This window comes from the organism of the source record quoted next, unplaced genomic scaffold (assembly GCF_019419815.1).
Source record: "Pyrus x bretschneideri cultivar Hongxiangsu unplaced genomic scaffold, Pyrus_bretschneideri_v1 Contig10, whole genome shotgun sequence".
NCBI lineage: Eukaryota > Viridiplantae > Streptophyta > Magnoliopsida > Rosales > Rosaceae > Pyrus > Pyrus x bretschneideri.
The window spans coordinates 482,924-539,985 of NW_025999391.1; the positions used below are offsets into that span (position 1 = coordinate 482,924).

The window sequence follows — 57,062 nt, forward strand, 5'->3', positions numbered from 1 at the left end:
ATGGATGAGGATGCTTTCCGAATCCTCTTTGTAATGATTCTAGAGATGTTCACATTTTATCCGGTCATTGTATATCATGCGGACAGTTTTCGTTAAACTCTGTTTATGTTTAATTATAAAAAAAATCAAAATAATTTATAGCAGCACAATATATGATAAACGAATAGAATGTGAGGATTCTTAAGATCCTCACAAAGTACCCGGATGGGATCCAAATCCCATGTGAATGAGTCAAAGAGGGTCCCAAGTAATGGTTTAGCGAATCCAAAGGGAAAGTCTAAGCAGAAAGTAGACAACCAATATATTGGCTTAATTTTGGGAGCCTGTCACCACAAAAAGGCTTCTTTGCTGGTTGTCACTATAAAAAAAGCTACTGAATAGCCCCATGTACGTCCAAGTTCAGTGCTTTAAGTATATGCGCAATGAGTCACAGACTCAGAATATCCTCTTTAATTGGATACTGACCTCTAATGTTAAGAACATGGCTAGCATCAGAAAGGTCTCTGCTTTATTAGTTGAAACATTACTCAGATGACTCTATAGGTTCACTTAAGGGATATCCCTCAACTATGTTTATTTGAAGGGCTGTTTTATGGTGTCACTTTTCATTCAATTTCAATGATCTGAACTGTCTAGTTTTGAGGTCTTTTTTTAAAGTTTATCGTTGCTCAAGTTCAAGATTAACCACTCAAATTAATTGGTTATCATTTTAGCGTTTTTTTGAAATACCGTGTTCATCTATTTAACATTTTAGCCTATATGTCTCATTGGTTTCGGACTTGTCTGATTTTCTTACAAGGATGATTGTTGAATAAAGAATGAAAAATACAATCTCCATGGCAAGATTATTGAAATAAAATTCGGAAGAAGCCCCCACGAGGCGTGCGTTAGGGGGCTCACTCCATATATCCCTCAATTTGCACCACTCTTTATTGGTTCCTAAAGTTCTGTAGGGCAGGATGTCTTGGCTAATTAAGGCACAGTCCATGTGAAACTTCACCAACTCCTTCACCTGATATGTTTCTCACAACATTCTCAATAGGGACCTTACAATTTTATCCATTTGAAGGTTTGAATTCCTCCCCTATATATTTAGGTACTAACAAGCCAATTCAAGCCAAATCCGCATTTCTCACTTAATCACTCAAGGTCTCAACCATTTTGATTTGATCTTCGTGGTACATTTGTTTATTTAACATTCCTAAAGATGGGAATCAAGTTGATGGGAATAGCTCATGCCAAGCAGAAACTTCAGAGAACTCTTTCAGCAAGATATGGATCAGCTGCAGACAGTACTAGTACTGAGGTTCCAAAAGGCCACTTTGCGGTTTATGTTGGAGAAGATGAAAAGAAGAGATTTGTGATTCCGATATCATATTTGAACCACCCTTTGTTCCAAGAATTGTTAAACAAGGCTGAGGAAGAGTTTGGATATGATCATCCTACTGGGGGACTCACAATTCCATGCAGTGAAGACTACTTCATCAGTCTAACTTCATGTCTAAATTGTTCGTAAAATAATCATTGACTCTGTATATGGCCTGAATCCTGATGATGGTCAATTGTTTAACCAATTCATTCTTCTTTCCAACTTCTATTCTACAAGCGAAAGGAATAGACATGAGACCAATGAGTTATCAGTCTGTTATTTATTTTTTTAATTGCAAGTTCTTGGAAATACTATTCCCTAATATTTTTGTAATTTTTAGTTAAGTTCTTTATCCTTATTTCCTAATGTCTACCTCCTTATGGTCTAATTCTGAACTAACAATGTAGAAACAATAAAATGGATAACAGCAAAATGCAGAAGGCTAACCAGAATATGATGTTTGTGATAAAATTTGATTGCCCAACAGTGGATGCAATTCTAGACCAATTCACTGAAGGCTTCCTTGATCTCGTTGGTTTGAGGTATTACATTGTTCTAATTCATGGTTGCCATTGTTCTGCTCAGCCGACAGGATTACAAACCGACTCCTATACAAGTATTACAAAAGCAAAAGTTTGTAAAGTTACAGATTTATCTGCAATGACTTTGATAAGGAAATGATAAACATATCCTTGTTAGCCTTCTACACTCCTATTTAATCATGTTAGTTATTTTCGTTTTATACATTGAATTTAACAGTTATAAATAAAGAGTGGTGTGTGAGAAATTAAGAATGATGTGCGAAAATTATCATTCTTGATTTATTTATTTGATCCCACATTGGGAGATAAAAAATTTGTAAGAGCTAATAAAAAGTTGAGCTACTTCCCACACATTATTCATCAAATTTTAAGATGAAATTGAATTTTTTAGGATTTATTTTATACAAAATTTGGATGAAATTATTGGATTGTGTAATGTGACCCTATTAGTCTCTCCTGGCCTAACAGGCCTGTATGTAGGGGTCGCTTCAACATGAGAAAATAGTTAAATTTTATTTATTTTATTTTTCTGGTCTGACAATAGTGTATTAAAAATTGTTCCTTATTCCTTGCATGCATTACTGCCTCGCTCAGAGCTTCAGAGATCAATCTCATCTGCTGCGTCTTCTTCTCCCATATTAGATCACGACAGTGATTGCATGCCCACATCCACATGCACTGCATATTATCGATTAATGACTCTCTTAGACTCTTACGAATGCACCCTGGACTATATCAACTTATATCGGAGCCAAAATTCTACTAGATATATTATATTTTCCGACAAATTGAAAATTTTTATTTGCTCTTTGACTAGAAATCTAATGCTAAATCCTGATCTAAAAAATAACCGGCGGCAGCATCCTAGAACCTCTAATATGAGATCCAATATTTCCAAACACGAGGCATGCGCACTGGAGGGCAACACATTAGCACAAACTGTAATTGAACTTTGATAATTTAATACTCAATAATTAATAACTTTAGTTAAAGAATATTTTTGATCGATTCTGATTTGAGGATAATGTGCTAAACTAATAATTTGATAATTTGTAAGATAATACATTATAAAAAATTCATACATGTTCCACATAATATGTAAATTAATAATTTCCTAATATACACTGCTTATGTGACACATCCTAACCCGGAATGTCTGCTAGGACTCCAAATCAAGTTGTGCTTGCCAACACTTGGAAGGTGACGAAGGTGCTGGCCTACACCTGGAAGGTGACGAAGCCATAAAGTGTAGTGATGTGGAAAATATGAATAAATTTAAACCTAAAAGTGCCTAAAGACAAAAGTGCGTTGTGAGCGGGAATGAACTCATTTCACATGCGACGTTAGAGCATAAGTAAAATACAGTGGTGTGGGTAAAGATCATACCCTAAGAGGTAGCCACCTATACTGAGATTCGCCAAGAATCCTCGTCAATACGAATTTTTAGCAGTCAAAACTTGAAGGGGCGAAAAACAGAAAACGTGAGTAGGCAAAAACAAAGCTTTTTGAAACCATTTCTCTTTCCAAAGATAATAACCCCTCACTGCAAAACCCGTATAATTTCGCAGAAAATAATACTACATACATATAAAGAAACCAGGCTCGAGAGCAATGAAAACCAAAGTATGCGCCATGTCAAGTATCTCAGCAATGAAATAAGTAAGTCAGGTGAAATAAATCAATATAAATAATGTGTCAGTCGGAGTCACCTAATGTGACCTGTACAGCTGAACCTATAGCTCATCAAATATGCCTGTACATGAGTCGGAACCACCTATTATGGTATGTATGACAGGCTGAGTGTAAATAAATACGCTAAAGTGCTACGATCACGTGAAGGCTGTGCGATAAATCATAAGTTACCTACGAATCGGAACCACCTAATGGTGTCTATACGACAGGCTGGCACCTGCCTTGGATCCAAGGTGAGCGTGTGGTGCGGGAGGTGAATGATCACGTGAAGGCTAGGCCTTGGCCTCGGATGGAGCACTAACACCGAGGTGCAAGATAATGAGCACTAAATACATCTAAACATAACCATACATACTGCAATTACTATCATCAATATGCACTCACCTGAAGCTTATATGTTTAGAGTTCAAAATATGGCTAGAAATTATCTGAATCATGCCTAGAAGTCTCGACCCAAAACCTTGTTCTTCGAACTCGTGTTTTGCGTTCGTTTTCAATGAAACAAAACTCAAAACTAGATTTATGGTGGTGAAGACATGCAGATAATGGTGGTTTTGATGTTCAACAAGCCGAAAGATTTGGTGATGATGGTGGTTTGTTTCACGGGAGAAAGGAAGAGCCGAGAGAGAGAGTTAAGAAAGTAGAGAGAAGAGCTACGGAAGAAAGAGAGAGAGTGTTCCAGAAAAGTGGGGGTGGGCCCACGTGGCACTCATCCAACGGTCCAACAAAATACCACATGTTCAATTAATTATTAATTTACCAAAATATCCTCGACGTTTAAAGGTTTGTAGAATCTTCGTTATAACTCCAAATTACATTCTGTTTGCGCACATGCATTCGTAGCGACGAGTACTATGAGAATACGCCAAGAAAACGAGTCTTACATGACACGACACGGCAGTCAACAAGAGTCAACACTTTTCCTCGAAGGGCATTTTCGTAAATTCACATTTAAAAATTATAAAAATCATATTTTTTAAGGACGGGTAGTTACATTATGATTCAAGTGTGAGACCTTACTAAAATATGACTCAATCCTTGTTTCAACATGATAAGTTCTTGTATGGTTTTCTCATATTGCAACAAAAATGATTCAATGTCGTCACCACTTTGAGAGCTTCTTTTTGCGAAATGGGCTTCATATTAGAACTATCACCTTCGACTTCATCTTCTTGATCTTCTCATGGTGCTCTCAATTATATGTTCGTCAGTCAACAACTTTGAAGTTGTGTTTTCTCCAGGGTAGTTCAAGAGGTCCTTGACATCCATTCCATTACGATAATGTTCACAAAATAGAATAATGTAGTGCATTTAACATTGTATAATCTATTTCTAAGAAAAAAAAAAAAGAAGAAAGTAGATTCATGAATTTTACTTGGTTAAAAAAATAGATAGAATTGTTAGTTCGTCAACAAGAAACTAAATACAATGTACAATATTTATAAAATAAGGAATACTTTGATAAATTAAAAGATTTCTTTGGTTCCAAGGCTATTAGCTTATAAAGGTTCAACTATAATTCAAATAAGAGGTGTTCTCAACTTAACCATAAAGTGAGACATATTAATCTTGTGATTCACTTATATTATAACTCATGGTGTTTTATATGGTGTTCAGAATACAACAAAATTTCTCGTTAGGCTCTATTAGCTAGGCAGTTAACATGGTTAAGGCTCTTCAAGGATGGTTTTAGAGTCAATGAATGCCAATATTAATATTGTAGAATATACGGTTTCTACAGGCTCAATGTACCCACCTAGACGATGTTATTAACTATTGTTCATCTCCTTGGCGGCTTGCATCAAACTTCAAACCACAGAGTCTCGACATGCACTTACAGTGGCCACCAGTGCATATGCCAAAAAACGGTGGGCAAATTAAACTAGCTATTTTCACTTTTCAGTAACATGTGACTATGTGAGACGTTGTCCCTAGCAGATTTGGATCCCATCCGGATACATTGTGCATCATGCGATCAAAAATTATTTAACTTTTTTATTTAAAATTAAACACAAATAGTATCTGACGAAAATTGATCGCCTGATGTATGATGAACAACTATGATGTGAAGATCCCTAGGATTCCCACAAAGTGGGTTCAGAGAGGATCCTCTTCTGTCCCTAGCTAGCTAGCTGTATCAGGGTAATGATTAATTTTTGAAATTCATCACACATGGACTCCATATGTAACTGACACTCATCATCTTCCGTTAGCATTTATGAGTTGGGTAATGCTAGAGAGACCAAAGTTTTAAACTAAATTGGCAAACTAAATGATGTGTCATCAATAGAAAATAAACATGTTAATCAATGCTTAAGTAATAATCCAATTATCAACAACAACATTATTTGATTTACAAATTTGATTTAAAACGTTTGATTTCCCTACCATTATCCTTATGAGTTTGTTTACTAATTTCACACTCAGAGTCACGCACTTGCTCACTCTGATGATCTGATCAAATGCATTATATGCATATTATTCACTCTTGCACATCAACATTTTAATTTCTGTTGGTTGACATATAGATATGTAGATAAGGCCATATGCTATGTGGAGCTACAAAACGTGTCCCATGATATGCTAGATTCATCGATCTAGCTTTTTTCCTAATTTCACTTTTGTCATCCATGCTAGTCCTTATAATTGTCAAACTCAACCACACAAAAAATAGTTTCATTTCTATATCTCAATTTTAAATATTCCATTAAAGTCCATCCACTCCAATAAGCAACAATATATGCATATAATCACCATTATCATAATATTCATATTATTGAAAATAACAATAATATGTCAAAGTTCCAATATAAACAATTACATCAGTTATAAACATACAAAATAGAACACATATTTCATAAAGCTTAAGCAAGACAAATGCCCTAGTATTGATAAGTTTTCCAAGAAACCTCTACCTCAATTCTAAAGCTAGTGCCTAACTTTGTATTCCAATCCAAGTGCCAAGCTTCACGAACAATCTCCTAACATAATGTATTTCTTCCACTCTTTTCTTTTCTTATCTCTCTACACACACACACACACACACACACAAACAGAACCACAAATATTCAAACTAATACTTTTCATGCAAACTACATACAACGTATAAAATATTTTGGACAAGTTGTATCAAGTAGTCGGGACTCTGGTGATCGAGAGAAGAACTAGATGACAAAATAACAAAAGGGAAATTTGGAATGACAAAGTTACAGGCGTTAAGTTTACATGATAAAGCTTACGGACCACCGCTGCAGTGGTAAATGCATGGTATGTGACGTGCATGTCCATTTGTTTTATTATATAAATTAATGGTAAATGCATGGTATTGAAGTTAAGATGCATTCATGAAATATAATTTATGTTTGTTAACATGATATAATTGATTTACATGTTGCCTCACATTTGATTTAGCCTTGACAATTATCCTTGATAATACTTAAGTCCCTACTGAGCCGTGGTTTCGCTCACCTTGTACATTTTAGACTTTGTAGGTTTGGTACGAGATTAATGAAGAGTATACGAGCTAAGGTTGTGTTAGAGGAGAGATTTATGGTTTTGTTTTATTTTTATACACTTGTAAGGTTTCTCGGATTATTTGTATTGAGAACTTTATTTTTGTTTTGTTTTATTTTATTGTATTTGTACTCGCGCAACGGGCATAAGGTTAATTTTTCCGCTGCCCCCGTGTCCGGGTTGTTGACACCTTTGGTCATGAGATAACATAAGAGGTAACATGTTAAACATGTGTGTGTGTGTATATATATATATTAGATAAAAAAAGATTATGTGAGATTAGCTCTTTAACAATGGTCGTGTGGGAGACACGTACCCTACCACAAAGAGGAGAGGACCATTACATTTAGAAACCCCCTGCTCATCCCTCCTCCACCAAATTTACTGATAATAATGAAAGTAAATGAAAAAAAAAATACAAGCAAAAGGACTATACCAAGACTCGTAAAGACCAAATGATCAACGAAAACGAAAATAAGGACAAAGTGAAATGTCACGAGCATCTGCAGAGGCTACAAATTAATTTGGAATCGTAAACCACCAGTAATAAGTATAACTATCTACCCCAAATGAAGTTAAAGCATATGCAACCTGATTTTTTTTTTTCTATAAATATGTGTACACGTAGATCGCATTTGACGAAGTCGCAAGAGAAAATTTTTCTAATCCACCATCAGAAACCAAGGGACAGTATTAGGAGCCTTGAAAAGATAATGAATAGCCAGGGAGTCTGTTTCAATCCATAAATGTTTTCAATCTCTGACTCAAGTCATAAACATGACCACAATCAAAGCAAGAATTTCTGCAGCAACAAATTTTGTGTGTGATGCAAAGCACCAAGTGCCCCACCCTCTAATGAGCGAAAAATCCCCCTAAATCCTACACATGTGTTGGTACAAAACCCATCGGTATTAACCTTGAGTCACCCAAACATGGGCAACCTCGAAATGACTGGAATAAATGATAGACCCACAAAAGAAAACGACGAGATACAAAAGATAAATATAGGCTACAGTAAAGAGGAACGTCAATGACCACTCAAAAAACACACTAGCGCCGAGTCATAAAACCAAGCCGCTAGCCAACACTAAACATAATCTAGAGAAGCAGACTTACAGATATAGTACACTATTATATAATATTATACTTCTGTAGTCTAACAATTATGTGTGCATTTAGATGGCAAAAAAAAAAAAGCATAGTATTGATTCGATTATTAATAAGTCATTCTCATATGTATATGGATAAGCACGGAGTAGTGAGCATTGGATAATGAGGACAGATGAGACCAAATTTTAGACCGCTGCCGGGGTTGGTTAGAGCAAAAAAATAGTCAGACGGTCAACTTATTTGGATAATTCAATTCTTCTTTATATAGTACCTAACAATATCAAAGTCTTTTGTGATAAGATTTAACACATGTCAAATTATGCAGATTGTTTGAGCTGTGATAATATTAGTGCGATTAGTAGCAAGTTATTTGCACAATTCTAAAATCTTAAAATAGTATCAAAGCGGGTTCATATGATGATCATACCAATTGTTAATAAGATCTCGACCATGATTGTTTCAATTGTGAACAAAACTCCGAAATCGTAACACAACTAGTAAAAGTGAGCACATTTCATCAAATATAAGCTGCAGTTTATATTATTTTTCTTTTTCAAAATAACATTCACATGGATGTTGCTGAATGCCGAGTTGCTTTCCAATTCCATGGTTTCCGGCGTAGGGCATCCCTGGTTTTGATACGCATTAAAGTTACGTGACATATGGACCTATTTGTGGACAGTGGCAGTGGCAGCAGCCATGAGTTTTTCTTTATTATTTGGACCATTACATAATGTAAGGATATTCAGACGAACAAGTAGGGCTTTTCTGCATATTTAAAGTCGGTTAGATAGGCCAAGATGAGCAAACCCATGTGACAGTCTTTGATCCCTGACCTCATACTCCAACTTACTCAAAAATTTGACGACTCTATAAATAGAGGCACAAACATTTGGGTTTCACACTACTACTATAGCTTCTATAACAAGCAGCTAAGGAAAAAAACAGCTTTTGTATTAAGCAAATTTAGCTAGAAAACCCCATCATTCCAAGTTCAACTGTAAATTTTCAAGTCGTTTTAGGGTTTCATATATCATGGGTATGATGAAGCACATTCTCAAACTGCAGTCTTGGTCGTCATCTCATGAAGTCCCGAAAGGCCATGTTGCAGTTTATGTTGGAGAATTTGGAAAGAAGAGGTATGTGGTTCCAGTGGCTTACTTGAACCATCCTTCGTTTAAGGTCCTGCTTAAGAGCGCAGAAGAAGAGTTTGGCTTCAACCATCCAATGGGGGGTCTAACAATTCCATGCAAAGAAGAGACTTTCATTAGTCTCATTTACGAGCTGGGAATTGCCAGATTACAAAGATGATGGAGAATTTTGGTAGACTTCGGAATGGTGGAGACCTCATATAAGATTTTTGTACATGTATTTAGTAGCTAGGAGGGAAAGTTCGAATTGAATTATGATTTGGTGACTGAGATCCTTGTTAATTAATTTTAGGATTTAACTACAATACTTACATGTATTTAATTTAACTTTGTGCAATTCAAAGTATATATAATACGGCGCTAATAAGTTAGTATGCTAATATAATGGGGTTCTTTAGAAAAAGGCCCTTGAAACTCTTATTTTCCAAGCAAAAACCCACATAATATTAAACTTCCAAATAAAACCTAAATTTCAAATGGAGTACCATGTAGACAAATATGTAACCAATTATCATCACATATTTACAACTTATGCCACAAAACTCTAGTTATGTCAATAAATATTATTACCCACCCTAATTATGATTAGCAATTAACCCCATATGAAAATTTTACCTTTCTTGTATGATAAATATTAGGAATATATATATATATATATATATATATATAAATTTAGCTATGTTGATAAACAATTTATGGGCACATTTTTCGTTTGGAAAGAAAAATCCTTTGTACAATCAGTTATTTTGCATCAAATAATAATATTGTTTTATAAAACAACAAAAAACCAATTAATGTTCTTTTATGTTGTAGGTAAATTATTTTACCTAGATTATTACATACATTAGGCATTTTTTGTTTGTTATCATATATGCTTGTTAAAAATAATTTATCTATATTTATATTTAAAATATAAGTAAATTAATTTTGAATCAAATAGTATTTATTTTGTAGGTAAATTAAAATAGTAGTTCCATTATTTTGGGAAAGTTAAACAGTGCATAAATAATTTCGTAAAAATTAAACCAAGACAAATTATCTCCATTAAAATAAAACAGTACATATTCGACAAAAACAAAAATAAATAAATAAATAAATAAAATAAAATAGTAGATACATTATTTGCTTATAAGATTAAACAATAGGTAAATTATATTGTAGGTACATTATGTTTGTAATATAAAAAAAGAATTGAAATTCATAAACAAAAAGCAATAGATATATTAATTTTTAATCAAATTTTCTTTATTTGTTGGTGAATTATTTTCATGCATTATTATATATATTGGGCATATTTTACTACTAATATATATGTGTGGAAAAATTTACCTATATTATCATATAAAATATAGATAAATTTATTTTGAATCAAATAACATTTTTTATTCTATAATTTATTTATTTATTTTTTTTTTTGAGTTGAAATGATAGCGACTTTATTAATGTCAAGAAGACGACATACAATAATGCAAGAGTTGAAATGATAGCGACTTCATTAATACATTTCTTTTTATTAATTTCTGCCTTCAAATATGCATAGAATTAAATGTCTACATCAAAACGGTAATTAGGGGTATTTTAGGTATCTAAAAAATGAAAAATGTGTAAAGGCAAACAAAATTAATGAATTTACTTATGTGGAGCCTAGTCATTGGGTTTTATTCAGATAAAAAGACTATGTCGGGTTTTATGTAAAGAAACTTGAGTTTCAGGGGCTAAAGTCATATTTTCAGTTGAATAAATGAACACAATATTGATAAATTTTTGCAAGGAAATATTTATAATAATAAATCAAATATTGGCTAAACCGCTTGGATTTGAGTGAATTTTTGCAAGAATGATATTTTATTGATAACTTAAAATAAACAGTATGGATCATAAAATTATATTGTAGAATGGACTCAAACGACTAGTTAATGCGGCATTACCTTACAATGTATTAACTTAATTTGTTGATGCCGTGTTACCTTACTAATTATACATACATACATACATACATACATATATATATATAGGGAATTGTTATTGGCACTCCAAATTTCTCATTTACACTCCAAACTTTCTATATTTAGAAAGAAAAATACACTTGTGAGAATTGTAGAATGAAATTTTTTAAATGTCAATAATACTTCCCTATATATATATATATATATATATATTATATTTCCAGGAGATCGATGGTCTATAACTAGAATATCCATATTGTTGAAATGTTGCACCAACAGCTTAATTATGTATTGCCTCCGTTTCTTTAGCACAATAGCATCACATGGTTTTGTTTTCTTTTATTCGGTCCATGCAGGCTGCTCTTGAATTTAGTTAGGAACGTGCTTTCAGCAGCCTCACATTTTCTTCAATTTGATACTCAGCAATGGAACATGTGGGGGCAGCACAAGAGGTTAAGGGCAAATGTATTTGTTTATTTTTAGGGACCCTTAATAGAGGTAACCCCTTTTTTTTTTTTTTTAATAAACGATGTTATCTATACTAAAAGGGTGAGGAAATAGGATAAGCCTCATAATGGACTAGTAATAATGTGGTTCAAATTCGCTTTTGACGAGAAATCGAACCTAAGACCTCTCACTTACAAATGAAGATGAATACCGCTAGACCGTAGTACTAAGTGACTCAATAGAGGTAACTCTTGAATCCACATTGCATTCGATGAATAATACTTGTATTCTCTTTTGGAGATGAACTCATTCTTCGACTTGCAAATAACATATTTTCACTTTAGAAAGTTCATAATCGGAATCATTCATTGTCTTAATCTTCATTTGAAAATCATTCCTACAAAAAACCAATCGAATTGCAGATCATTTAGTTATTCAGATGTATCAAATAAATCAACATTGTAAGTATCAAATCACATATTAGCGATGACCCATTCATATATTTGACACAGTGTAAGGAATGCCAGCATTATTCTAATCAAGTTTTTGCAAAGTGTTCAAGTAATGGTACATTGTTTATCTTGGGTTGGATTTGGTACAATCGTAATCACATTACTTCTCTAAGAGGTTCAGTCATAACGCTTAACGAGAGAGTGAGGCAAGAGTAGACTCTATAGAGCTTTGTATCACACCAAACAAAACCCTGGCAGTTTTCAAAAAAAACAAAAAAACAAAACAACACCCTGGCTAAAACGTACCATGTGGTTGCTATGGCCTTTTAGGCCTTGTGTCAACAGAAGTAACTTGTTGACTTCTTGTTATAAGTGGGTTTGGCTTAATGGGCTCAGCTAAAACCCGAAACTATTTCGAAGCCCATTTGACATTTAACCTCCATGATAATTGATTAAATATTTTAATTAATTTTTTAATCCAATAATTTCTAATTGAAACTGGTTTCTTATCTTTCAGTTTCAATTACAATTGCAGATCAAAACTGAATTGCGTACTAATTTAACATCATTGTTTTCACGGTCTAATGATATTCTTATTCACTTGTAAATGAGAGGTATTAGATTCAATTTTGCCAAAAGCGAATTTGAACCACATTCTTGCTAGTTTATCGTGAGGCTATACTCAATCAGCTTCCGCTTAGTGTAAATAATATCGTTTGTTAAAAAAAAAAAACAAAAATCGTTTGTCGAAAAGAAAAATATTTTATTTTGAGTTTAAGAGTCACATAAATCGGTTTTCTTGTCTTTCTATTACAATTGTATATCAAACAAAGTAGAGAGAGAGAGAGAGAGAGAGAGAGAGGGAGGGATAACTCTATAATGGTATATATAAATATAAACAAGGTTGACACTGTCATAAGCATACATTTCAACTTCCGTGATGGTAATGAACACACAAGTACAACTCTGTACTGCTGTTTTCCCTCACTTTTTATTGTCTTAAAGCATACATTTTTGAAGGGGTCATCACCAATTTCCAACTCCAAGGTACCACAAAGACACTGGAATGATGACCTGTGTACGTTACACCTCTCTCCCTTTGCAACCTCATGTTCTTTGCGCTCCATTACTCCTCGGCTGTCACTCTGCTCACTCTAAAAACTCCCGTTACTCTTCTACAAACTCTATGCAAGAAAGAAGCTTCCAAATCCTGTGTCCCAAGTTTGAAGGAATTTATAAGATTGGGGTTGCCGGAAGGTATGCATGTGTACTATAGAGCATCAGCCGAGGTTAGGAAAACTGGATTAGATGCTTCTAAAATGTCTACTTAAGTTATGCCCCCTTTACTCCAAGGACAGATTGCCAGTTCGAATGTCCCGCTGCTGGTGTGTGATTCCCTTCCCCAGCTGTAACTGCGAGGAGCCAAATTCTCCTGGTTTTCCAGTGAAAGAAGCAAGCTTTGGTTCAAACCATCTTTTCATGGCTAACCCACTGATTTTAATTTTTCCATGTGATTCATTTCCTTGGTACGGTAACCCAAGCCTTCTTAATAATGCTGCAACTGACTGCCCAATCCTGTCAAACAAAGTGGTCTTCACATTAATAATATAAACAATATACACTTCCCTGAGAATCCATGAATTTTGGGCGAGTTCAGATGATGTGCATGCAGTTTTAGTACATATGTTACCCCAAAAAAACGTTTCCTATAAATCGACCTAGGGAATCATTCACTTGGACCTGAAACCTGGTTTGATCGACTGTTTAACATAAAGCTTGACCTTTGAGAAGGATTAGTGAAGTCTATCTGTGAGCATGTCTCGAAAATGGAAATCCGAATAAATGTTATATAGCATTAGGTAGCTGATAATTTGGTATTCAACACGATTGAAGACTTCCGTACTTGTGTAGCAGAATTTGATACATGTAGGTTTAGTTGTTGTGCTTATTTATTTTTCTATTTTGAAAAGCCTAGAGAGTAGTCATTACTCATTAGCCATGTATTCGATGATTTGATCTTCAAAACAAATAGCTACAAATTATGTATATATGTTGTCATCTTAAAGGCGCTTTTTCTTATCTTGGTTACTAGCGTGCACTTATCAGTGTGGCGTAAATTCATCTTACTAGACTTACATGCTGTCAGACTAATAAAATAGAAGTTGCATAAAGGCTCATTTGATTGCATGCTATAACTGTTTAAGTAATAATTTTCACCTTCCGGCAATGTTGATTGTCTTCCCTTTAGTAGACACAATTTGTGTCTTCTCTACAGGCAGTAAAATGGTCATGTTGGGTAACTTTGCACCTGCAAGATATACCACAGTAAGGGTGCAATTAAGATTTCGGCTTCATACAAAAGAAAGGCTCACCTTTTTATCTTAAATTTCCGTTCTCTGAAATCTTAATTTTCACAATTTCTTTCAATTCAATGTTCTTGGCACTGAACTGACTTGAAAGTCAAAAGTCAATTATCGTTTTTTTTTTTTTTCCTCAAACAAGCAGAAAGATATGTAGTTTCTATTACCAGCAGCAAGTCGATGTCTGAGACCTCTCAAAACGGTCAAGATGTAAACCTGCCAAGTTTGAAACATGATTTCATGAGTAATTCACGCATCACTTGTCCTTTTTTAGGGAGGTCTGGGTCTCTCTCACTCTTTCATCTCACTGACATACTCGTCAGATAGCTATGTTTATGTTACTAAAGACAAGCTATCAAATTCAGAAATCTTAAAGGAAACTGAAAATATAGATTCCTAGAAAAGCCAAAGATTAAAAAGAGAATCCAGAAAACATGTAAAGAAAGGCCTGTTTACTGAGTGAAAGGTCAACCCTTAACATAACTTTCTCTGAGGAGTCTTCAGAAATATCACAAAACACAAACTGTTACCTTCGCAGTTAAGAGAAAGTTGCATGGAAACTAATGGGAGAACTCACCTCCGCAGTATGCATTTGCAACTTCCTTGCGTCAATAACAACAGGACTTGCTTTGAAGGATACACATGGAACAATTCCAAGTGAAGCAGCTTCCTTCAAGTACGGAACATTATGAAAAGTTTTACATTTAGTTTTGCAATAACTCAAGAGTTCAAGAAACGCACTGAAAATTTTAACTTCCAACTGACCTCAAGTAATGAGAATGCACGAGGGTCATATTCACCAAACCCATCTATCAATGAACAAAGGTTTGAAGGTCTTGAAGGTCTTGATGTGTCGGCAGATACACCAAGATTCTCTATAAGCCTATTCTTGAATGACGCATCGTAAGGGAGCTGCAAGCATCCCAAAACTTGTGATATAACTTCAATGGTGGGAACATTACCAGCTACAATAGTTTTGCGGTAGACCATTAAGGCCAAAGATGCCCTATAGAAACAATGCAATATATAGAAACTGGTCAGACGACTGATTTTAGCCTATAAACATAAATTATGATTTTTTATTTGGTACGTAGAACTTTTAGGACAAACACAGAGATACTAGTTCTTATTCTCCTTCCCCCCTTTTCTGCTTAGGGATCACAAACCTCTTTATAAAGGTATACCATTACATACGAGTATAGAAGTGACAGTCTGAAGATCAGTAATATAGCTTTTGCCGTTAAGTGTTTTTATTTTCATGCATACCAAACAACTGGAGAACACCTTCCAAATACATTATTTTACTTTTCTAAGCTCCAACAACCAAAAGTCTTACAACCATCACATAAGTCAGTGTCAAATACCATTCACTATCAACTTGAGGCCGATCAACCGACAAAGCAGGTTCACCAAGTGCACATGCCTTCTCAGATCTCCGTAAGCACATGCCTTCAAAGAGATGAAAGGTTATATAAAGGTGTAAAAGACAATACACATGCAACGTAAATTAGAAATTAAACAAATGAATGTTTGAACAACAAACAGTGCAACTGTCCAATTCATCATTCCTTAAAGATCAAAGAATAGCACAGAATCAAAGCAATTGGAAAAGGAGATGCATACCCTATCTATAACTCATACGTATCTCCACTACCTAACAATGCTATAATTAATCGTAATTATATCTGTGCATATATTTTATCTCAGTAATGATTACGGATTATAATTTTCAAGTTGTACTTTTTCTTTTTCTTCTCTTCGCATCTAAATGAACATCGCTTTAGAGATCATCTCATTTTGAACTTTCTTACAAAGAGAAACTTGTTATGGGAAAAACATTGAAGTAAACCAGTTCACAATACCGACATAAGTCAAGTCTCAGTAAGAGGGTTACATATTTTTACCAGATCACTAACACAACAAGAAAGGCTCAACCAAACACCATCTCATAACTAATATTAGCTTAAATTGGTATCTATGCACATCAAATAGGGAAAATAATACAACCTAAATATAGTAGAGATTAACTTTAAAGATGGCTAGGATTAGAAAATGAATTTGAGACATCACAATAGTAGGAATTCAAGCTGGTGATTTGTTGGCAAGACTAGGCATCTCGTGAACAAAACAAACATAAGTTCGGTAAAGCGTTAAAAGTTCTATTGAAGGTTATAATAGATGACTATTTTGGCATCTTCTTTCAAAGTTATTCCCTTATTACAATGGAGTATCAGTTTGCAAATCAATGTGGGGAAAATGAATTTATATTCATTCAGAAGCCAAACCCAAAAGGACAAAGAATTCAGTAACTACTGTATAAAACTCACCAATAATGCATCTACACATGACAAGGTTTGGAGCAACCCCATCCTTTTCGGCTTGAGAAAGGAGCATTTGGCCAGATTCTAGGTCATCCTTTCTACAAACAGGGTGCACAGAAAAACAGGTGCACATTTGCATTTCCATTAGAAATGACATACAAACCAGTAATTATCATAAGCACTACATCAACTCTAGAAGACTCACTTTTCACTTGCCACCACAAGTATGGAGTATGTTATGCTGTTTGGACGCAATCCTAATCCCTTCATTTGCGATAGAACTTCCATAGCCTTCTGTAGTTGATCCCCGTCACCTAAAGTGTGAATATTGGCATCTCAATTAAGTTTGCCAACGCACAGAGACGTATTCTACATAAATGCCTCAGAAAATGTGGCAATTAAGGATTTCACAAAACAGAAGGAAACGTTATCCTACCTATTCCCACATTATTTTGGAAAGACAATACGGAAACATGTAGAGACTTACACAAGGCAGTGATTGAAGCATTGACTGTTGAAACAGATTGCTCAATTTTGGTGTACTTGAGATACTCATAGAGCTCCAGTGCTTTCTGCCAGTTTTTAGCCTGAAACAAAAACAGGAAATGTGTTATAATTATAATTAAAGAATGTTTAGCTGCATTAAAAAAGGTCTACATGAAATGGAAATAAGTATGGAAGTTAATCCCAAGATTTTTTCTCCTCGTCACCTGATTGCACAATTACTCTCCGTGTATGGTTTACCTAGACCTCTAAGCCACTTCAGCACCATGCAGAAGTGACATTTCAAACAGTATGTTACAATTGTATTGGGTTGAAAAACAACGAAGAAATCGTTAGAAGCTACTATGGAGCATTCTTAATGACAAATACTTGGACACAAAATACTGAGGGGTTTTTTTTTTTTTGACAAGAAACGACAACACTTTATTAAAAAATAACATGAATTACAAAATAGCGGATAAGAAATCCACACTAGCTAAGACCTCTCAAGAAGATCTATTATCAAGTAACATAAACTCAACCAAAATCATTTTACGGCTGCTAACATATCCCACACTATACGAGAAAAAAGAATAATTCCTGAACTCATTTGAAACTGATGGCCAGTATCTTACTCTACCCCATAGTTATGCTACCCCAACTCCTTTATAATCCTCAAAAACTCTTCGCTCCAACCAAATGTTCCAAAAAACTGCCAACACCAAACAGCCCCACAAAGCTTTAGCTTTCCTCCCCTTTCCTAAAGCCTCAAACTTGGTGCTTAGAAGCTCGAAACAACCCTTTGGAATGACCCAACTAGCTCTAACTTCCTGAAACAATTTCCACCACAACTATATTGAGTAAGAACAATGGAGAAAAACATGATTAACACTCTCCTCAGATTTACACAAGCTGAACCAATGGGGAGAAATTCAAATAAAAGGCCTTCGCCTTTGAACTTGGTATGGAAGGTATGAAAACACACTATACATATAAATATTAATTTATTCAATACAAAATGAAAAACATAGCACAAAATTCAGTCTGGTTTTCTTGATTTTGAGATTTTATTAAATAGGTTTGAATTTCTATTCATTTTCAGTTTGCATGTTTGGACCATATTAACTTACCTATGAACAAATTACGCCTAACTATTTAAAATAAAAAAATTAATTAATTTACCACAGAAATGCCTATGTAAGACATACATTGCTACAGGCACCCATCAATGAGCTGTAAGATACAGTTCCAACTTGTATTCCCCGATTTCTAGCTTCGTGTAGGATACCAAAGGCAGCATCTAGCTTTCCAGCATGCCCAGCAACATCTATTAGTGCACTGAGAAACATCTGCATGAAGTCCAAAAGCTTATGGAAGAATTGTATCGGAAAAGTAAATCTCGTATGACTGAATAAAAAGATCACATAACACATTAGAATCTGTTTCCTTCCTCCTAAACACAATCAAGGATAGACTGAAGGAGAACACAGCTGTAACTTCCCCTCCTAAAGACCCATGTGATTTCCTACCTCTCTAAACCAATAAAAAAAAATCTCCTTAACACGCTCAGAATAATTGATTGAAATGGAATTCATCTGTATTTTCCACTTCTTCTACAGACCATTTTGATTCCATATCTTATGTAGACCAAATAAATTTAGTGACAACTAGATTCTAAAACAAGTCGACCAGTGTTGAGACAATTTCAACTAAAATTTATTGCTCAAGTCAACATGACATGGGAAAGATCTAATGCTGAAAAAAAATACCTCATCAGGGACCACGCCTTTACTAGTCATGTCACTATACACACTGCAAGCAAATTCCCAATCGCCTGTCTGGCTGCAAGAATTAACAGCTATGGTGTAAACCTCAGAGGAGCCCCTTATCTTATATTTATGGACCAACTTATATACTTCTCGTGCCCGATCAACCTACAAGAATGATCAATCTAAATTGATTAAACATAAAAGAAATAACATGGAAGTAGAAACACTGCATGCACCATAAATTTCAAGAAATTGACCCTGCAATTTTTGTAAGAAAATGATAAACCTTACCTGACCAGCATTTGCGCATGCCTTTATTAGAGCACCGACGGTAGTGTGATCAGGTTCTATGGGTTGTGTTTCTGCCAGCATTTCTCCTAAAACATCAAAGGCACGATCAACTGCTCCTGATTGACCACATGCAGTAATAAGCGCATTGAATACAACTCGGTCTGGCTTCACTTTCTACTGCATGTAACATTTTATCAGCATGAAAACTTTATGCAGGAAGAAACAGGAAACCATACCCTTTCACAGAAATCAAGAGGTTGATGGAGTAATATTAGTAACTAGAGATTGAGATTGTAAAGCGTCTCAGGGTACCTTAGACCTCATTATCCCATAAGCACCAAATGCCTTGGCCACTTCCCCAGCTCGGCCACAACCATCAATCAGTGCCCCATATGTGTGAACGTTTGGCTCTACTCCAGCATTGACCATCTCATGGAAGACCTAGGAAGAGAAAAAAAAACATGTAGTTGAAATACCATGGGAAACTCAGAGCAAGACGCCTATGCAGAGGTTCTGTTCAAGACGTATAGTAAAAAGAAGACAACCATTTACCAACTGGGCATTCATTAATTACAAAAGTCATAAATGGAAAACATAGTGAAAATATCAATACTTAGTTTAAGTGAAATCAAATTTAAAGCTTCAAAAAAAAATAACAGCTGATACTAGAATTCCAATTGAGGCATAGATGAGAATCAATTTATATCGATCTTCAGGTATTACTAACAGAAAGTCAACTTGATGGTCTTCACTTAAAGGACTGGGCATATCAGCTTCAATTTTTGCAAGTAGAAAAATTCTGAGGATCAGAAATTCCTTCTCCATATAAATTATAAAACAAGCCAAACAAGGAGAACTTGCCAGCCCTGGCAGTAATTGGGAATTTGGGACTATAAGAGATAATACTTTGTTTGAGAAAACTTCGGTTAGAGATTCAAACAATCTAAAAATACAAACAGAATGGAAGATATCATACATCAAACATCGTGTACACTTTTCCACTTTTACCGCATGTTGATATCAGAGTGGTGTAAAGTTTGCAGTCGGGCTTCAGTCCAGCCTCCCGAGCAAGTCTCACAACTTGGAAAGCTCCTAAAACCACAACAAAGATATCATGAACTGACTTTACGCTAAACGATTAATAGCTCTGATATAGTGTATAAAAAAATTTACCCTCTGAATCTTGAGAACTTGCACAGACAGTCATGAGCATATTGTATGTACTCAATGTTGGATTTGGAATCAGTTCAATGAAACGAAAAGCTTCATCAACAGCCTTTTTCGATTTGCAGTTTTCAAAAAACCTTGCATGATAAACCTGATGCAAGAAAACTCAATAAAATATAGAAAATGAACAGACAAGAACGAATCATTAACTGATTACATCCTTACCTTATTCATATCCAACAAACCCCTTCTTTGCAAATCTTCAAGCAACTTTAGAGAGTCGGCTAACCTAAAAAGCCCGTATTATTCAACGATCAGCTTTTAGATAAGATACATGGAAAACAGACAAACTTATATGGACAATCAAGAATCTATGTCAAAATAACTCTATTTGGGATCTGAGAATTCATATCTAGGGATTTCAGTAAGTTAATATCTAAAGTTCATAAGGATGTTTAAAACGCAAAGAACTGTGTTATTGAGGGGTATAACCAAAAAATTACGAAAATTCACATTGGTTATATTTAGTCATTTCAAATACATTACACTCAGTAATTTTATTGTTGTTCAACCAATGTAAAGTTACTATAAAAATCCAAAACCATTCTTACAAATTCGTAAGTTGAAATTAAGCTTGTGAAAGATAACATGTACCTCCCATCCTTAAGCAAACGATGGTAGGCACCTAATTGCTCTGATAGAATATCTCTGTCATTTGTAAGAATACCATTTGGGTGGGGAATCTGGGTAGCCGAATGTCTTACTTCTTGGTCGCTTGAATATCCACTGCCATTTCCCAAGTCCTTTCTGCTGTGAACTCCTTTATAACTAGCACTATCTATCTTTCCTTCCATAGACTCTGAACAAATACCCTTTTTATAAAGTCAGTAAAATGGGAAAAAAACTCAAATTTCTAAGACTTCCGCAAATTAATCCAAAAAATTTACTTGTTCAAATTACCATATAGATATCAAAATATGGTCGTTTTCTTCTGGCAATGGCATTACCTGTAGTGTGATCGGAAACTTGTGGCAGTAAACCGGCCCCTGTCATAGTGCTGTTTCGTAAAAATGAAGATAATTTTTTACCATTCATGCTTGCTTCTGATTTTGTCTCAGACTTGTTTCCCTCATAAAACATGTGAAGCTCTTCCCTCACTGATTCTCTATGAAGCAAAGGAAATCCAGTAGCTTCACCCACTTCACTGACTTCATCCACTTCATCTTCTTCATCGCCTTCATCGGTTTCCTCATCACTCACAGAATCAGCCTCCAAAGCCACGCCGAAATTAGATTCGCCTACTAATTTGGAGAACTCCTCAGAAATTGGGTCGTAATCAACACATTCAGACCGTTCCTGTTGCTGCAGCTGTGCCAACTCTGCAGAGAAACGAAGCGGTTCAAACACCGCGGTTGATTCGAACACCAAAGGAGAAAGCGACTCCTGCGCTGAATTGTGAAATTGCAGCACCGGCGTCGGCGCCGGCGTCTCAATTTCTTCAACTTTGCCGCTCAAACCATCAAAACCAAGAATCTGATTCTCTTCAATCGGAGCTTTACCGTTAACCTCCCTAATCTCTCTGCCCCCAACATCAAAATTCTTCCGGGGCTTGACGGAGCGATTGAAGTAGACGACGGAGGCAGCAGAGAAGGTGACGACGGCGACCACGACGAGGAGGGAATGCGAATCCAGAGAAGCTCTGATGAGAAACTTCGAGGGAGGAGTGCGGTGACCTCCGTCCAAGCTCCTGCGTTCTCTGTGGGAGCGGAGACCGCCGGCGAGCGGGCGGAGGCTCTGGCCGCAGCCGAGAAAGTCTCTACGAATCGATCGGCGATGGGAAGAGGAAGAAGAAGAGAGAGGAGTGCATGAGATGAGGGTTAGGGTTTGAGGCTTCGCGGAGAAGCTCATCTCCTAGAGAGAGAGAGAGAGAGAGAGAAGAAGAAGAAGAGCGGAGGAAGAAGCTATCAGAAATGGTGAGTGAGGAGAGGACTGAAGAGAAACTAACCAACTGCCTTTGCTTTTAATTTAATCCGTTATTTTTGTTGCTCATCCATTTGCTGCTGACGTGGCAAAATTCCTGGTTCCGGTTTGGCTTTTATTATTCTGCATTCTGTTGGCTATGAATTGTTTTTGGTTTGCGGGCTGTCGTCACCTGCCGTCTTTGCCGCCGATGCATTGAATTCTTATTTTTGGACTGCGGCCCAAGATAAAGCAATTCTTTTGTAGGCCCAAAAATATCCAGTCCGATATCAATTTTTGTAGCCATCTTTTTTTTTTTTTTTTTTTTTTTTTTGAACTTTAACTAGAAGTCTTCGGTTCTGTTTACTTTAACGAAAAATCATATTTTTATATTAAAAATTCAATCCTGGTACTATTCAATTTACCTTTTATTTTGTTTTTATTGTTAAAACTCAAAATTTTCAAGTTCTTTTCATTAGTTTTCTTTTTTTTTTCTAGATGAATGGTAAAATTAATGTAAAAAGATACTTCGGTAACATCCAAGACTTCGAGAGTCATACAAAAGAGTGTTTTAGCTTGGGGAAGAACATACCCGTCCCAAATATAAAGATTATTACATTTATGCTTGATAGAAGTAATGGCATCTATGGTAAAGTTTGATTTCCTATAAACGTGGTTCCACTCAAGCGATTCAAACGAGGAAACAAGCTATTTTATATCATCAACAATGGTTCTAATTCTCCAAGGCACTACAAACTTTTCAGAGGCGACATCATTGACCATCTTCGAGTCTCCTTCCACTATGATCTTCTTGAGCTGACGATGTTCTGCTAAATTCAGAGCATCTCGAAAAGCCAATGCTTCTGCCATGGAAATAATATTAGGTCCAAGATGACGAGAACCAGCAAAGGCAGGCTAATGATTTAGGACTAGTTTGGTATTGATGTGCTTTAAAAAAAAACTCTTTTTATTGTGCTGTGAGAATAATCAGTTGTGAAATAAAGCAGTAGAGTGTTTGGTAAACTTTTTTTTGTAAAAGTGCTTTTGGAAAGAAAAAAAACAGTATTATAGTATTTGGTAAACTTTTATGTAAAACAATTGTAATTATGTGAAATGAGTAAAAAGGGTATGATATTAGATATGCCATTAATTTAATTTTCTTAACAAATAAAGATGAATTACTATATATACTTTCTTTTTAAAAGAAAAATATTTATAAACTTTATCTTAAACATATAATCCAACGTTTAACAAAAAATCATAATCTAACGTTTAACAAGAAATCATAATCCAACATTCAACATATAATCCAACATTTATGCTACTTCACGTTTTCAGCTTTTTTTTCATCCAAAACTGTGAAAATAAGCTGTTTTTAAGTGTTTACCAAACACCTTTTTAAGCTTAGCTTTTTTATATACCTAAAAGCACCGCAATACCAAACCAGTAATTATAATGATAAAACCACTGCAGCTGAATTTCACTCCAACGAACCATCAAAATTGAGATTGTAGAAACCTTCTGCGAGAGCTTTCCATGTGATAGGGTTGGCAACATTTTCCGGCTTGTTGGGCTTCTGTTTCAATTTTGCATTCTAGAAATCCTTGCCAAGTGTAGCATTCGTCCTTGGACTACGAGTCGGATGAGGCTATCATTCCACATTTGACAACAAAGAATTACAACTTACTAAGATTAGAAAGATCATCATTATCTAAGTCTGAAAGCCTATTTAACCAGTCCTTAAATGCTTGTAATTGAGGATGAATGAAACAAATTAATACATAATTTCCAAACTTCTTAAGCTTGGGCACAATAAACAAAACGGTGCAACTGGTATTCCTTTGCATTCTTACATAAGGGGCAAAGAGTTTGACCATTAGGGTTGTGTTTACCTAAGCTTTTGTTTGTAGAAAGTCTATTTCTTATAACTAACCAAGTAGAAAATTTAAATTTATGTAGTATATTAAGTTTCCATACTTTGTGTAGCAAGTCTTTGAAAGGTGCACTGCGATCCTTATCAATTTGATTTAACAGAGAAACATCCATTTGGAGAAGGTCTTTAAATAAACTCATCCTCCTTATTCTGTAGCAGGATCAGGATAGCTAATAAACTCATCCTCCTCATCCTCCTCACCCTCCTTAGCCATTTTTTACTAACCTTTTCTTGTTATATTGTTGAGGAAAATTATAATTTTTTTTGTTGTGTATTGGTTATACTGAAAGAAATGTGCTCTTATTTTATTTGAAGACTAGTTTATTTTGTCACTTTTTCTCACTATTTACGCGATTTCAAGAATATGGTTTTTATTATTCAATAAAGAAAACAAAAAAAATTACGTATGTGTATATCAACCCGTAAGCACATGAGACTAAGAAGATATAATTAATAACTTAATAATTAATTGCAGTATCTGCAAAACGATTGCTACTATCACATGATAGAAGCCACGTTAGAAACTTTTTTATAATTAATTGCAGAAACTGCAAAACCGTTATTATTGTCACACGATAACTAACTTTTTTAATTAATTGCAAGAACTGTAAAATGATTGCTGTTCTTTAGAGAAACCCTCCACCAAGACTAGGGTTCCAAGCACTGAAAGGCCAAGTAGAAGTGTTTTCATTTAACCCACCTCCAGTGCTACTACTAGGCTGATTTGCATGAGTCTGCATCATCTGATCATAAGGCCCAGTAGCAGTATTTGAGGACGAGCTCCCTACAAAAAAGTTAGTATTATCATTGGCGGTCTCAAAAACTTGGGGCAAAAGCATTTTGCCTCTAGTCTCGTTCACTTTGCACCCGAGCTCCTCCATATAAGTTTTTAAAAACTCAAGCCTGTCGGTCTCAATCTCTTCCAGCGGGTGCTCCCACCAGTTCTCTGACATACTCTCCTTCATTGTTTGGCTTATGTTGACCCCGAGCTTTTTTTCGTTGTCGACTAGCACCATCACCTTTGTGAGGTCTTGGCTCAAAACATTCAAACTCACGCTTCGGTAAGCCTCAAGCATCTGTTGCATATCATGACCCATGGTCAGCTGGGCGAGTGAGAGTCTGCCCTCAAACCTATCAATCAACGTCTCAAAGCACGGGTGACCAAAGGAAAAAACTTTCTTGCCCGGTGAGAAGACCATGAGGGCAATCTCTGCACCACACAGGGTGCAGAGCTCACTGGCCTTTTTGAAAAGGCCATTCCTCCTCTTGGAGAATGTGACTTGGAGACTAGCCTCATTCGTAATCTTTGTCATTGGCACTCTTTGGCGACCCCTACTCGTCCTAGCCATGGCTAACACACTCAATTGATTGTTGTGTGTAGTTGGTGGTAGTGAGGGAGGTATTTATTGTGTTTTGGGTACATCGAATTTGGGACTGAGGGAGACAGGTGTCTCTAGCCACCTAATAAGTTATTAGTCTTGGTTGTCATTGTTCTTTCTTAATTTGTATTTAGTTACTAAGATACTAGTTTGGGAAAAATGTGAATCACTTTTTTTAGCATAGATGGTAAATAAATAATTAATTTTTATTGGCTAATTATTGACTCATAGTCAGTATGACTCCTTACAGTAGAGAGTATGGTTGGAGTACAACTTTTTTAGAGAGCTCTTAAAGAAAATTTTGATGATTTTAACAAAAAAAATTGCTATAAAATAGAGAACATAATTGGAGATGCTATAATGCTTTCTAGTACCCACCAAAATAGGATTATAATTGATATTTATCTTGTATTGATAATGAAGTTATAATAATACGTTATTAAATCTAAAAGCTTCTCATTAAAAATTATAGCTTGTATCATCATAAATTAAAAATTAAAAATTAAAGTAATATTGTTTAAAAATTTTACCATTAATTTCTCTTAAACAAATCGAAATTTTACACTATAAACACATGGGTTAAGATTCCTGGACCGGCCCTTTTTCTAATGGCTCTTGGGGTGCCCACATTCTTCTAAAATTTGTCTGGGCCTGCAAGTTGAGTAATAGCCTAATCTGATCCAATTGCTCAAATTTGCAATTTGAGTAGCAGCGTTTCGGCCCGTGGCACCTTTTCGTGCGACGTGTTTGAAACAAACCGAACAAGACCTATAAGTATGAGACGGTTTTTCGTTCCCCTACGAACCTTTCCTTCTGAAACTCACACTCACTTCAGTCTTCAGGGTCTTGATCCTCTTCTTGTTTTCAATTTGGTTAATTTCTTTACGAATTACTTCTTTTACGTCGCTGTAATTTCCTTTTTTTCACACAAATGCAGATACAGAAGGTGCCAATTAATCTGTACATGCGATATCAGAGTCACAATGGTGGAATCTTTTCTTCCAAGGGTTTTCGTGTAAGTAATCAAATGAACTCCGTTTAGGTTTGTTCCATCCCAGGTGTACGTTCTTAGTTTCCTGGAAATTAATCAATTAGTAATATAAATTTGTTTCTGTTTACTACAGGATGGTGTTTGGTTACGCTTACCCGGCGTATGAGTGCTATAAGACTCTGGAGAACAATAAGCCAGATATTGAGCAACTTGTATTTTGGTGCCAGTACTGGTATGTATGCATAATGTACATGGATAATCACTTTTCATATTTTGAAATTATTTTGATCATTCATTTTTTTTAATTGATATTAGGGTTTCTCCTTCGATATGGGTTTGTTTTGCAGGATACTAGTTGCTATGCTTACTGTATTGGAGAGAATTGGGGATGCCTTATTTGCATGGTAAAGAATTTGCTTACAGAACTCAGCAATATTTCTAGTAATTTTTTGTTACATACAATGAAACTTTCGTACACTTTTGTACAGATTAATATCTCATATAATGCGTGTGGGGAATAGTTAAAATGAATGTAGCGAGTAAACCTATGTGTTGACTTGATATACATAATTGATTCTTTTCAATTTTAAGCCTTTTCATCTAATAATTATTTACATTGTCACGTTAAGTCAAGTCTCATAATTTTATATTTTAATACATACGATATTATCTAAGGTGAAGAACTTAACATAACTTTTTTATTATATAATTTTCTAGTTTTTGTGATGTGAATTTAGTGTTCCATAGGCGTTTAATTTCCCATTATTGACTCATTGTTCTCCATCTTTGTTTTTTTTTTTTTTTTAAGGTTACCAATATACTGTGAAGCCAAATTGGCATTGTTAATATACCTCTGGTCTTCTAAAGTGAAAGTAAGCATCATCCTCAATCCTCTCAAATTTATCGTAGAATTAATCATGCTTTTTTATGAGAAACATGCCTTTGATGAGATTGAACTACTCTCCATATTGTCAATTAGTTTTATAATACTGAATGTTTTAATTAACTTTGCAGGGAACGAGCTATCTTTACAATCACTTCTTCCGGAATTTTGTTTCACAACATGAGTTAGAGATTGATAGCAAAATATTAGAGTTTAGGGTTAAGACTGGGGATATTGCAAACTACTGTTGCCAAAAGGCTCTGAGCTATGGCCACAAAGGTGTTTCTGAGATTTTTCAGTATGTGTCTTCCCATTCGGAGTCACAGCCTCGTCGCGACCAGGTTTGTAGATGTTACCCTAGCTAGTGTTGTTTTGTTAGGGTTTTGCTGTAAGAGAAAAAATGTATGTTTAAAGACCACAGATACATATTTCGTGTACATAATCAACATTTGCAAACAATGTGGCAAATGAACATTTGCAAACAGTGTGGCAAATGAACATTATACCAAATAATATATATATAATAATGTGAAGGTATATGGATATTTCATGTAATCTTGTTGTCTCTGCAGAAGCAAGGCGAGTGTACTGAAAGAGTAATTGCTTCTGGCCAGTCTGAAGCTGAAGCAACAGACCAAAGAACGCGAGAAAGCAAATTTGAAGATAAACCAACTGAATCAGTGACATCGTCTGGAAATGGAATGCCAATTCCCCACAACAGCAAACGATGGTTAAGAAAGTTGATGAGACGATGCGTACGTGGGAATTAGGCATTGGAGGATATATTCCAGTCTGCATCAGCCTTTACATATACATGATGTGTGTGAAGATAGAAGTGTAGACGTAATATGTACCTAATTGACAGCATCATTTTTTGTATGTATAGGTGATGATATTAATAGACATTATCATCACCAAGGTACATTTTATATAAAGAAATTAATCGGAAACTGTGTATGTGTATAAACCATAAAAGTGTCAGATTGTGAAAAGCATTTGCAACTTAATAATTACCTTTATTATCAGTAAAGCGATCGTCACTGACACATGATAGAAGACACGTGATTAACTTTTATAATGAAAGGCACGTGTATAAACCATAAAGTGTCAGAATGTGAAAACATTAGTAACTTAATAATATTACCTTCATCATTGGCAAAATGATCGTCTAATGCGGCATCTACAAAACGAACGATAATTGTTGTCACGTGATAGAGGCACGTGAATTTTTATAATATGATCGTATTAATCTTTATGAGGATTCTTTCAATGTATGCTTGCAGTTGTAAACTGTAATTTGTCTATAATACAGTGGGCTAAAAATCCAGATATTCTTCTTTATGGTTAAAAGTTAAACAGCGTGCTGTTGAACCCTTTCCTATTAAGCTTTGTCATACTTTTCAATGAAAACAAGTATTTGAATAGTCTTTCATGAAAACAAAAAAAAAAAAAAAAAAAAAAACCACACGCTGTTGAACCCTTTCCTATTAAGCTTTGTCATACTTTTCAATGAAAACTAGTATTTGAATAGTCTTTCATGAAAAAAAAAAAAAAAAGAAAAGAAAACCACACACACACAAAGGAACTACACCGAATAGCATTACACAAAACAAATATCATTAGATATGACATTATACTTAATATTGCAAACTCAAGAATAGTATAGCAAGTTGGTCCTAGATAAATTAATTTTCTAATTAAATCAGATGCCAATTCTTATAAACCCAATACATCCAAGCACAATTTTTTAACCCAACTTTCAAGTACCCTTTGTTGTATTTGTTTCTTTATTGGATCCAAACAAAAGTAGATCGGTTAACTTCATTTTACGCCACAAGATTTGGTGATAATTTGCAAAATGAGTCATTAGATTTTAATTTTTGCATTTCACATCATGTGGTTTCTGAATTGCACCAATTTAACTTCTCCATCAATTTTATTGTCTAATTAGACGTTACGTGTTGATGTGGCATAGACTTGCTAATTAGACGATGAAATTGACTGAGAGGTTAAATTTGTACAATTCAAAAATCAAGTGGTGTAAAATAAAAAATTCAAAACCCCGTGACTCATTTTGAAAATGACCCCTAAATCTAATGGTGTAATTGTAAAATGAAGTTAACCCAAAGAGAGACTCTAAGAAGACACTCTCAAAAGTGGGACTCTCAGGCACTTCATGTTTTGGCATAATTTTGCGTGCCAACATTATAAAACATTGTGCAAAAAATATGAGGTGACGGATAATCTATAAAAAGTCTCACTTTAAGAAAGTCTCTTTAGCATTTCTCTAATTCAAAATAAATTTTCAAAAGAACAGTAGATAAAAGACATAATATTTCATTAACTTGACTAGCCAGTAGGCTTATTTGACATCTGTTCTTCATAATAATTTGAAAGCAATAAACAAAAATAAGACCTAACAGAACAAAAGCAAACTAACAGAGAAAACATAATATAACTCTCTCAAAGTAGAACTCTCCGACGCCTCATATTTTTCTGACATAATATTTTATAATATCGGTACGAGAATTGTGCAAAAAATATGAGGTGGTGGACAGAAAATCCCAGTTTTAAGAGAGTATCTTTAACATTTCTCTTAATCAAAATCATAACTCTCTGTTTTATGCCTCTGACTTAATATTTAAAACCATCATAAACCTCTTCATGGAAAGCCTCCACCACCATTAGGGTTCCATGCATCGAGATGCCAACCAAGAAAGTTATTCAACGCAGCACTGCTAGTGCTAGCCTGATCTACAGAAGCCTGTACCATATGATCATTGCCATATAAAAGATCGAATCCAGCATTCTTAACATTAAAGTTAACCAAATCTTGGTGGCCAGAAGCCCAACGACTCGACTAGATGAAGTGCTTGTTGGGTTTTTGGAAGATCTGGCATTCGTATCATGTTTTTCATGTTCATGTCGTTTTTGTATTATATTTGATATCTTAACGGGTCGTATCGTGTAACATCCGTTAAAATAAACGGGTAAAATGACCCGACCCGAAATCGACTCGATAATATTAACAGGTACTATGACCCGACATGTTACCCATTAGGGGAAATATATTTTAAACCAATAAATAATCAAATGAAAAACATAATACTAAATAAATATAAACATATCATATTATCACATTCAAAACATAAAAACGCATTTGTCTTTCAAGCATTACATATTTACATACCCAAAATAAGAGCATAATAAAAAAAATAAAAAAATAAACATTAGAACATTACAAAATATCAAATGTTCAAAAGATTTGCAAAATTAAGAGAGTTATGTTTCAAGGTTTGGAACCTTGCACATTTTCTTACAATCAAACTCTTCAATTTTCATCAATCACCATGGGAAACGGTATTGGAACTTTAGCTTGATATATTGTCTTCAAGAGTTATATTGATGATATTTTCAATGAGGTTTTATACATTAGCACTCTCTTCTCATTTATCATATGGCTATTGTTTAAGTAAAGTCTTTAATAGTTTTTTAATTAATGTAGAAGTGTGAAAAATATAGAAAAATATATAAACACTCGTAATGACGAGCTTTACAATTTTCGTGAAGGGCTTAACTTTGAAATGTGCCACTATAATCATATAAATCATAGATCAAAATTTAACCGTCGATTATTGTTTACATTTATGCTTCATTTTTCTCACCAAATTTTGTTTTTTGAAAACATGATCTATTATAGTATACAGGAAGATGAACGGTTCAGATCGTTGATATTATGTTCAGAGTTTTACCATTAGTGAAAATATTGTTTGGTGTTTATAAAGTCTCTACAAACTATATAACATCGACTCATATTTCAATTAACCGTAAATATCTATTAAAGATCTGAACCGTTCATCTTCCTACATCCCCCAGAAGATCATGTCTTCAAAAAAGAAAATTTTAAAAATGAAATTCAATATAAAGAATAAAGCCTAAACGACGATCGATGGTTAAATACAAATTTAAGGTTTATGGATTATAGTGTCGGATTTCGAAGTTGACTCCTTCACGAAAATTGTAAAGCTTGTCACCATGAGTGATTGTGTATATATATATATATATATATATATTACATTTCTTACACTTCTACAATAATTATTATTAATTTTATTACTTTTACGCTTAAATAAAAAATACTATTCATGAAGGTTTGAAGGGTTTTAAAAATCTAAACAATAATGTAAGTATAACTGTGACATCCCACATCGCCCAGGGGAGTGATCCTTAAATGTATATTCTCATCCCTACTTAGCACGAGACCTTTTGGGAGCTCACTGGCTTTGGGTTCCGTAGGAACTCCGAAGTTAAGCGAGTAGCGCGCGAGAGCATTCCCAGGATGGGTGACCCATCGGGAAGTTCTCGTGTGAGTTCCCAGAAACAAAACCATGAGGGCGTGGTCGGGGCCCAAAGCGGACAATATCGTGCTAGGTGGTGGAGCGGGCCCGGGAAGTGATCCGTCCCGGGCCGGGATGTGACACCCGAAACTCGTTATTTTTATGTCGTGTCATCGTGTTGTGTAAGAAACTGCCGGGTCTAGTTTTTGGGCCTATTATTAGGATAAACTTAATTCAAATAATAATAATATGCAACAAAAAAAAAATGATAATAAATATACAATATGCAATTCGATTATATATTTAGTTAGTTGTAATTAATAATGCTACAAGAACAAAGGAAAAAAAAATTAAATTAGTTGAATCCTCATCCCCTTGTGTACTGCTTTGTAGGATCATCTTTGTGTTTCTTCTTCTTCATGACGTTTCACGAGAAAACTCCTCAAATGTTGAGTCTCTAGGAGCATTCACACTGATACACCAATGACGAAAGATGGAGTGAGGAATTCGATTGTGCTAGCAAGATCACTCATTTGGAATAATGTATTTGAGCGGCACACTATGGTGTTTTGGCATAGGATTTGTTTTTTTTTTTTTTTTTTCTTTTCTTTTCTGAGGGACAAAACTGATTTCACTTAGCTTATGAGAAAAAAGACAAGGGGTATATATAGACCTCTTGCTGCACCCCCTATGCCGCACCTCCTTTAGGATTTGACATATGTTTCGTGTCTTGTGTCAAGCCCAGTGATTTGCCCATTTTAGGCTTGGTACTTGGACCCCTTTTAATTAAATAAACCCAATGTTTATTTTAATTATAACATGTCCAATATGCCAAATAATAAATCCAATATAACTAACAATTATTATTTTTATCATCATCCATGTAACGTCGTTAGTATTATCATAGGTGTGTGACCTTTTAGGTTCTAATTAAAGCCGACAATGAAATTAATTAATAAATTAATTTAATTCTACAAGTCAATAGTGACACCTAGCAGCATGTTATGCCTATCCAGATTAGATAGAAGTATTTGTGATACAATCAAGATACTTTTTCAAACCTTGATTGTAGTTACAATGCAATATGATCCTTTTATCATTCATATCCCAATCAAGATTTATGTGACATGGATTTATGTCAAATCACATGTAGTCTTCTATGATCACCTTGATGCATCTCATGTTGAAGTAGTTCTTACAAGCATAGCTTGATCAATAAGGACTCTACCTGGGCAGAGCTTTTTGAGATGGACTTTCAAGTGGCTTTGAGAGATATCTCCTTTTATTAAACAATTACCAAAATGTGATAGATTTCTTATTGCGCATTCATATATCCCATACTCATCTACATGAACCCAAGCAACACACTATCACGCTCTACGAAGTAATGAGGGGCACTGAGTTGAAGTGAGCACAAGATATGCAATGATGCCTCATGTCTAAGAATTATTTGCATACTACAACCCGAAGCTTTGTAACGTTTGACGCGTGGTAAGCATCCATATGTTCAAGCTTCTTGGGCGGTCAGCGATAAGTGAACTTGCTCAACAGACAATAACATGTATGTCCACCATGTGTCTAACACGCATAGTACGAGATCATACTAACCTTATGCCATATATCCTGACCTTTTTGGATAGTCAATGTCCAGTTGACTTTTCAAATGGCTAGGAACTTTACTTAAGGACTAAGTGACTATAGAATACAAGTATATTTGCCCTAACCTTGTTTAGAACGTTGCTTCCATGCATATGTTAAATCCTACGGACTTATTCATGGTATATTATCTCTACAATTTAAAACCAAAACTCGTGAATTAATAATATGAAGTTATTGCATAATATCCAATATCAACAATTGACATTCTGGGCACAACTCCAACAGTATTCCCCACAAAAAAAATTAATATTATTAGCACCGTTTAATGCTTGGCCAGCAAGCATTATGCATCTAACCTCACCAGTTGCTTTGCACCTCAGATCTTCCAAACAAGTTTTGAGAATTTCCAACAACTTGGCATTCTCGATCTCATCTAGCGGTCACTCCCACCAGTGATCCACCGTGCCAGCATTCATGGCCTGGGTCATACGACCATTGAGCTTTTTTTGTTATCGACCAACCCAAGCATCTTTGTGAGGTCATTGTTGTGCTTATTCAAGGTCACATTTCAAAACGCCTCGATCTTTTGTTGCAAATTGAAACCATGGCAAGTTGACTGAGTGAGAGTTTGCCCTCGAACCCATCAATCAACACCTCAAAAAAGCATGGATGGCCAAAGAAAATTACCTTCTTGCTCTGTGTTAAGACCATAAGGGTCATCTGTATATCACATAGGGTGTATAGCTCACTAGCTTTTTTTTTTTTTTTGTTTTAATTTTTTTTAATTTTATTTTTAACAAACAATATTATCTACACTAAGGAAAAGGAGGGTGGGTTTAACCTCACAATGTGCTAGCAATAATGTGTAATGTGGTTCAAATTCGCCTTTGGCAAGAATCGAACTTAAGACCTCTCACTTACAAGTAAAAAAGAATATTACTAGACTGTAGTATTAAGTGGTAACACATTAGCCTTTTTGAAAAGGTCATATCTCCTCTTGGAGAAGGTGACTTGGAGACTGGCTTCATTCGTTATCTTCCTCATCGACACCCTTTGGCGACTCCTAATATTTCTAGCCATGACTAACACTAGAAATTTATGGTTGAGGGGGCCGAATTTCCCTAACTAGAGGGGGTCGAATTTCCCTAACTAACCTAGATAATTATCATTCTTTGTTGTCATAATTTTACTAAATTCATATGTAGTTACTAATATACTAGTTTGGATGAAAATTGAATTCCTTTTTTTGTTAGCACACATGGTAGGCACTTCATGAATTTTCATTTTATTCATACCATGTTGAACCAATTATAACCATTTCTTACTCACTAAGAAAAAACATGGATGCATAGGGAATTAAAGTGCTAGATAATATTTTCCTAGAAAACCTAATCTTATCTTCTTAATTAATTCTTATCTATGACGAATATGCTTTTAATTTAACGCATATTCGTCCAATAAGGAGCAAAGGAAATAATTGAGAAAATTGTATTAATGATCCCTCAACTTTAATACAATTGAGCAATAGTCCCTTAACTAAAAATACATGACCATTAGTCCCTTAACTCATAAAAAAGAGCAGCTATGATCTTTTTCGTTAACTTCATTAGAATTCGTCAAAATGAGTTATGTTAGAATAACGATTGCTATAGTTGAGTTAAAGTTGAGAGACTTTTATTCCTCCGATTGGATTAAAGTTAAGGGACAATTTCTCTAGTTGGGTTAAAGTTGAGGGACCATTGCTTCAATTTTTCTCATTTGGTTTTCCATATATGCCCCTCGATTTAGCCTCATGTGTGTAACACGTGACTCATTTTGATAGAAGTTCTAACGGAGTTGATAAAAAGGACCATAGCTGTACGTTTTAAGGAGTTAAGGGACCAATGGTCATAAATTTTTAGTAAAGGGACCATTAGTCCAATTGGATTAAAATTGAAGAACTATTACTATAACTTCCTCGAAATATTTTGGCTGAAATTTTTAAAGAAAGCAATTTTAAGAAAACATTATAAACCTTGAAATTTAAGGTGTTTAGGGAGGATATAACAATTAAACTTAAACTTAATTGTGATGCGGCATGGAATGGGAAGAATGGAAGAGGGGCGGCGCCGGGGGGTGGGGGGTGGTGGAGCAGCAAGGGATTTTGATGGGTTACTGAAATTTGCAGGGGGCACGCTGCAGTGTGACTCAGTGAAGATGGCAGAGATGGCAACAATTCGCGAAGGTCTCCGGGCATGCTGTAGGGAAGAAGTGCATGACTTAATCATTACTAAATACGGAGATGAAACTTGATGCTACTGCGGAAGGTTTAGTTTATGATATTTGTATGTTGAGTGAATGCGTCTGTTCCGTGAAGTTTTTGTTCTCGCCGAGAGAAGGCAATAGAGCGGCACACTCCGTGTCGGTGTTTGTTCTTAAAGAGGGAGGCTCATTCGAGTGAGATTGTATTGATCCTTTTTTTGTGTTTAATACTTTAAACCGACGATGTAAACCTTTCGATTCGAATTTAATATTATTTATCTCTTTGACAAATAAAAGACAATTAAACATCATATTCTTGTTAAAATTTTAATTAACTGAATGGTACTTTGAATACAATTAGGGACTAATGTTTTAGGTGGCACACCGCCTTGATGACTTTGCAGTCAAAGGCAGATGCACACTGCCTGAATCTGAAAAAATATTCATGAGACGGTCTTTTGAAGATCTCCGAATGTTTTATATGGATCCTTTTTGTACTTATCAAATGTTTAATGTAATATCTGCTAGACATATCTCAACAAGTTGTATCAACAACACCCAACAAATTCTATCAATATCCCTCATCAAATTGCTTCAGCATATGTCAAGATTTATTGGCATGTGCACAACATAGTCTGACTAACGACAACAAGCCATCCAACGGTTCGACAAAATGTCTTAGCTTATAAATTGAATTCTTTTTACGTGCTTCGTGCTTTGTTTGTATTTAAAAAAACTTGAACCTTTATTATTGGTATCCCCAAAATTTGAACCTGGATCCACCACTCTTCGCAGTAGTATTCTAATACATACATGAATAGAGGACTTAATTATGTGTTAGCTATTAGATTTGATATTCAGGAAATTTTAAAACACACATGGATCTCAATCGTTTTTAACTTGAGATACCACATTTCATAATCAATTTTCAATGAGAGCATTAATTTTGTTTAAACGTACGCAGTTTTAAGTCATCAACTTATGCAATCTCTTGAACAATGAACATCTCGAATATATTTTTGTAAACTTTCTTATTAGAAAATTTTAATTGGATTTCTTTAAGTGACCTACAACATTTCATAATTAATTTTACATATAAGAGCATAAATTGTACACTAGGTTAAGAATTGCTAGCAAGGCTGGGCCAAAGGATAGCTCAAGTAGGCGCTGGCCTAGGGCCCTCACTTTGGAGGGTCTTTCAATTTTTTTTTTTTTAATATGTACAATTCAAATTCAATAAAAATATGGAAAAAAAATAAATAAAACAATAGACAATTGAAAAAGAATTTGTTGAAAAATTAGATTATCTGAACTTAATTAGTACATTTGCGTCTAAAAACGCGAAACATGTAATATTTAAGTAATGTTTGTATACCCTTCTTATTTTCATATTAGTTTAATGATATTTAATGTAGAAATAGAATTTTTTCATGTATTTATAAAAAAAATTTATACATATTAATGTACAAAAGGTCGGAAGTCAGAGAATTTTGAGGCTTCACTTTGAAGGCTCGCCTAAGGCCTTCAAATTCTCAAGATTGGCCTTAGAGTTTATGTTATTCCAAGTTGAACCATAAGTTTAAATCATGACCCCAACCACAAATCCAAATTGTGTCGTTATATAACTCACTACATCCAACATATAAGAATCTATTAAATAATGAGTGAATATAGAAAAACAATGATCCAACTGCACATAACAAATAATAATCAGCGTGTAATACCGACCTCGAGTTTTGACATGACAAAGTTGTCTCATAGCACGTTGGCAAATTACACAAAAATCTTTCGAGACAATAAATTAAGTGATTGTCTACTTAAAAATTAAAGGAGAATTAATAAAAAGTAAAAAAAAAAAAAAAAAAAAAATTAGTTTTAATAAAAAATGACAAATAAAGGTGTATTAAATAGTACTAGAAAAAGGTAAAAATGTGATTTTTCTTTAAATATGAACAGTATCAAGAGTATTTCGTTAAAACTCCCAATTAAAAGAAAACATCATCCAGACCAAATTACCACACAAAAACTTGCACTCACTAATAACAAAGTATGTGATGGTTGTTTGCAACCCACACCGTATTAATAAAAAAAATCATAATGTAATAAGTATGTAACATAATTCATGTATTATAATATAACTAAATCACATACCATATGTTTCCCACCACCTGTGAGGCATATATTTGAGGAAAATCGAAGTCATATCATAATATTTGAACAAAATCTTACCATATAAACTGTAGTGTGATATTTTTTCCTATCCAACGATAAATTTTATTAAATTAACAACGAAATTCAAACCCGCATTATCCACTCCTTTTTACCACGATGGTCAAAAGGGCACTTGTAAATTGTAGTGTAATATCTCCCAACAGTAACTCGCTCGCAGTGCATCTCGTCCAACGTCATGAAATCCACACCTCCATCCACAATGAATTAGCCCCTAAGAGCATTCCCACCGTAGCAAATTGCTCGGGGGACAGTCTCCAGAACAAAGGCCCGAGGGCCGGTGGATGGCCTCCAGCGTGAGGCAGGCCGGGGGATGGGGGAGGCCCGAGGGCCAGGGCCGTGAGGGATTGCCAGGCCTTGAGCCCGAGGTGGGGATGACGCCATGCTGACGCCAGGGTGGCGTCAGCGTATTATTTAATTTTTTTTGTGTCAGGCGCGTGCACCCCACCCGCGCGTGGGGGCGCGTCCTGACACAATAATCAGAAAAAAAAAAAAGTTTTGTCTGTTACCGTTGGGAAGCCACGTGGCTTCCCACGGTACGTTAGATCCTAACGGTCACTTAATGTGGACCGTTAGATCTCAACGGTAAAAAAAAAAAAAAGTGTCAGATTTAATATCCACCGTTCGATCTGAGATCAACGGTGGATATTAAAATGCTTTATAAATTAAAAAATAAATGATAAAATAGTTTAAAAAATCTGAAAAGTTACCGTTGTGACACGTGGCACAATCTGGAGCGTTGGAATTCAAATTTTTTTATATCCAACGGCAGAGATTAATTAATTGAATAAAAATTGTAAAAAATTCAAAAAAATTCAAAAAAATATCCGAAAAATCTGAAAAAAATTGTAAAAAAAATTGTTTTTACTTTTCTATAAATACCTTCTCATTATCATCTACCTTCACAACAATTTCATATTTTCTCAACTACTTTCAATCACATTCCTTTCTTTGTCTCAAAGTTTGAATCCATTTTTTTTCAACAAAATGACCACTGGTGCAGGTATGAATTGGTCGCTTATTGAAGATGTTGCGTTGTGTACTAGCTGGGTTGAAGTTACTCATAGTTCGCTTATGGGTAATGAGATGCAGTTGCGAGAAATGTGGAGTCTTATTCATACCAATTATCTTGAGAAAATTGGTGGGAAAAGAACCAAAGAATCGATGTCCAGTCGTTGGAAATTACTTAGCCAATCGTTTAGTACGTGGAGAGACGCTTTGGCAAAAGCTAGTAGTAATATTCGAAGTGGGGAAAATTACTCGGATATGGTAACAAGATATTATTATTTATTGTTTGTATTATTTATTTGTTACGTTCAAAATTTATTATTTATTGTTACTTATTTGTTACATTATAATTATGTTGTTTGTTACATTATAATTATGTTGTTTGTATTATTAATTTGTTTGTTACATTATAATTATGTTATTGTTACTTATTTGTTACATTTATTTGTTACATTATAATTATGTTGTTTGTATTATTTATTTGTTACTTATTTTCATTAAAATTAATGTATAATATCACTTACATTAAGAAAAAAAAATGTGTATATTTAAGGTTAAAATTATTTACTAAACTTGGAACTCTAGCCCCATGTTATGATTAACATGACATATATATATATATATATATATATATATATATATATATATTTGCTTGTTAACATGACATATATATATATATTTGTTAATTATTTTCATTATTTACTAAACTTGAAGCCTTCTTACTTATTTTCATTATCTTTGTTACTTATATATATATATACGTATATATTTGCTAGTTACTTAATTTCATTATAATTATTTATTTGTATTATTTATTTGTTACTTATTTTTATTGTGTAGGAACTTCAAGCATAAGCTTGGTACGCTGCCAAAACCAAAAGCAAAAATAAATCATTCAACCGGTGGGAATGTTGGAATATTGTCAAAGATTGTCCTAAATTTAGAGTTGTGCCAGTTGGTCCAGAAGTGCACATGAACAGCACCCCTCTACACTCTACACCCGATCATGAGAGAGCAGATGATGCAGAAGAAGTGCCCGAAACGCCCCTCCCTGAACAAGCGTCGGGTTCGACCCGTTTTCCAATTAGGCCTCAAGGTAAGAAGGCTTCAAAGAGAAAAGGGAGTGCTTCCAAGAACGATTATGCAAAGTTCATGGAAGAACTTACTCGCCAAGGTGAATTGACTTTGGCGAGGGAACTGGCGAAAGATGAGGCTGATAAGGCTGATAAGGCATCAAAAGCAGCAGCTGTTGAGAGAGAATTTTATGCTAATGAGAGAGAAAGAGAGCTACTTAGGCAAGAAAGGGAACATGTTAGAGAAGAAAGACGAGCTCAACAAGATCGTGAGATTATGAACATGTCTTTAGAAGGGAAGTCTCCAAATTCTAAATTTTTTTGGAAGTCAGAGAAAGCGGACGTGGTGCGAAGGAGGCGTGCAAGAGAAACAATAGCAAGCCAAGGTGGTTCTAGCACCGCAAGAGAAGATCATCCTAGCAGCACAAATTGGTTAAGTGATGATGAATAGAGTACTTTTTGTAATCGGAGCCCATAATTTTCCAATCACTTTGGGTTGTAATTTATTATTTATTGTTTGTATTATTTATGTTGTTTCCATGTTCATGAATATTTATTCAAATTAATTTGGTAAGTTATTTATATTAAGAATTAATTTGGTAAGTTATTTAATTTGGTAAGTTATTTATGTTGTTAAAAGTCCATGACCATGACCATCGTTCTAATTAAAAGTCCTTGTATAAGAATTACATAAACATAAACATACTAAATAAACATACTAAGAATTACATAAACATAAACATAAACATACTAAGAATTACATAAACATAAACATAAAAAAATTACATAAACATACCAAATAATAAAACACACCAAATAAAATAACATAAACATACCAAATTCAAAATAACACACTAAAATGAACTTAATTATCTTCAGCTTGTTTCAATGCGCACTGGTGCTCTATCAAGTCAATTTGTCGGGCATTGTGCATGTCTGGCATTTGAAATGCAGTATATCGTTGAATGAGCCTTTCATTGTAACGTCCATCCCTTTGTAATGGCTCATGTTGCACGGGGTCATCGGTGGTGTCATGAGCACAATATATACGTGTTCTTGAATTGTTCATCGGGTCTGGCTCTTATTCATCAACAGCTTCATAATCGTACTCATCTTCCACAATCATGCTGTGAAGAATGATGCACGTCATCATGATGGATCGAAGCGACTCTACATCAAACAATCTGGCAGCACCCCTGACGATCGCCCAGCGAGCTTGGAGGATACCAAAACAACGCTCCACATCCTTCCTGCACCCCTCTTGACAGCTTGCAAAGTGTTTTTCCTTCGCACTCCGCGGACGTGGCACTGTTTTGACAAATGTTGACCAGCGCGGGTAGATGCCGTCAGCTAGGTAGTATGGCCCGTCGTACATACGTCCGTTGACCTCATATGTAACTTTTGGTGCCTTTCCTTGCAGGACATCGTTGAACACTAGGGATTGGGCAAGGACGTTGATGTCATTTTGAGCTCCCGGGACCCCGAAAAAGGCGTGCCAAATCCATGTATCAAAAGATGCCACCGCCTCTAGAATGATACTTTTTGCCCCTTTTCTGTCCCCGTAAGCGCCTTGCCATGCACTTGGACAGTTTTTCCACGTCCAGTGCATACAATCAATGCTTCCAATCATCCCAGAAAAGCCACGCATCTCCGCCTTCTTCAACAGCCGCTCCAAGTCCATGTGTGTGGGTTTGCGGAGGTACTCAGCGGTGTAGATAGATTCGATTGCTCCGCAAAACCTCATTAGGGACTCAAGAATGGTTGATTGCCCCATCCTCGTTATCTCATCCACTTGGTCTGCAGATGCTCCATATGCAAGCATCCGCAAGGCAGCAGTAATTTTTTGCTCCGGCAGTAGACCCATAGCACCAAAAACATCTTTTTTTTGCACAAAATAAGAATCATGGTTGCAAACAGCAATCATGATTTTGTTGAACAAATGTCATTCCATTCTAAAACGACGTCTAAAGTACGTATCAGGGAATGCACTATTAGGAACAAAATAATCATCCAAGAGTTCCATACCTCGTCGTTGCCTGCTTCTATCAAGGTTTCCGGAACGCCTGGGCCTGCAGATCTGAGCCGCAGCTTGGATGACTCGACGGGAATGTGAGGCTCTGCCCCTTCTTACTTCGTCATCTCTCATTTGACGCTCCTCATCTTCTTCCCTCTCATTTCTTACCCCCTGGTGATTGAACATTGATTCTGATTGGTTAAACAAGTCTTCCTCTTCCTGATTCAATTCCCACATCATCCTTGAGGAAGAAGAAGAAGACATTGAAAGAAAGAAACAGAAAATATGAATATTGATACTGATTTTTGTGAATAAGGAACCAGAAATTATGAATAATGATAGAGATCTTGAGAATTTTGGTGTGAGATTTGTGATGATGGATGGTGGATTATATAGAGGATTCAGAAAGGATTAGGTTCTGCATAATGCCACGTGGCATGCTGTCATTCGTTAAAAATCTGATGGAAATCTATCATCAAAGATTGTTAACAGATTATGACACGTGGCATGCCGCCATTCGTTTAAAATCTGATGGAAATCTATCCTCAAAGATTGTGAACCGATTATGACACGTGGCGCGACGTGATTGGTTAATAATCTTATCAGAAATCCATCACCAATAATTGTATTATTTTGTATTATTTAATAATACTTAGGATAATGACACGTGGCGCAACGAGAACGATTAAAAATCTTATCCGATATTACATTTAAAATTATTTTGTATTAATTTTATAAATAAAAAAAATACTAATATTTTATTGCCTATTGCCAGGGCTATAGAAGTGTAACGATGGAGATGCAAAATCTATTGCCAGGGCTACTTACTGTTCATTAATGGCAATTACTGTTCATTAGGTGGATTGAATAGTGTATTGCCAGGGGAGAAGGCTCCAACGCTGGAGTTGCTCTAACGTATTTGGTACCCACCACGTGTCGAATATGCGTACATGACACGCAATCGAAGTAGATTAGCTGGCAGACCGACTTGTTGGGCCAATAGGAGTCGACAAAAGTAAGCAAAGAGCGAAAATCTCATCCCCGTGGGCTCCACATTGTCCGTCAGTCCCTGGGTTTGGTCGGTTGAGTTTAGTCTCCCAAACCTCCCCACGTGTCGAATCCACACACATTTGAATTTGCAGCCACAGACCACCCTATCCGTCTTTTTTCTTTGTTCTTGTTTGCTTCTGTTTCATACGTGTATCTGTTTTTCTAATTCACCTTCTTTTTTTTTTTTGACTTTTTGGTCCCCATACAAAAGTGAACTGCGCCGACCAAAACAAAAGTTGATGTGCAGGACGTGGGAGAAACTAAGAGAGACCATTTCCAATATTTTATTTTGGTAATAACAAGTTACAAAATGATTAGTGGAGGAAAGGTATTTTATGCCGACATAGTTTGTAAGATTTTCATCTTTTGTTTTGTTTTTGTTTTTTTTTTTTTTTTTAATAACTAATATTAAATTGGTAGGAGATAACTATGTGACAATTTGGATAAATATACCCAATTCTATACTCGAGGTGTAATTCAATGGACTTATTTATTATTCTTTTTTAAAAACAAACCAGCTAATGGTTTGCCACGACATTTCATTCTTACAGAGGTATAATTCAATGTAACACGAAAGAAAGAAGTGGAAGTTGTGGAATCTATCTCTTGTAGGATATTCAAGAACTAAAACACCATATATTTATATAAGATTATTGGTCTTGTATTTAATTAATAATAGAATTATCAGAATTACTCATAAGTAAGAGGTTAAGTCCATTGTGAGGTTAAGCCCAACCCATTCCTCTTATTATAGATAATATCATTTGTTAAAAAAAATTATCATAATTACTTATTGTGCAAATGAAACTTTTATGCGTCACATATATTTGGCGTTTCTTCCGTTAGCAACATTACCGAATCAATTAGGAGTTTAGGATTAGTATACATAAGGAAGAAAATCAACTTGATTTTTATAGAGAACCAAATCAGCTAGAATTAAGATAATATAAAAAAGTAATAATGCTAGAGAAATCAAATTTTTTAAACAAAATTTACAAATTAACCCCTAGTCACTACTTAAATAGTAATTAAGGTGACACCTATATTTGCAAATTTATTTTTATTCCAGTCATATATTTGAAAATGTTTCTAGATTAAAGGCCGTACAATCTCTCTCATATTTAAGCCTAAGCCAGAACTCAGAAGAGTGATCCCTGAAAAAGCTAAAGCAGAAAGAAGAAATTCTTTTGGCAAAAGCACTGCCAACTCGTGTGAGTCACGAGAGTCACAACAGGGGGGAGGAAGAAAAGAAGGCTCACAAGAAAGAGAGGAGAGGAGGGGGAATGGAGAAGAAAAGTGAGAGTGGGAGTGGTGGTGGACAGGTGGTGGACGGTTCGAATATAATGGAGTTGGTTGGGAACGAGGAGGTGTTTAGTAACTTTGTGGAGCATAAGTTTGAGGAGCTCGACAGGGACAGAGACGGCCACCTCTCTTTGAACGAGCTCCACCCTGCTGTCGCCGATATTGGCCTTGCTCTTGGCTTGCCGGCTCAGGGTTCTTCCCGGGACTCCGATCACATCTATTCTGAGGTACCTACTAACTTAGTTTCCCCTCCTTAAGATTTCGGCTTTCGCAGCCGATTCTCAAGTAAAAGCTCCCTTTAGTTCAATGAAAATCATTTTCTTTTTCTATACAATATAACTAGGAATGCGGATATTATTTCCTTTATTATTATTTTAAAAAAATTGGTTCGCTCAAATGATTCCCAATTGATTTTTGTGTCAGACATACTGTTTTTAATATGTTATCTGGCTACTCGTTCTCCCACGTTGCCACCACAATGGTCATCTATTACTTATCTTCACTATCCTTTTTCTTTTGCTTACTTATTTTTCAGAACATATTTATTTATTTTTCAGGAAAATAAGTCATATTTTTTATGCCAGCATGGGTAGCTGTTTTCTTATCAAACTAGAATGTTGTGGTTGGTAGGGAAACTTGTAATTAACAACGGTTGAAATTATGCAGAAATATTTCCATTTTCTTTGATCTTGCGTTGAGTTGTTGTCTAATTACTTAGGAGTTGAATTAATCAGATGATAGTTAATTCTTGGCAGGATAACCTAAGCATTCTGTATTGTCAATATCTAGTAATCTTTTTTATGGTCAGGCTAATCTCTACTAATCTACTAAATCCTCATATGATACTGCAAACTTACGACAGATAGTCAAAGTTAGAGTTCTAATATGAAATGCAGCAATCTTAATTACATCAGATATCATATGACTTTACCCTTCAGTTCCACCTCCCTTTCCTACCTTTTCTTTCTTTTTTTTTTTTTTTTTTGCTTAGAATTTTTTTTTTCCCTTTTATCCTCCTCTGCTAAGAGGAATCTGCTGACGAACTATGTCGAAAATTTATATTATTCAAGAAGATTTAGCGTGAAAAAAGCCGTAATAATATGTCATGATGTTCTGTGATGGAGCCGGTGCCTGCCTAATTTTTAAAAGGCAGTGGTTCTGTGGGGGAAGGAGTAGAAGTTAAAAAATATTTGTTTGAGGGGCTTGCTTTTGAACAAAGTAACAACCTTACCTAATCAGCTCATCATGTAGCTTCACCTTATATTAATACAAGTACATGACATCTTACTAAAGTAATGCCGCCCCTGTTCAGCGCGTGAATGATTGAGGAATCGGAACAATTCTAAAGTCAAATACAATGTTACATCGCAGAGAAGTTTTTTATAAAAGTAATAGTTAACATCTAAGGGTTGGCAAGTCTGGATCAGATTAGACATAACAATTTAGAGTATTATCCTACTTTGGAAATGGAAGCGTTGTATTAGTAGTATGCCTCTATACGTGTTGGGTCCAACGGTCACAGGTACTCTCATGTCCGCATGTTTGATTTGAGTGATGCCATTGCCACACGTTAGTGTTGTACCGCATTGAAAATGAAAGCTGATTAATCAGCTGAGAATCCATACTAGAAAACTTATTGGTAGATTGTGTAAACATTTACCAAACAAAACCAGTTAAACTAGATTTCTTTGAAAACCATTAATGGCTTTGTTCCATTTTTCTTAGGTATTGAATGAGTTCACTCATGGGAAACAACAAAAAGTGAGCAAGACTGAGTTCAAAGAGGTTCTTTCGGATATTCTAATAGGCATGGCTGCTGGTTTCAAGCGAGACCCTATTGTGATCCTCCGTATTGATGGAGAAGACCTCCTAGAATACATTGATGGGCCAATTTTTGAACCGGAGCTGGTGGCTACATATTCTGAGATAAGGTCAGCTGATGGAACTCTCCGTGACTGTATAATCAAAGCTTTGGAAAAACTCACGGTTGACCAAGGGATGCCCCCTTCATTGGATTCTTGGGTGATTGATCTTCTCTAATTTAAGACTTTTCAGTACTAACAGTTCGTCCTACAAATTTACATGTTGCATTGAACATATGCATTCTTGACTGCTTTTTTCCGTCTTTTCCTCTTTGTTGGTTTCTTTTGTTCTTTAGGTTGTGAGCAATATTGTGGAACCTGCTCTGCAATCATGCACTGGCCATGATTTGGACAAGCCGGTTTCTCAAGATACTTTCATAGCAGAATTCAAAAAAGTAGCAGAGTTTGTGGCTCATCGTCTTCAGGAGCAGCCTGTGATTGTAGCCCACAGTGAGAATGACTTTGATGGAAGCGACGTCAAGAGATTGTTGTCCAACAAGTTTGAATTAGACAAGGTTTGCCTCGTAAAGATGCTTCATCCTTTTGTTTCTGACCAATTATACTTATAAATGTTGTTGGAATCTATGCCCTTTTAAGTATTCCCTATTTTTCTTAGAGTGCCCTGACTCATCAAAATCGCTTATTACAATCTCTTGTGAAATGCAGACACTGAATGCAGCTATTGAAACTGTTCCAAAAGACCGCAGTGGGAAATTATCCAAAGAATATTTGCGTGTGGCACTGGAAGCGGTGGCTCCAACAGCTGGTCTGCCACCACTTGGTGCAGTTGAGCAGGTTCTCTTTAAATTGAAATTTGAACTCAGACAGCGTTTTCCTTCTGTGCTTCCCAAGCTTGATCATTTTTACCTTCAGCAGATGTTCATAAATTTTTTACAATGAAAATCTGCAGATGGACAAGGTTGTGCAGGATGCGTTCAACATGTTTAACGCAGATGACGGAAAGCAGCTTAAGGAAGATGAGTTCAAGAAGACACTGACTGAAATCCTGGGGAGTATCATGTTGCAATTGGAGGGAAACCCAATCTCAGTTCACTCAAATGCGGTTGTGCACGAGCCCCTCACCGCTGCTTCTACTCTACTGCAGCCAACTCCCGACTTATAGATCATAGCTCTCCTGGATTATCAAGCGTAACAAAGATAAAAACGGCAATAAAATTTTTGATTAAGGAAATGGTTACTACCACAAGTTTGTGTTGCTTAGTTATCGTAATCATGTTAATGAAATGCTCTTACTGTGCAAATTTAGATAGGGAATGTCCACTATGTTGTTACTGATTTCCGATGTTTGAACTTTGAATGCATCAAGGGTTTGAGCTAATTAGTGAAATTGGTACTAAAGCATATGGAGCCAGAAACTGCCAAAGTGTTCATGCATGGTAACTCTACTTGGTGTAATTGGTCTTTGCCAGATGCAAAAGAAGCTTGTGGTAATTTATTTACCCTTCTATCGTACTGCTGTGTTTTTACTGTGCGTAGAAATGAAAGAGCATCTTAAGATGATAGTCTTATGGGGCCGAAAAGTTTACATATACGTGAGAAGATTGTGTAACTAACTGCATAACACTAATCAAATAATTTTCCCCAGAACATAGAAGGTCTTTGTGTTTCTCTTAATTCGAGTTGCAATTGCATTTGACAAGAAAAGGTGCAGAGAATTGGGTGTGTGTTGTGGTGGCCGCAACCATGGCGCTTGCTGTTTGTGTTGACGATTATAACCAGGAGGGCCACGTACCCGGTAAAGAAGACAGACAAGAAGTACAAAACCGATATAGCTTATGTATAGGTCTCATTGTCTCAACATATAAATTCAAAATGTTGATTTTCTACTACTAAATGGGTTTCATATCCACAAATCCGTGCTTTAAGGATTTCTCATGCGCCACAGTAGTACCAGTAGGCAGTAGCTTATTCAAATCAATGCAAATCCTTCATATAATCCTTGGAGAAAAAATAAATGTCCCATAAAACACATAACTTATCTTGCATGATTACATCTTATTATAGGCATGTGAGCCCCTTTTTAATTTTCGCTCGAGCCCCTAAAATCTGAGGACCGGCCTTGTATGTAAGTGATTCAAAGTATCTTTCGATTTTGATTTGTAATATGTTTAAGCTAGCTTAAGCTCTACTCTTAGTAAAAATCCAGACAGACAAAATACCAACCTATGATCTACTAACTTGGTGATCAAAACACCACTTAAGGTAGAGCTCAAGGTAGAATGTTTTTACGTGTTTAATTTCAAGCCCTTCATACATTTCTTTCTCCCTTCATAATCTCACACTCTTCTTTTACTGACGTTAAATCCTGCTTTGGCAAGTTCAAAGACAAACAGTGGTACACACTACAAGCCAAAATTGGTCCAACCCAAAAAACCCAATGACCATCCCACAATATCCCTCCTTGCAACAGTGCTGCCCCTAAGCACCTCGCCGGATTCAGTCCTACCCCGGCGTACCCAGAACGCCCGGTTACTGTTACCGACACAAAAACTGCAAGTGCCATAGACCCAGCCACCACAACGCACACCATTGGTAACCCTAATTCTTTACTCCTTCTCTTGTCAAATGCCACTGTGACTCCAACAAAGAGAACCACAAAAGTGCAAGCAACTTCTAGTACCAAAGCTGTTTGTGTCCCCACCCCAGATGTGGGCCCACTTCCATGGATTGTGCAGCCACCTAAGGAGTACTTTTGTACTGCATGTTGGTCCATCACAGTCTTCATTATGAGAAACCCTAAAACTGAGCCAAAACATTGTGCCAAAATGTAGACGGAAGCACGAGCTAGGGTTATGGCACCCTTGAGCGCAGCTATAAATGTGAAAACTGGGCTCATGTGGCCGCCCGATAACGGAACTGTCACAAGGAGAAGGAGGAAGGCTATGATGAAGACGGAAATGGGGACAAGCAGTTTCGGATCAACTTCACCTGAATCCAAGCATGATATGATGGAAGAGCTTAGGCTGAATACTAGAGAAGCAGTTGCTACTAATTCTGTCAGAGCTGCTCTCCACATCTGAAACAATTTGAATCAAGAGGGCACACATGAATTTAAATGAGAACATTAAAGTTTATAACAATGACAAAACATTGAACTTTTGAGATCCTAATAGAACTGTTCTTCCCTAGACATGACAGTTCGTTCTTTATCAAGGACGGATTGTGGATATTGTGTGATAATTCCGTCGATTACACATTGGCAGATATAACATGTCAATAACAAAATGTATTGACGTGTTATCATTACATCATCAACATTATCGACACAAATATTGAAATTGTTGATACAATGCTTTTTATAAAGAGCAGGCATCATACGCAAAGTATTTCTATTCAACGGAGTAATTGTTAGACATTCTGTTGCATATGAAATTATAAATCAAGCTGACCTCTGGTGAAAAGTATTCATGGGCACCAATTGCAGCAAGAAACTTTGGCCCAAAGGAATTTCGGGCACCGATTGTGTCACAACTTCCTCCAACTGATTTGGGCAATTTTTGATCAGCTTCAGTTTGGATTATGACAAACTCCGCCATCGCCTCAAATTGATGATATGAAAAGAAAAGGGTTGAAGGGTTTATACTTAAAGAAACACAGAAGAACATAAGACGATATATATTGGGAGTCCGAACTCCTAATTAGGGTCACTGAAACAAAATGGGGTGAACAATATTCAGGGTAGAATGTTTTTCCATTACATAAGTTGTAGGGAAGTTGCCAAAGAGTTTTGTATTTAGTATTTATCCAAAACCTTGTGAAAGATTTTGATCTGTAAAAATTCCAAAACTCTTAGGTTTTTGCTCTTCAAAGAAGACAGGCAGCGGCCATATGCATGTCTTTTAATATGTAAATTAGACTGAAATTTTTGCTAATACCTTGGACGTGGAAGTCGAAATATATGAGGATGATTTTTAAGCAATATAATAGCAGGCATATTCACTCTGCATAAACCAAGATTCTGAGCTTAAATCGATGAACATTAGAGTCAGATAAAACTACACACACACGCGCGCGCACACATGCAGTGGACTAGAAAACAAAGCTAGAATTTGCAAGTTGGGATGGTGCCAAATTAATGACAATCTCTTGCAATTGGAACCGGTTCCCCTCCGGATCCAAAGGAACTGAGTCCACTCATCAAATGATCCGAACCATTGAAATTTGAGTCAACAGCTACAAACAGGGAACCCCTCTAAAAGTTATAATAATTGTAGCCGTTAGATCAAATTTCAATGGTCCAGATTATTTAATCTTTGGACTCAGTTCCTTTAGGTCTAGAGGGGATCTGGATTTAAATAAAGTTAATTGTTATCTAGTCATCAATTAAAGATAACCGATTCATCATATAAACACATTATCTTTGTTAACCAATCCCAACATCTCATCACATTTTTACTTGTCAATCGAATTAACAAGTTCTTTCCCAACCGTGATTGGTATTTAATCCATGAAGGCGATTAATTTAGAATTGTTGGTTAGTGTGAGTCCCGTTTCCTAAGAAAAAAGTTATAGACAACATTATGTCATCATGGCAGTATTTCAAACAAGTCATACACTATCAAGCATTTTAAGTTTTATATGTGATAGTGCATGATTGTGATACTACACCGACAATATCTCGTTGAATGAAAGTCCATTTCAGCCTTCGATGTGCACCAATCAACAATTAGGAATTTGTGAGTCGTTCACATTGACAACTTTTGCTAACAGTTTGCCTAGGAATCAAACTCACTACTTTAATTGTGAGGAAACTACATTTGATAACAAAAAAGAGTCATACTCACAAATTTAATACAGAAGATCTTCCAAAAATAGAATTAATAGTTACAACCCATTTCCGTAGGAAGTGTCTTCACAATGTTCAAACTATCATGTTTGTAGCCCTTCGTGTGAAAATGCTGACGTGAAATGATCTTAATGTAGAAATAAAACGTCATATGCAAGCAATTATGAGCCCAACCCAAATTACCCAATGCCCATTCTAAAGGCAGCCCCACGAATAAGTGCAGGGCCGAAACATCTAGCCGGGTACATCCGACTCCGGCATACCCCTTTGAGACTGTAACTGTAGTTGAGATTAAAACAAGGAGGCCGACGACTATTCCGACGATAGAGAAGACTACAACTCGGCCCAAATTATGGACTTGGCGGTGGTGGTCAAATGCTATCCAAATCGAAGCAAAGAGAAGCACAAAACGTCCAAATTATCTTAAGGCGAAGGGCTTGGGTGGCCTCAATGTCCATTATGATGGGCCCATTTGGGCCTGGGGAAATGACAGCGAGGGTGCAACCTCCGAGTGAAAATGTTCCTTCGATGCTGTTGTTTACCACTGCCTTGAGTGCTAGGACACCTAGTACCGCCCCGGCGCATTGGCTCAAGATGTAGACCGCAGCTGTGAGAGGGAGATGAGGCCGACAAGTGTCTGAATAAGGTTACAACGGGGTTGATGTGACCGCCGGAAATGGGATTGGTGGCGTGGAGAAGAATTTCGACTGTGATGAAGTTTGGTATTGTGGTTTTGGTCTCATAGGAAGAGATCAGTATTGTGTCTACAGTAAAAACAAGCACTGCCGTGCCAACTAGCTTTGCCTGAGATGCTGCTCTCCACACCTGCCAATAATTTGGTGGATTCAAAGTCTCAAATAGGTGTAACCTACCCTTCAGTGGTGCATCTGAACGTTACCAAGTTAGCTAGAACAGTGAGCTATCCTCTAAATTTAAGTTTAAACCTCTCTCCTCATATTTTAGGTTAATAAGAATATCTCATATGAATCCACTGATACATGTTGCAAGAACCATTTAATTATAGTTAACTAATCCATAATCATAAAGTTAATTACGAACATGAATTCACTAAAGTTATATGGTTGCAATTAAATTCTCCTCTGCCACCCCTTCCGTCATCTGCGGCGCCACGGATTCTCTCCCCGTCGCCATCGCCGAGAACGAGATCGAGCTTTTACAGAGGCTTCCTCGACTACACAATGCTGTGAGGACGAGATCGAGCTTTTACAGGGCTTCCTCGACTACACGACGCTGCGAGGCAGTAGAGGCTCGCACCACGGCCCAAACGACATCGCTTTGTTCTACGACTAGATCAAGTGCAAGCTCCAGCTCGACTTCAAAGGCTGGTTTTTTTTTTTTTTTTTTTTTTCAAAATTTGTTTGTTTCTGCGGAGATATGAGAAGAGTGGGGGAGTGGGATGAATGGCCGGGGAGGGTGGGGGAAGACGGGAGCGGGAAAAAATTTTGATGGGGATAAGGGGTGGGGTGATGGGTTTGTAGGGAGGGACGGAGATGAGCAGAGGGAGGGGAGGAGATGAACGGAGGGAGGGGGAGTCGAAGAGGTGGTGGAGGAGAGGGTTGGGGTGACCGGTTTTGGGTGAGGTGGATGTTTGGGTGAAATGGGGATAAGGGGTGGGGTGATCGGAGTGGGTGGGAGTGGTTTTGGATTTGGGTAAATTAATATTTTATTAATTTTTTTAATAGGAGGTGGGTTCCATTTCAAGTCATTTAATAGAAGAATTAATAGAAAACTGACGGAATGTATGACATTACAACAAATTCGAAGATAAGATATGATATTAAAACTTTTTAAAGATGAGATATGAAACTGTTAATGATTCAATAATTAAGATAATTCTGTGTAATTTATCCTAAATATTAATTCCCAATATATGCTAATCTTCAAAGAAAATAACTCGTGGAAGCCCGACTTTTGACTCAAAGTGAGAGGACGGAGCTTCTTCCCTTCACATTCCAATGCTCTGACCTGCAAAATCATTTGCAGAAGAATCCATGGCACACTAGATAATTGTTTTAGTTTTACTTTTTATAAAACGTTATTCTATTTTAGGCTATTTTAATATACGATGTTGGAATCCATTGTCCCACATCGGCCATAGAGCCAAAGAGAAAGCAGTTTAAAAAGAAATGCATTTCTCTAACTAACATCGAAGTTTTTTGTGATAAAACCTCATATCTGAGGATTGTGCATATGATAAAGTTGGGACAATATCAGTGTTGTTGGAGTGGTTTATCGGTCTGTCGACCTGAAAAATTCTACATACGGAAACAAAAGAGAATTATAAGGGAAAAAATAAAAAGGAAAACAAATTAAAAGTGCTTAAAATTTTTTAGTTTTAATGATAAGGACAAAATAAAGCGTCAAGTGAATAGTACTATAATTAACTTTTTAATGTAAAAATATGATTTTTTTTTTGTTAAAATGAACAATACCAAGAGCTTTTAGTTAAAGTTCCTTTTAAACATATTGTTGGGAAGAATTTGGTACTTGCATTAGTGAGGAAGAAAAGGGATGAACTCTCTCATCTTCCGCTAATGGCATATTTGCTCCATTTGTTTTAAGATTAAAATAATGGATTACGTTTGAGGTCATTAATGTGTATCTGTTGAAAAGTCTCATGGGCAATGAATGCCCACAGTTTCATTTGTGAAAGTCTTCTGCATGGGCAAAGTTTTCAATGCCCATGCAAAGTGAAAGAGATTGTATAGTCAGACGAAGTTTCATAAATTTCAAGATGCATTAACTGCATCAGTTTGGAGTTGCTCTATAAATAAAGCACTTCGCATGTTTTCATAGAACAGAAAATATAAGAAGAAGAAAACAAGAGAGAAATATCAGTAACATCATCTATTCCTCTGCCTTTTATTTGTTATCCTCTTGTGTTATAAGTTTTAGTGTGGCATTTTACATCTACTTTGCACCTACTACTAAAAAGGTTATTCTCTCAAACTTTAACCCTTTTATAACACGTTATCAGCACGAGTCTCTAAATATAATTATTCTCTCATCTCTCTTCGCCGAACGAGCGAAAGAAAAAAAAAAAAGTTTCCTTTAAGGTTTTTACTATTCATCTTCTTCCTCTGCCTCAACTGCGCCGTGTACCCTCGCGACGAGTTGTTTGCTCCATGCCTGCTCTTAGTTCTCCAACTAACGGTTACATACATCTTTGATTACTTGTTTGGTGTAGAGATTGATTACTAACCCAGTATTTATTTATGTTAATTCTACTGCAATCCAAGATGGTGCGGTACAATCGCCCATCTTGAACTGCAAATTTATTCTTATTGCGATCCAAGACGGTGCGGTATCATCGCCTATCTTGGACTGCAGATTTAATTTTACTGCAATTTTTAGGTGGGGCGGTATAATCGCACATCCTACCCTGCATATTCGAATTTACCTGCTGTTTAATTTCATTGCAATTTTATGTGGTGCGGTATAATCGCCCACGCTGCTCTGCATATTTAATTTTCCTGTTACTTGAGTGGTGCGGAATAATTGCCCATTCTATATTACATTATTTCAATGAGAATGGTGCGGTATGATCGCCCTTCTCATTCACCCTGAAAATCTCGAGCCAGAAGTTTCGAGTGCTTATCATTTTGGCCTGAAGATCAAAATGAAAAATTTGTAAGAACCAGAAGTTCTAACATCATATTCCTCCAGGAATACATATTATTGCAAGTTCTTACACATCTCATTTTCTTTCGGAAAAGAAAATGGCGAACTTGGCGAAACTTGAATTTGCTGCCCTGGATATTACCGGGAAGAATTACCTGACCTAGGTACTGGATACCAAGATCCATCTGGAAGCAGGGAATCTTGGAGATACCATCAGGGAAGAGAGCAACTCATCTTCTCAAGATCGGGCAAAGGCCATGATTTTCATTCGCCGCCATCTTGATGAGGCGTTAAAGAGCGAGTACTTAACGGTTGAAGATCCGTTAGCTCTTTGGAATGCCTTGAGAAACAGATACAATCACCAGACAACGGTGATTCTTCCAAGGGCCCGCTATGAGTGGACTCATCTGAGGATTCAAGACTTCAAGTCAGTAGCAGAATACAATTCTGCATTGTTCAGAATTACCTCTCAGATGAAGCTCTGTGGGGATATTATTACTGAGGAGCATATGCTGGAAAAGACTTTCAGCACATTTCATGCCTCCAACGTGCTCCTGCAGTAGCAGTATAGAGCGCGAGGCTACATTGAGTACAACCAGCTGATATCTGTGCTCTTAGTAGCTGAACAGAATGATGAGTTCCTGATGAAAAACCATCATTCCCGACCTACTGGATCTGCACCATTCCCAGAAGTGAATGCTGCTTCCCTCGAAGTGAACGCCACATCCTCTGGTGGTGATAATCATAAACGAGGACGTGGCCACAAGCGAGGTCGATGGAATAGGAAAGGCAAGAACCATGGAGTTCAGTTTCATAACCAGGTTCCCAGGAATAATTCAGGCCCGAGCTTCAAAAATGCGAATCGCCACAAAGGCAAAGCTCATATGAACAATGCTCCTAGAAACTCTGAAGGAGCCTGCCATAGGTGTGGTGGCAATGGGCATTGGGCGTGTACTTGTCGTACCCCAAAACATCTAGTGGATGTGTATCAAGTCTCCCTCAAGGAGAAGGGTGTCGAGACCAACTTTCTCGACCAGGCTAGACCAATGGATATACCTGATCCAGTGTTTGACTTATCAGGGCAGTTGAACACAACTCATCTAGATGTTTCAGACTATATTGTGGAAAGGGGAAATGAAGTATACCGGTCTGATTGAATCATTAATGTACTTTTATTATGCTGAACTTGTAGTATTTTCAGATTCAATAAAAGTGACATGTAAATTTCTTGTTATAACTTGCTTTTAACTCTGATTCTCTTACTCAGAGAGCATGGATAAAAATTGTGGTTATTCTCAGAACATGAGAAATGGCAGAGATATTTGTCTTGCAGACAGTGCAACCACACATACAATACTTCGTGATCGAAAGTATTTCTCAAGCTTAAGACTTACAAGAGTAGGGGTAACAACAATATGAGGACCTTCAGATGTAATTCAAGGTTCAGGGCAAGCCCAGATTATGTTACCAAATGGAACAATATTGTCCATACATAATGCATTGTATGCTACTCGATCTACTCGAAATTTGTTGAGTTTCAAAGACATACGTCTAAATGGATACCACATTGAAACAAAAAGTGCAGAAAATGTGGAGTATTTATGCATTACCTCCAATGATACCCAGAAGCGTATATTGGAGAAGTTGCGTGGTATGTCGAGTGGATTATATTATACATACATAAGGACAATTGAATCACATACTGTCATGAATCAGAAGTTCATTGATTCAAAGGTTTACATGCTTTGGCATGACCGTCTGGGTCATCCAGGATCTACCATGATGCGTAGGATCATTACCAACTCTAATGGACATCCATTAGTGAGCAGACACATTGCTGCCTCAAATGATAACCCTTGCAAAGCTTGTTCTCAAGGGAAGTTGGTAATTAAACCATCACAACTAAAGGTTAATGCTGAATCCCCATCATTTCTGCAAAGAATTCAAGGGGATATTTGTGGGCCTATTCAACCATCATGTGGACCATTTCGATATTTTATGGTTTTGGTTGATGCATCTACCCGATGGTCACATGTTTGTCTTTTGTCTACTCGGAATGTAGCCTTTGCGAGACTTCTTGCTCAAATAATTAAGTTACGAGCACAGTTCCCAGATTATCCCATTAAGTCAATCCGACTTG

At 36.0% G+C, this 57,062-nt stretch overlaps 7 protein-coding genes and 1 pseudogene across 7 annotated transcripts; 4 read left to right on the plus strand and 4 right to left on the minus strand.

Annotated features, from left to right (window-relative positions):
* The first annotated feature begins 1,022 nt into the window (after nt 1–1,022).
* Nucleotides 1,023–1,699, plus strand: LOC103948864 (auxin-induced protein 15A-like). Its single transcript, XM_009359949.3, has one exon. The coding sequence runs from the start codon at nt 1,208–1,210 to the stop codon at nt 1,514–1,516; it is 309 nt and encodes a 102-aa protein (XP_009358224.2). The 5' UTR covers nt 1,023–1,207; the 3' UTR covers nt 1,517–1,699.
* Nucleotides 1,700–9,148: 7,449 nt separating this feature from the next.
* Nucleotides 9,149–9,710, plus strand: LOC103948866 (auxin-responsive protein SAUR21-like). Its single transcript, XM_009359950.3, has one exon. It carries the CDS (start codon nt 9,262–9,264, stop codon nt 9,535–9,537), a length of 276 nt encoding a protein of 91 aa, XP_009358225.2. The 5' UTR covers nt 9,149–9,261; the 3' UTR covers nt 9,538–9,710.
* Nucleotides 9,711–13,082: 3,372 nt separating this feature from the next.
* LOC103948867 (pentatricopeptide repeat-containing protein MRL1, chloroplastic) lies at nt 13,083–22,572 on the minus strand. The gene is made up of 18 exons (XM_009359952.3): nt 21,621–22,572; nt 21,268–21,472; nt 20,839–20,902; nt 20,620–20,764; nt 20,423–20,538; nt 19,759–19,887; nt 19,447–19,620; nt 19,156–19,320; nt 18,595–18,735; nt 17,391–17,490; nt 17,109–17,217; nt 16,910–17,001; nt 15,947–16,031; nt 15,348–15,588; nt 15,160–15,252; nt 14,750–14,798; nt 14,440–14,530; nt 13,083–13,797 (listed from the first exon to the last, which is right to left on the minus strand). The coding sequence occupies exons 1-18, from the start codon at nt 22,519–22,521 to the stop codon at nt 13,566–13,568; spliced, it is 3,132 nt and encodes a 1,043-aa protein (XP_009358227.2). The 5' UTR covers nt 22,522–22,572; the 3' UTR covers nt 13,083–13,565.
* Nucleotides 22,573–25,100: 2,528 nt separating this feature from the next.
* LOC103948881 (agamous-like MADS-box protein AGL62) lies at nt 25,101–25,854 on the minus strand. The gene has a single exon (XM_009359965.2). The coding sequence runs from the start codon at nt 25,852–25,854 to the stop codon at nt 25,132–25,134; it is 723 nt and encodes a 240-aa protein (XP_009358240.2). The 3' UTR covers nt 25,101–25,131.
* Nucleotides 25,855–26,802: 948 nt separating this feature from the next.
* LOC103948882 (putative HVA22-like protein g) lies at nt 26,803–28,528 on the plus strand. Its single transcript, XM_048568999.1, has 5 exons — nt 26,803–27,107; nt 27,223–27,279; nt 27,684–27,747; nt 27,890–28,099; nt 28,331–28,528. The coding sequence occupies exons 1-5, from the start codon at nt 27,010–27,012 to the stop codon at nt 28,526–28,528; spliced, it is 627 nt and encodes a 208-aa protein (XP_048424956.1). The 5' UTR covers nt 26,803–27,009.
* A 15,930-nt stretch (nt 28,529–44,458) lies between these two features.
* LOC103948869 lies at nt 44,459–47,812 on the plus strand. The gene is made up of 5 exons (XM_009359954.3): nt 44,459–44,838; nt 46,337–46,633; nt 46,770–46,988; nt 47,140–47,268; nt 47,384–47,812. Exons 1-5 carry the CDS (start codon nt 44,593–44,595, stop codon nt 47,594–47,596), a joined length of 1,104 nt encoding a protein of 367 aa, XP_009358229.2. The 5' UTR covers nt 44,459–44,592; the 3' UTR covers nt 47,597–47,812.
* LOC103948868 (aquaporin TIP1-2-like) lies at nt 47,760–49,559 on the minus strand. The gene has a single exon (XM_009359953.3). It carries the CDS (start codon nt 49,508–49,510, stop codon nt 48,743–48,745), a length of 768 nt encoding a protein of 255 aa, XP_009358228.2. The 5' UTR covers nt 49,511–49,559; the 3' UTR covers nt 47,760–48,742.
* A 1,752-nt stretch (nt 49,560–51,311) lies between these two features.
* On the minus strand, nt 51,312–53,842 carry LOC125470231 (annotated as a pseudogene).
* Between the last annotated feature and the right edge of the window lie 3,220 nt (nt 53,843–57,062).

Excerpts from the sequence above, each read along its gene's own strand:
- LOC103948882 (XM_048568999.1), top strand. The coding sequence starts at position 27,010 with ATGGTGTTTGGTTACGCTTACCCGGCGTATGAGTGCTATAAGACTCTG. Across the intron at positions 27,748-27,889 it reads TCTGGTCTTCTAAAGTGAAA|GGAACGAGCTATCTTTACAA; the intron begins GTAAGCATCATC and ends TTAACTTTGCAG. Across the intron at positions 28,100-28,330 it reads CACAGCCTCGTCGCGACCAG|AAGCAAGGCGAGTGTACTGA; the intron begins GTTTGTAGATGT and ends TTGTCTCTGCAG.
- LOC103948881 (XM_009359965.2), bottom strand. The coding sequence starts at position 25,854 with ATGGCTAGGACGAGTAGGGGTCGCCAAAGAGTGCCAATGACAAAGATT.
- LOC103948867 (XM_009359952.3), bottom strand. The coding sequence starts at position 22,521 with ATGAGCTTCTCCGCGAAGCCTCAAACCCTAACCCTCATCTCATGCACT. Across the intron at positions 20,539-20,619 it reads AAGTTCTCAAGATTCAGAGG|GAGCTTTCCAAGTTGTGAGA; the intron begins GTAAATTTTTTT and ends TTGTGGTTTTAG. Across the intron at positions 19,888-20,422 it reads AAGTGTACACGATGTTTGAT|GTCTTCCATGAGATGGTCAA; the intron begins GTATGATATCTT and ends TTCTCTTCCTAG.
- LOC103948868 (XM_009359953.3), bottom strand. The coding sequence starts at position 49,510 with ATGTGGAGAGCAGCTCTGACAGAATTAGTAGCAACTGCTTCTCTAGTA.
- LOC103948869 (XM_009359954.3), top strand. The coding sequence starts at position 44,593 with ATGGAGAAGAAAAGTGAGAGTGGGAGTGGTGGTGGACAGGTGGTGGAC. Across the intron at positions 44,839-46,336 it reads CCGATCACATCTATTCTGAG|GTATTGAATGAGTTCACTCA; the intron begins GTACCTACTAAC and ends CATTTTTCTTAG. Across the intron at positions 46,989-47,139 it reads ACAAGTTTGAATTAGACAAG|ACACTGAATGCAGCTATTGA; the intron begins GTTTGCCTCGTA and ends TGTGAAATGCAG.
- LOC103948864 (XM_009359949.3), top strand. The coding sequence starts at position 1,208 with ATGGGAATCAAGTTGATGGGAATAGCTCATGCCAAGCAGAAACTTCAG.
- LOC103948866 (XM_009359950.3), top strand. The coding sequence starts at position 9,262 with ATGGGTATGATGAAGCACATTCTCAAACTGCAGTCTTGGTCGTCATCT.